The sequence below is a fragment of the Seriola dumerili genome, unplaced genomic scaffold (genome assembly GCF_002260705.1).
Source record: "Seriola dumerili isolate Sdu_G_001 unplaced genomic scaffold, Sdu_1.0 BDQW01000110.1, whole genome shotgun sequence".
NCBI lineage: Eukaryota > Metazoa > Chordata > Actinopteri > Carangiformes > Carangidae > Seriola > Seriola dumerili.
In genome coordinates, this window is record NW_019174365.1 from 10631916 (window position 1) to 10693859 (window position 61944).

The 61944-nt window shown below is 40.3% G+C and overlaps 6 protein-coding genes and 1 non-coding gene across 12 annotated transcripts; 5 read left to right on the top strand and 2 right to left on the bottom strand.

Moving 5' to 3' along the window:
* The first annotated feature begins 2074 nt into the window (after window positions 1-2074).
* On the top strand, window positions 2075-8242 carry LOC111222990 (transmembrane protein 42-like). 2 transcript variants are annotated; one of them, XM_022746936.1, is made up of 4 exons: window positions 2075-2352; window positions 3714-3860; window positions 4192-4387; window positions 4666-8242. In XM_022746936.1, exons 1-3 carry the CDS (start codon window positions 2176-2178, stop codon window positions 4336-4338), a joined length of 471 nt encoding a protein of 156 aa, XP_022602657.1. In that variant the 5' UTR covers window positions 2075-2175; the 3' UTR covers window positions 4339-4387; window positions 4666-8242. The 2 variants fall into 2 exon arrangements, with proteins under 2 accessions (XP_022602657.1, XP_022602656.1); XM_022746935.1 differs by having other exon boundaries at window positions 4192-8242.
* A 2340-nt stretch (window positions 8243-10582) lies between these two features.
* LOC111222991 (palmitoyltransferase ZDHHC3-like) lies at window positions 10583-21440 on the bottom strand. Of its 4 annotated transcripts, none has more exons than XM_022746939.1 (7): window positions 21188-21440; window positions 15727-16058; window positions 14731-14855; window positions 13726-13822; window positions 13370-13451; window positions 13044-13174; window positions 10583-10927 (listed from the first exon to the last, which is right to left on the bottom strand). In XM_022746939.1, the coding sequence occupies exons 2-7, from the start codon at window positions 16027-16029 to the stop codon at window positions 10769-10771; spliced, it is 897 nt and encodes a 298-aa protein (XP_022602660.1). In that variant the 5' UTR covers window positions 16030-16058; window positions 21188-21440; the 3' UTR covers window positions 10583-10768. The 4 variants fall into 4 exon arrangements, with proteins under 4 accessions (XP_022602660.1, XP_022602659.1, XP_022602662.1 ...); XM_022746938.1 differs by having other exon boundaries at window positions 21109-21440; XM_022746941.1 differs by lacking the exon at window positions 21188-21440 and adding an exon at window positions 20574-20580.
* A 1308-nt stretch (window positions 21441-22748) lies between these two features.
* On the top strand, window positions 22749-26109 carry exosc7 (exosome component 7). Its single transcript, XM_022746942.1, has 8 exons — window positions 22749-22867; window positions 23033-23134; window positions 23310-23404; window positions 24279-24444; window positions 24773-24843; window positions 25001-25124; window positions 25213-25368; window positions 25964-26109. The coding sequence occupies exons 1-8, from the start codon at window positions 22811-22813 to the stop codon at window positions 26066-26068; spliced, it is 876 nt and encodes a 291-aa protein (XP_022602663.1). The 5' UTR covers window positions 22749-22810; the 3' UTR covers window positions 26069-26109.
* A 1498-nt stretch (window positions 26110-27607) lies between these two features.
* LOC111223368 (tetranectin-like) lies at window positions 27608-31031 on the top strand. Its single transcript, XM_022747477.1, has 3 exons — window positions 27608-27708; window positions 27931-28029; window positions 29823-31031. The coding sequence occupies exons 1-3, from the start codon at window positions 27615-27617 to the stop codon at window positions 30227-30229; spliced, it is 600 nt and encodes a 199-aa protein (XP_022603198.1). The 5' UTR covers window positions 27608-27614; the 3' UTR covers window positions 30230-31031.
* Window positions 31032-31975: 944 nt separating this feature from the next.
* Window positions 31976-45083, bottom strand: LOC111223132 (CUB domain-containing protein 1-like). Its single transcript, XM_022747160.1, has 13 exons — window positions 45014-45083; window positions 42256-42474; window positions 40976-41317; window positions 40572-40787; window positions 39997-40347; window positions 38673-38888; window positions 38144-38500; window positions 36979-37338; window positions 36056-36253; window positions 35303-35659; window positions 34150-34506; window positions 33963-34044; window positions 31976-33132 (listed from the first exon to the last, which is right to left on the bottom strand). The coding sequence occupies exons 1-13, from the start codon at window positions 45075-45077 to the stop codon at window positions 32628-32630; spliced, it is 3624 nt and encodes a 1207-aa protein (XP_022602881.1). The 5' UTR covers window positions 45078-45083; the 3' UTR covers window positions 31976-32627.
* A 5785-nt stretch (window positions 45084-50868) lies between these two features.
* nrm (nurim) lies at window positions 50869-56293 on the top strand. 2 transcript variants are annotated; one of them, XM_022747380.1, is made up of 5 exons: window positions 50869-51024; window positions 52701-52894; window positions 53057-53233; window positions 54481-54808; window positions 56104-56293. In XM_022747380.1, the coding sequence occupies exons 1-4, from the start codon at window positions 50874-50876 to the stop codon at window positions 54799-54801; spliced, it is 843 nt and encodes a 280-aa protein (XP_022603101.1). In that variant the 5' UTR covers window positions 50869-50873; the 3' UTR covers window positions 54802-54808; window positions 56104-56293. The 2 variants fall into 2 exon arrangements, with proteins under 2 accessions (XP_022603101.1, XP_022603100.1); XM_022747379.1 differs by lacking the exon at window positions 56104-56293 and having other exon boundaries at window positions 54481-55955.
* On the top strand, window positions 51286-51358 carry trnak-cuu. Its single transcript has one exon. It is a non-coding gene; the product is annotated as a tRNA-Lys (tRNA).
* Window positions 56294-61944: the final 5651 nt, after the last annotated feature.

Here is a 61944-nt window from a genome sequence, read left to right on the forward strand (position 1 = left end):
TCTGCCCCCCTACAAAGCCAAAATATAGACCAGACTTGACACATGTCACAGCAGGAAAGAACAGGTGTAAATATTAAATAACAATGTTTTCAATTCTATTTATCTGATTCAGTTTCAGGGTCTTGGTGCTGTGCATGCTGCCTCACTATTTGAATAGAGCAGAGCCATCATTAAAGTTACTTGCAACGTCTGCTACTATCAGTAGTGGAAGACGTACTCATACCTGTATCTTTTACTGAAGAAGAAATAGCAATACCACAGTAGAGAAACGCTGTTACAAGTAAGTCATGCATTCAAAATTTTATTCAAGTAAAAGGACAAAAGTATTAGCATCCAAATATACTTTACATACAATTAATTTGTAGATTCATTTATCAAAGTGATTTTAAATATAAAAACTGTATTAATCAGTTGTAGAAAGACAAACAGATACATATTAAATTTCTCCTATCAAAATAAAATGTATTTTCTAAAACAAATGTTTTCAAATAGACAGTTATTCATGGATACTGCATTTTCACAACAGTTTCCCTTTAGTAAGTTCAAAGGTGGAGAGTTACCTGCATGATTTATATATAGTATAGTCTGTTTGCAAACACATTTTTTGGAGTAAATATCACCCTAAATTTTTTGTAATATGAAGGCATAAAATAAAACGTTAGGCCCCTCTTTTTATCTTCTGTTTCTTTTTAGTTTTGTTTCCTCAGAATTCAGCATTATATGGACTATTTTCCTTTTTTCTACAAAGACCTCCAGTCATTGAGTTTAATGGTAATTCTATTGTATCACTGCTTGTGTTTTGTATGTATTACAAATGCTGTGGCTTGTGGTTCTGGTCCATGCTACACACTCGTCACTATAATATACACGTTAAAAGAAATGAATAACACTGATATCATTATATCGTGATCAACTTTCTGTCTACAGCCAAATGTTCTGCTGCCGAGTCTGAAGAGACAGACATCTGTCTCTGATGACTCTTGTCTTTGTTGCGACACTCTGATTAAAACAGTGATTACAGGCCCATACATTCATGACGATGACTCCATTTTCTGTTCTCTAATTAGGAGGTTAATTCAGTCTTGCTCTGGTTCCTCCTCTGACGGGCTCATCTCTCTATGAAGGGCACAGAGGAGATGGAATAAGAATAACATGTGGAGTACGTGTGTTACTATCTACTGCCTACACACACACACATACTCACACATCCCACTTACACTCTTTGTGTTATAATGTAATGATTTTTTATAATGCAGCTCATCAGTATGCTGAAGGGAACAGAGGTCTGTCTCTGCGGTTCAAGCAGTCTGGATCATGTCATACCTTACTCTCCACCCACACTCAAGGACATTACATTAGCATTGACTGTCCTCTTCCACACACAGTATTAACAGCAGAGAAGAACAGAGGGGGACTTCATTTCAAACTCTGCTCACGCTCCCCCTAATAATACTGATATTTGTGTCATTTATTATGATTCCAGCATGGTTGGAGACACTTTCTTATCATTCTTCATTCAGCCAAGGTTATAAAATGATGAAACTACAATTCCCAGAATGCCACAGAGGCTTTTTAGTCCAACTACTGCACTGCTCTAGGTTGACAGCTGTACTTGTACTGTACCCTACTTGAGTATTTGTTACTTTATACTTCTACTACACTACATTTCAGAAGGAATTTATTTAATTTCACTACTATTTATGGTGAAAAAAATATTCAATAATATGCAAGTAAACGTAGCAATACTGCACTGTAAAAAACACTCCATTACAAGTCAGTGCTGCATTGAAAATCTTATAATAGACAGATGTGTTATTGTTCTTGTTCTTATTAGCCTTTAGTGATTCCAGCATGTTTGGATACATCATATTGCTGCTTCCAAGTAATTTTTCATTCAGTAAATATTATAAAATGGTGGAACTACAATTCCCAGAATGCCATATGAGCTTTTTAGTCCAACTACTGCACTGCCCTGGGTTGACCATGTGTTGTGTGACTGCCACCGGACGGCTGTCGGTAGAAAGTGCAGGAGAACTTGCTCGGTGAGACACACACACACACATACAAACACACACAGCCATGCAGGCAGCTCAATCCGGACCAGCAGCGGCGGCAGCAGCAGCAGAAATGTGAAGATGGATTAGAAAATTATGTGCCTCGGCTGCCATCATCAACATGTTCCCGGGAGTTTTCTATGCACTGCTGGCGGGTTTCCTCGGGGCCGTGGCGTCGTCGTCGGCCAAGCTGTCCCTCGGAGCCGACTACCTGAAGGGAGTCTGTGAAACCGGACTCCGGACGTGGGGAGAGCAGCGGAAATTCAGACAAGCGGACGAAACTACCACCTGTGACCGGGTGAGGCATCAACGCAGTTTCAGTGAATTATTAACGTGGCGAGGACGTGTGTGAATAATGCAGCGCCGAGGCAAATGCCTGCGAGCGGGGTGATTTCTCACGGAGGAAGTTCTCTCCTCCCCGACTCCCTCATCCCTCAGCATCAGCATCAGCACCATCGGCAGCATCACGCGGGGGGGGGGGAGCCCATGCAGCAGCTGCGCTCTCGTGCCGTGTCCGCGTGCTGCATGACATTGCAGCTCCTATGAGTGTGATGTGCGTGTTATCGCGTTGTTTTAGAACTCGCATCCTATCAGCGTGTTTGAGCTGGTGGCTTGTGGCTTCTAAAGGGGGTCAGGTTTCATGTATGACCTTCACACTCCGCGCGCACAGTGATGTCAGAAACCTCTGCAGGCTGCCGGGAAGAGCCTTAAACAGTGGATACGTCACAACAGTGACCTCTAACATAAATAGCAAATCAGGTGGGCAGGTTTGCAAAACAAATGCTCTAGATATGCACCAAGAGATTTGAATGCATCATACGAGCAAGGCTGAGTTACCAGCTGGGGAAACTAGGCAACCGGCTTCCCAGGTTTACTCCACACCATTTCTGTCAACATAATCTGATCAATGGCAGATAGATTTGTTAGAAACTTCACCAAAGTACAATATCAACCACAAAGAGTCGTCCTTGCCTTGCAGAGGGACTGTCAGAATTTAGTTTTAAGACCTTGACTGTTTTCATTCTTGAGCTCATTGATTGTAATGTAGTGTTTTATCAATTTGCTTACATTTTTTTTCTGTGTCAAGCATTTAACACAGAAAAGCTGAGGATCATTCATCATAGGAGAAGTGTAAAGCTGCAAACAACAATTATTTTCATCACCAATACACCTAATAGTTACTTCTTTTAATAATCAATTGATTGTTCAGTGCAGAAAATGTCAGAAAGTAGTAAGAAATGAAATATTAACATAACATTAAGTTTTTAAATGTTGTCTTATGGATTGATTTTATGGCACTTTTATCTTTACCTGCTTGCTTTTTAATTTACTTTTACTTTACTTTTTTCACACACTTTGAGCTGCATGTTTTGTAGGAAAGGTGCCATACAAATAAAGTATTATTGTTATTGTTATTGTTATTGTTATTACAATATATTCAAATTTCCTTGTTTTGTTTAGAGAAATCTAAAAGATGTTGAGTTCACTGTCGTAGAAAACAGAGAAAACTGACAAATATTCACACTTGAGAAGCTGGTGCCAATTTGAATTTCTGATATTTTTGCTTATCAGCTAATTAAATACTGCAAAACAAAAATATTTTGAATATGCACTACACAGAAAAAGCGTGTTGTCTAAGTTTCTGTTTATATTTTCCAGCTCCATATCCCTCTGAGGCTGCTGTGTGGCGGACTCCTTTTCACCTGCAACGCTGTGATGTGGACCTTCCTCGCCAAAGCACTCAGGTATTCCTCTTCCTCCACCCGAACCACTGTGACCACCACCGCCTCCAACTTCATATCTTCCGTAAGTAGCAGCCTCTCTCATCCACGCTTCTTGTCTTTTCTTTGTAGTTTTTCTACAAAAGCCAAATAGTTCACATCAGATTGTGGTGGCATGTATGTTACCATAATGTTTGAAGGACATTACATCCTTTCTTCCTTATGTAAGCTGCTTTATTTTAGAAAGTAGGCTGGACTACATTCAGAAATAGCTTGTCGCAGTGATTTAGGTGTCTTACAGGAATTTCTTTTCAAAGTTCAGCTTCTTCTTTGACATATTCCATCATAATTTAAATAGAATTGTGGAGACTAATTTACTTTGACTAAGGACACCCTGATTTTTTTCTCGTCTGCAGGCTTTCCTAGGCCAGCTGATCTTTGGTGAAGCCCAGATAACATTGTGGTGGGTTGGGATTTCTCTGACCTTCTCTGGTCTGTTGGTACTGCAGAGGGTTTCGCCACAGGATGGACAACACAGTGCCGTCGCCAAGAAGGATGAATAATATGGCTGGTCTCCACTAGTTCAGCTCAGCCTGGCTCCAGCTGGCTGTGGTATGTTGTATGCTTTGGTTGGCAACTCCTCTGATTTTAACATCGAGCCAAAGTGTAATGAAATCTGAAAACAGCAGTTGTGTTTAGCGTATTTTGTTCTTTAACTCAAATACGTGTACTTAACATGTACTCATTGTAACAATAACTTACTGCTATACAGTGAAAGAGCAAGAAGAAATCTGTTGTTAACCTTCCAATCGTGTATTTTCGTAAACAGTTTAACTAAATACCACTTAAATTGTGCCCTTATTTTGAATTACTGACTTTTTATCCTTCAGTTTTTGGCCGTGCAGGCTGTGAAACCCTGCTGGTTCTGAAATCAGAGGAGATGCTGGCTCTCAGCCAGTCTGGCTGTGGTGCTGCTCCAGTTGGACTGGTGGAGACAAGCTAATGGAAGCCTGCGTCCAGTTTCTCCAGAAGCTGTAAAATCATCTCTATCCACAGGCTTACAACGAAGCAAAAACAATACTAGCTTTACGTTACTTTTTGAAAACCATTTTAAAACCATGGTGAGCTATAACAGGGCAAATGTGACGGAAGTGAGGAGACTAAAAGAAATAGTTTGACATTTTCTGAAATGTGCTTATTCAACTTCTTGCCAGGAGTTAGATGAGAAAACTGATGCCACTGTCAAGTCTGAATGCTGAATATGAAGAGAGGGTTATCTTAAGGTGCTTTTCCAACAAAAGTTCCAGGAACTTTACCTAGGCAGCAAAAGTTCTGTGTCATTTTCACTGCAAAATGCTTTTTCTGTGTGTCAAGTAAACATCACACAGGAAACCTGGGAAAGGTCGTATTAATCCATCATGGCAGAAAGGCTGTAAGGCTGTAACCAACAGTTGTTTTCATGATCGATACGTCTGACAGTTTCTTAAATAATCAATTGATTGTTGTAGAAAATAGTGAAAAACAACATTAACATATTGAAATGTCTTGTTTCGTTCAACCATTAGTCAAAAAGCACCTTCAGTTAACCCTTTCTTGGCTGTAGTTTGACATTCGTTGACAGGAGACTGGTACTGATCCTATCATCTAACTCTCGGCAAGAAAGCTAATGAGGGTATGTCAAGTGTCAAACTATTCTTATAAAGGAAGAGGAAAATAACACACAGCATGAATATAATTTTAAGGACCTGTGTGTTCACGAGTTATGGATAAACAGCATTGTTAACCGTGTACAAGATGTTACCATCTATCAGCCTGTGCGTTGTGTATTGCAGCCGTGAGACCACCAAAGCTTTCTTAATTCTCACATTTCCTTAAGTCACTATGACACTCACTGTAAACATCTTACACTGACTTTCCATTTTATGCATGCTCAAGGCAACGTGATAAACGAAGCTAACGAGGTGTACTTTCACAAGTAATAATCCTGCTAATGTAGCACTGAAAGGCTTATCCCTGGTGTGATTTTGCCCTCTGCCAGGGTCTTTCTTTTACTTTTTCTTTGCCTTTCCTGACAGCTTGAACCTTAACCTCAAGATACGAGCATGACACATGTTTCGATTCAGAGGCAGCTGGTCTTCCATTTCATGACAGACGTGTGCATGTTCCTACCGAGGCCTGAACTCAGATAAATCACACCAAAGCATCCTGGAGCGTCATTTCTCTCGACTTGAGTGACGTCTCCGTGAGCTGCTTCATTTTATTAAACTTGTGACTTAGGCGTCCGAACTGTCTCTCCAGGTTCAGAGACATCACACGGCCTTTTTGATTGCCTGTTGAGCTTTATGTGCCCTGCGTTTGCAATCTCATATTATTCTGTTGCACGTCACGAATATCAATCCATCACCCGTCATCTCTCTGGGTTTAATAGACACCTGGTTCCATTAAAAGCTTCCCTCTGCATCCCTGGAGTTGTCAGCGAGAATGCAATAACATTATACGTCCTTTAAATCTCATGACACTGTGATGTGTGCGATAGCGAGGGAGCTTTGAGCATTAATAATTGAGCATAGAAAATGGCAATACATGCTACTAGAGGGATGTTTCTGTTAGCATAAATCAGCTGAATAAGTAAACGGTAGTACACAGGCCTGAACGTGACGTCAAAGGCTCCTTCACTGAATGGTGTTTTAAAATCACACTTTGCTGTTGTTTGGATACATATCATAATCTAAATGCATAACGGTAGCTACGATACCCGTCTGTAACATCCCACAGCAGCAACGCACAAATATATCAGATGTCCTTCCAACTGCTGCTGTGCAGGATTTGTATCATGTGATTTACACGCATCCCTATTAATGTGACTGCAGAGACAATGTAACTGCGCAGCTCTCATATTAAAGGCCGGCTAAGTGACGTTTCATAGCAGGGCCGTACTCACCATGCAGGATTTTTTTCAGCAGTGGAGATCACTCACAGCCACACACGAGAAGCGACTTCAGTTGTTTGTGCCTCCACGTTTTGGGATCCTGAGTGTGTTGTGTTAATTAAAGGAGTACTTGGACAATTGGGGGGAAAAAGAACACTTACTAGCTTTCCTGCCAAATGTCAGATTAAAAAAATCGACAGCACTCCCATGTCTGTCCGATTGATGTGAAAGCTAGCAGCCAGTTAGCTTAGCTTAGCATCAAGACAGGAAAGAGGTGGAAGCACCGGGCCTGCCTCTTTCCGAAGGTGACACGATCCACCTCTAAAGCCCATTAACACATTATATCTCTTGTTTAAACAGTACAAAAATGAAAGTGTAAACAATTTCTGGTTTATGTGCCAGAGTATTTCTTGGAGCAGTGACTTCCAGCAGATTAACAACCACGTTAATCAGTGAGCTTAAGAGGTGTTTGGATTTTGTTGTTCCCTCTGGACAGAGTCAGGTAAGCTGTTTCAAGCCTTTTAAACTAAGCTAACTGACTTCTGGCTCCTGCTACATATTTACATTACAAACATGAGAGTGGTATTAAGCTTCTCATCTAATTACTGGCGAGGAAGTGAATAAGAATATTCCCCCCAAATGTCAAACCATTCTTTTGACATACCTTTAATATATGTAACCTTTGCTTTTATTCTGAAAATATCTCGGTGCCTGGCGTTTCTCCAGTTAACGGCATGATATGAGGGTAAACCACCTACCTGTGAACCCACTCTCACTGTAATATAACCAATCAGAGCTTTGCAGTAGCCACATTTCTAGCTCTGTGACAGTGGCATGGCCCTGAGTGTGATGTATTTATATCCATGTGCACATAAACTGTAGATGTGGTTGTACAGAGAGATTAGAAAAATACTGAAATATTACCCTGACCTGACAAGGTGTGTGTCACGTTGATGAGTGAGTGTGGTGCACTGAAGGAAGTAAGAGAGAGTTTATCAGTAATCATTGAATCAACAAAGATTTTAGCAATCTGAAGGTGTTCTGTTGACACCAGAGCTTCTTAGAGGGGACCAAGCTTGTTCAAGCTTAATCTTTGAAATATTAAGTACGAGAAGCTCCAGAATAATGGAAAAGAGACTGATTTTGTTTTTAGTTTATTGGCACTCTTTAACCTTAGGTCCATGCAGATCAGTCCTCATTTTTAATCTGGAGGCTGCTGCACTGACAAATTTAACTTTTAAGTTCAATTTATAACACAAATCAAGACGGTGTGATAAGAGGTATAAACCATAATGTGTTTTACAGAGTATGTGAGACAATTGTTTGTAAAAGTGTAAATATATTCTGTTAATAGGAAACACTTAAAATGGTGTGTAAATTGTCATCTCCACTGAGAGGAAACACTTAAATTATTAAATAAACATCTCAGCTGACAAACAAGATCGTTGTTTCAGTCATGCTTACTTATACCTACATTTTATTGTAGAATAATTTATCGGAAATTATAGTTTTACTGTCAAACTTTTGCCACCGTACTTTTAAATATTTAAATTTAATTAATTTAAACATTTTACCTCAAGAAATATGTACTTTCATTTCATTTCAGAGATGTTTAATAATGGTTTGTTTTTTGTTGTAATGTGAACACTAGCATCAAATGCATTCCTGAATTTAAAATGTGTATTCAAGTAAGAAAAAAAAATATAGCAAACTGATAAACAGAGTCAATAAAATACCAGTAGAACACAAAGTTGTCACATATATAGTTTTATTTCATTCCCCTTTAAACAAATACCACAGTCAAAAAGAAAAAAAAAAACTTGTGGTCCACAGTAAGTACTGCAAATAGTTTTCATACCCGACCACACAGAACATATCGAACAATTCAAGAAAAATAAGAAAGCTGGTGTCCTGTATGTGTAAACTGGATAGCAACTGTTGCATCTCCACATTAACGTAACATTTTTACACTTTTTAAAAACTCCAGTGATTTTAAAAGCCTAAGAAAATTTAATTCCTGACAATGCTCAACACTTGAACTGGTTACTTCACTGCCTCCGTTCATTAAGCATTCAATTTGGCAACATGTAGGGTATGTTCTAATAATTCCTTTCATCTTCAAAAGTATGATTTATACAACAGTAAGGCTTTCAAAAACATTTGAACAAAGGCCTTTTTAGTGTTAAATGCTCTGAAGTGGCCTGTTTCCCATCTGCACCAAAATCTTACCAGCAAATGTAAAATCTAGTGTTCACACTGGTTGGCCTGGCATTGTCCACGGCTGTGACCGTTAAAATGTGCATTTCTAGCGTGGCCTTTCGGGCCTCAGTGAACATTTTCCAATGGCCTAAATTTTAACCAACACTTTATCCTGTAAGGCTTTTTTTCCCTCCAGTCAGGCTCACAACTACAATCTATGACAAACTGGATTATCCAGAAGTGAATTCCATCAATTGAAAGTGAGCGAATTACACTTAGGGTCAGTGCACTCAGAGAGCAATGCGTATTGCTTAATTCCCTGACTTTCCATCTGAGCCAGTGACTGTGATGGTCATCAAGCAGAGAGGTCATCCACATTTACTGCACACACTTGTCAAATAATCAAAAAGGACACCGGTCACTGCCCGGTGGATTCTAAAGACTTTCTTCACCTGCCAAGATTTTAAAGTTATAATCCTTAAGATTGCCATAAATTAAATAAATAGTAAATTTTGATACTATTTGTTTTCTGCATTATTTCAGTAACAGCCATTCATTGTATTTACAGTTTTCATCATTAGTGGTGGAGTCCATCATTCCCGCCCTGGATTCAAATTGCCTTCACACACATGCAGGATTCACAGAAAATGAGCCAAGCATGTCACCCAGCACCCAGCTGCTGTGTGGGGAAACTACTCACATTATGTACAGAATGAAATCAGATCGTCACTGCTTATGGCTTCATATAAAATTACAAATTACTTAGTGACTGACCGCTTTATTAAAAACAGCATGAGTTTGTTTGGCTGCACTGTAAAAAAAATAAATAAAATAAACCAGTTCTATTGTACAGCTGCTCATCGAGTGTTTGTTGAAATATTAAACCACAGGTGTAACCGAATCAACTGGGACTGAATCAAGGATTATAACTTTAACTGGCCGCTGTGAGGCTAATGCTGCTCTCTATCACACAGCCTTTGCTCTAACTTTCTTGGAGTACCAGATAGGTGGAGTTGAGTGCAGACAAAAAGTCAATGTAAATCAAAAGAAAACTTGATAAATTTTACTCTCAAAAAACATTTCTTACTTGACCTGAACAAATCCACTCATCTGGCATCAAAGAAAGATACAAAAAACTCATTTAAAATGCTATCAACCAGTGTGATCCTGTCTCACCCCGACTGTCAACATTAAGGCAAAAATAATAGAATTTTTTTTTTTTTTTTTTTTAAATAGCAGATGCCACTGTTCACTAACGTGCTGTCCTAAGGCAAATCATCCGCAGCATCCGGCAAAAGACTATTGCATCGACAGAAATACAGGAAAACAAGAGGTGACAGGAGGACCACAACGATGTTTACAGGATGACAACACCAGGTGATCATCTTGGAACCTGGACCGTGCTGCTTGGAGAGAAAAATATTCAGTATACTTCAGTTCACATTGTCTAGTATCGGAAACAGGAAATGATGCAGGAAACTTCAGTCCGGAGGAGGCAGAACTCAGTCTCTTGGTGTCGTTTCACCAACTCTTTAAGTGCTTCTTGCCAAGTTGTCGCTGCGTAGTCTGAGATGGTTGGGGTTTTTTTTTTTTTGGTACAGCTACACCTCATTAATCTCAGTCAGCACCAAGAGGGAAACTATAAAATGTAAAGAAGGTGACAAGTTTAAAAAAAAAAAAAAAAAAAAAACTGCAATGGCTTACAACTGAATACCCTGAAATGAAATTAAAAGAAATATCCAGAAATGAAAGACAGTATATAAGTGGATGAGAGGAGTTCATGCTCATTGAGGTCCAGCCAACAGGCGGACCAGGACTGATCAGTCTTAGTCCACAGCAGCAGAGCTCAGCTTAGTTACCAGCTTTCACACTATGTACTGGTACACGTCCGCCTTGCCGTGATCGGGTGTTGCAAACGGGCTCAGCCAGGCTACAGAGAACGGATGGCCAAACACCACTTTCATATTCATCCATTTAGACTTTTTGGCCCATCTTCGCTCCTCCTTTTTCAGCTGCTCAATACCCTGCAGGAGTAAGATATGACAGACAGGAGAAGATATAATTCTCCAGTACTGACTCACATTCAAAGCTGTTGCAAAACATTAACTGTGTCAGCTTTGAAGATAAAGCTGTGTCTTTAAAATTTAATGTACCAACAGAAAATAATCACTAAAAAAAGGGATTAAAAATGAAACATGTTGAAGCATTTCTTTTCTTTTGTCCTAATAAGGGTGAGGTGACTCACTCCCAGTATTTCCTGATGTGTAAGAACAGCACGCACACACACACACGCACGCACGCACGCACGCACGCACGCACGCCAGCAGAGCACTGCAGACTCCATTAGACTGAAAGTGACCGAAATAGATGATCTTTCTAGTGAATATCATGACACTGTGAGTCATCGTCGTGGGTGGTTTGAGAAGATACAATATGAGAAGATGCAGTAATCTCCACCTGCCTGGAGGCTGTGAGTGAATTCTTATATTTACATCTGTGCTCTGATTCTGTGAACAACAAACTGTATGAATCCTGTAAGAACCCTTAACCTTCATCATTAGGACTTATTGCAGGATGTCAGAACTGACATCAGCTCCTCTGCAAACTGTTCTTCAGTTAAAAGGCCTACACATGTGCCTGGTTGACCAAACTCTATCACTGATCCTGTAGTATTTCTCTTTTTCCTTGTAACTTAAATATGGCATTACTCATCATAGTGTTATGAATTGCTTTTTTTAGAAGTGTTTTTTGTGCATTTCATGCTTTTATTAGAGGAACAACAGTAGAGAGATGACAAGAAATTTAGGAAGAGGGGATGAGATCAAAAGGCAATAGGCATTCAATGCATTTATATTCAGTGACTACCTTTCTATATTGTCGCTTTGATTGTTAGTGGAGGAAACACAAGAAACACCGACCACAACTGTTCATCTCAAATGTGCCTACAAAACAAGACATTGTAATTTTCTGTGTTTTTATCTATTTTTAAAAAGATAATTTTTCCAAGTGAAATGAGTACTGGAACACAAAGGAACCACAGTGAGCTGCTAGATGAAGAGCTGTAGGTAACAGGCTGCACACCAACTTCTCAGCAAGGTAATACACCTTATGAGGTCCTCCTGCTGTGTGAGAAATTACTCGCACTGCATGCAGCATGAAATCAGTTCACTGTAGCAATTGTTAATGACTGCAATTATTACTGACTGATTTCTTCATTAAAACAACAAGTTTGTTTGGCTGCACTGTAAACAGATACACTAGTTGCCCCTCTGCTGTATTTCTGACAAAGTGGCTGCTCAAGGAGCCTTTGCTGTAATATAACACAAGTGTTGTCAGGTCAACCCGAATTAATGTTTTTTTTTGTTTGTTTTTTTTATTTAACTGCTATGGTGTTTTTTTTTTTTTTAAATGGTGTAAACCCACTTGAAGCCAGACTGTTCTGCATAACATCAAACAACCTTTGTCTCATTTCTAAAATTACATAAAGTGCAGCTTCTTGTGGAATAATGTCTAAGAAAACGTGTCCAAGATTATCTCAGCTTTTGCAATCCCTCTTTTAAGAGTTTTTGCAATGAACTCTTGTTTTAATGGAGGTTGAATGCAATAATGTAATAATGTAAACTGCTTAGGACAAATGCCTGCCCAATAATTATAATGCGATAAAAGAAATTGTTCATCCAGTTTTGTTATCTTCAAATGTTTGCTGGAGTTCCCGGGTTGTTTTTGATGCTAAATTCACAAAAATGTTCTCTAATCATGTTCAGCTGCACATCGCTAACACATGCTCCCTAATTCTCTGATTATTGGACAAAATGCTTTCGATTGTGTTGCGTGTGATTGCGACTGGTTGTGTTCTCAATATAGCTGTAAGTACAATTTGCTCAAAAACAAAACAAAAAACAAATGCAATAATGTATTTTAAAACCATGTTTACACATTGGCTTCCTAAACATGTTCAGGAAAAGTTCAGATGAACATTTTTGCTCTTGTGTAATGTTGGGATGCAATCCTTTAGATAAAGAACCTCCTCACAACTTTTAACACACTTGGCTGTGTGAACTCAACCATCAGCCCAAAATTCATTTTCAGGAGGTTCATAGCAGAGTGATGAGGAAGTGAAACTACTGCCGTTTCACTCACCGTCTCGTCGGTGCAGATGGAGTGAACCTGAGTCCCAAACATGACTGCAGTGAAAATCAAGAAGAGAAGACCCTCGAAGCAGAGGAGGATGAGGAGGATGACGGTTGCTGGTGGAGAGAAGTTACTGCATTCTGATAAAGAAGAGAAGAAAGAGTTTCCATTTTTAAAAGATGAAGATTGTTAGTTGTGTAAAAGAATATCTACCCCAACCAGTCTTTGGTGGGTATAATCAACTGTATTTGCACATAAAGTTGAATAGTGGGAAAACAGCAGAGTCGCTGGTGAATTTGGAAATTTAGCAGCCACTACGACACTGCATTACTCACTTGTCCAGTCTTCTTCAAAGCAGAGCACAAAATGGAAAGCCACCATGATGAGTGCATGGAAGGATATTAGTGCAATGTACATCTGAAACACAAAACAAAGATTTAATGTTACCAAGATAATGTTAACTCCCCTGGAAGCCATGATCCACAAGCTCGATGACAAACCATCAGTGTTTTAGAAAAATTTGGAACCCCTCTTTGAATTACACTGTCTTCACTTTACAGTCTGAATGTCTGGTGATTTATATATTAATTTGAAAGACAGGGTTTCCTTTTTCCTTTTATATAATATTTAGATAATGTGAGACTGATCCTTCTGAAGACACTGTTTTGATGAGTGGAGGTTAAAGACTCACTGTGAAGAGCACAAAGTATTTCTGGTTGTTCTCTCCGACACAGTTGTTCACCCAGGGACAGTGGTGGTCCATCTTTTTGATGCAGCGTTTACACACACTGTGGACACACAGATACATAATAAAGATGACAAAATGGAATGAAAAAAAAAGAGGGGAAATCAGTGACCAATCTGAATGTAGAATATATGTAACTTTTAAAAGAGTGAATCACAGAAAGACACGCACTCAGTCCGTCTTTAGTGGCCTAATGTGTTGACACTGACCGATGTGAGACTGGGACAGTTGTCAAAGCCAGACTGCTCTCAATTATGGTGGCTGGAGTCTGTCTATATGTGTTTATGGAGTGTGTGTGGGGTTTATCTATTTGACAGGCAAAGCCTGACAACTCATAATCTATCATCTGACAAAGCAGAAAGTCACAATCAATATGCCTGTGTGCTTTGTTTTTCTGAGGGATATGTATATTTCAAAAGCTGCCACCCAGTGTGTGATATATTATTATTATTATGGGTCATTAGAGACAAATGTATGATCTGAACCACCTAGAAGGACGACTCATGATGTTAAACAAACAAAGAAAATCATCTACTTCATTCAAACTAACACCCATTTATGTCACTGCCACAGAGTCACTCACTGGCTTTACAATTCAATTACTTTGTAGTGTTTTTGCACTTTTCGTGCCTTCAGATCCCAGGAAACCGGTTGAGCAGTCGCAGCGGGAATTCCTCATTATCAAGCTGCAGAGTCTACAGGGAAATGCTACACAGCTACTAAACACACATGGGGGATGGGGGCAGGAGAGCCGGTGCAGGAACAAACACAAATGAGGAGAGGAGTCCCCAGTGGGAGCGTCACACCAAGACTCTCCTCTGTGAGGTGCAGACTCCAGCAGAACACTCTACCTGCCCAGACCCACATCTTAAAAAGGTGCAGAGTTTGCAATGAAAACTGGCAAAAAATTTCCTACGGTCTGCACACACATTCACACAGTGAGTGCTGTACCTGCAGTGGTGAGCTCTGTCAGGCTTGATGCTGCAGCACTTGGGACATTTGTACACCACCTGTCCTGGTTTGAGCTGCAGGCTTTCGATGAATTCTTTGGTAGCGTTCCCTTTAGGCACGGCTCCCTGGGAGAGAGGGGAGAAAAGACGTGTTGACAACGCGCAAAGTAGTTGTAGTTTCTATTATGTCAGATGTCATCAGGTGCATTTCCTTTGTATTAATTTAGCTGCAGGAGTTCTTTTATGATTGAAATTTGCCCTAACAGCAAGAAATTCAAACTCAAAGAAAAATCTGAAAATCATTTGACAAGAACAATGAACCTGTACAATAATTCAGGAGTAAATCTGTGTCACTAATAAAACGCAGTTGGAAAAGCTACAAAACATTTTTATCTAAAATTTTGTCTTGGGTTGCATGTTTTATTATTTAGAGACAGTTTGTACAAAGATGTTATACAGCTCATATATTGGGGCTACAACTATGTTGTAGCTAGTTTTACTAGTTGCTAGATTGTTTTATTATCAATTAATATGCATATTATTTTCCTAATTAATTAATGAATCAGTCTCCAAAAGCCAAAGGTGATGTCATCAAATTATGTGCATTGTCAGAGGAACACTTCAAATACCAAAACATTCGGTTTAAAAAAACAGCAAATCTCATATCAGGAAAAGTTTTTTTCTTGATGAAAAAAAAAAACTTTTTTTGAAAAATAATAGTTTTCATTATTGACTGATCTGCCGGCTAACGTCCAACCAACCATCAAAACCAAAGATTTTCAATTCACTATCACAATTTTTCACATTTTTGCTTGAAAAATGTCGATTCATCGATAATAAAAATGGTTGCGGATTATTTTGCTGTCAATCTACTTATCGATTAATCAGTCTTTTTCTTATAAACTAACTGACAGTGTTCTGCAGAGCACTAGGAGAAAGTGTTAAACAAAAAAGCCGACACACGCAAACCAATGATCAGAGTATCAGTCTGACTGACCGGGTCTGTGCACATTGCCTTGGCGTGAGAGGCGAGGGCGAGGAAGGCCAAGCCATTGAAGAGCACCCCGTTGAAGAGGCTATAGGCCACGTTCTTGGCGGGAAGCAGCATGACGAACACCACCACAAACTCAGCATAGAAGACCAGGAGCCAGGTGATGACGCCGCACACGATGCCGCAGCCGTCGCGGATGAACCACATGGTGTCGGAGCTGGTGCGGGGCGGGGGAGGGGCGCAGTGCTCGGGCCTCAGGTAGCCAGCTTGCCGCTCGATGTCCCTGGTGCGGTGCGCCGGGCTCTTCATTCTACAACGCCCGTGGCTCCAACCACATACTGCGAGGAGTGACGAGAGACAGATGGAGAGGAAGAGGGGGAGCAGAGGGATGGGAAGAAAATGAAAGAAAGAAGGGAATTAGAGAATCAAGCGAGGGATTTGGATTAAATCTGTGTCAATGAGGGATGGTATTGGAGTGTAGGACTACAAATACTGATTATTTTCATTATCAGTATCAATCTGCTGATTATTTTCTTGATTGTTGCCTATAAAATGTCAGAAAGTAGTGAAATATTCCCTCCACAGTTTCCCAGAATCCTAAGTGACATCTTCAAAACAGTCCAAAACCCTAAATTTATACATTTACTATCACATAAGAAAAAGAAAAACAAATCCTCACAGTCCAGAGGCCGGAACAAGAAAGAAATGCCTTACACTGGTCAAGTATCAAAATAGTAATCATGATTAATTTTTTGTCGATCAACTTATTTTTTAAGTTCTACATAAGTGTCCTGTCTGCATGACGGCAATATCACAGTGCTGGAGTGCTGCACCACAACAACTGAGAGTTTGTGTAAACAGACTGATAGGTACACTACATCCTCGGGGCATATAAAGAAAGATAGAGGCTAATAAGACAGAGTGAAAGAGAAAATGAGGTTGAGGACAACACTCAGGAGGAAGCATTAACTGAAGGAGGAACACTGGCTGCTATAATCCCGACAGGCTACACAATCCATGGAGGGTCCTCTCATAATAAGAGGAAGAAGCTGTTGTCAAGACTTAAGAGGCTGTAATTTACCATTTGGTCTTTGAAGTGAAACAAAGCAACTCTTCAACAAGGACAGCCGCCACAGTCGTCCTGAGCTGCACTGAGAGTCCAGTTCTGTTTGGAGACGGGGCTTATGAATAACCGACTGAGCAGGTCTGAGTGTGTGTAGACAAAGATGAAGTGACTTCAAAGGGGATGAAATGTCAGAAAAGCAAAAATAGGCCTCACTATTATACGGAGATAACACAGACTGGGCAGTGAAGCACGATTCCCCCGAGGACAGGAATTTAATCAGAATGAAAGCGATATGGCACGTTTGGGAGAAAATTTATCAAAGTCGTCTCTGGATTTAACAAAAACATCTTACAGGCCATTACAGCCCAAGTCTGGATCACTAGCAGACCCCGTCCCCGCCTCCACCCTCCTGTGTTACAACTTAAAACCAGAAAACCCTTTCATTGCTTTTTCATTTCATCTCAGCCTGTGAGCTTGATTTTATTTTATTGGTGTGATGTCTGGCTTTGTTTCAACAAAACAGAAAACAAAATAGCATGTATTTGTAAGGACTTACTTCTAAAAAAAAAAAAAAAAAAAAAAACTCGAAGAAAAGCAAATACGGAAAACAACCAGGATGATAAAACTCACACAAACCCTGCCAAGACTTACACAATAGATCAGAAAATGAACAGAGGATAGTAAATCATGTGAATGAGCCTGGTTCAGATTATCGTAAAATGAAATCCTTCAGTAAGATTTCAGCCATTCCAGCAACCAAACTCTGGAAATAAAAAGGGAAACGCGGGCATTGTCTTGATAAAAATGTACTTCCTACACTTTCTTACAATATAACTGACCCAAACCCTGCAGCGTAGCCTCTTGACCCTTTCCACCACGCTTGTCATCACACAGCAGGAGTGAGGCTCTGTGGGAGGCGTCCGCAGCTATCACTTTCACTGCAAGTCGAGGATTTCTGAGACATCTCTCCTGGCTCCAGTGGTGGAAGTAAACAGTAAAAATTAAGCACATTTACTCCACTATGTTTATCTGACAACTGTAGTTACTAGTTATTGTGGAAGAGGTCTTTCCATACAGAACAGATGATCAGATTAAACTACTTAAAAATGTATAAAGTAGATCAAATGAGCTCCACCTAAACCTGCTACGGTGCTACATTAACATGCTGCCTACATATTAATGCATCATTAATGCATAAATCAGCACAATAATTGAACACCCTTAAAAGTGTCCATTAATTCATTTCTTTTAGCAACACAGAAACAATCTGTCATGTCACCGTGTGAAACTGTGGTCCTACCTGTGCGTCATACTTACTGCACATTGACCTAAAAAAATGTATGTCTAGATTTTCTTATGGTGCAGCTTTTTGTTGATAGCTTCACAGGGTCTCAAGTGTAACTTGTATTTACATCAGTGTGGGTTAACAGAATATTATGATGCGTATGTGAGGATCCTGTGTAATATTTTTTTTTTTTACTGATTTTCATCAGTTAAATCTTTTTATTTGATGTACTATTTTCTCTGTACTCTTACTCTTTGGAATTAATGTGCTTTTCATTGAGTTTTCCTTGTATTCTACTTGAATTGTTTTGTTTTTTTTAAATGTCCATTACCCTTGTACCCCGTCTATTGACCTACATTTAGGCTATTGGGGACATGACATTCATATTTAGCAGGAAGTTGTGTAATAGTCTACTGCAAAACAAAGTAGCAACTAGTAAAACTATCCACACGTATGTGTTCAACCTGGAAACTTGGCATACACTCTTTTTCAGTTTGGTTGTTTTAATATACAGGTCAATGTGCTTCAAGATATTGGACAAAATCCTTATTACACAGGCTTTGTTTTATCATTCGAGCTGACCGCTGGTCATTCATGTGACTGCTTGCCAGGCTGATTCAGCTGACGGGAGTTGCCCATATCGAGTAAAACTGGTTCCAGGAAGGGGGATGCAGGACATTTTATAACTGCTTGTAATGTAACTGTTATGTGGTCTGCTTTTACGACTCACTCCATTAGAAACAAAGACATTAAGATAGCAACAAAAACAATGTTTACTGAAAATGCAGATGATGAGACAAGATAGAAACATGCAACAATGAAAAGTCTGCAAAACCAGGGTTTGTTAACAACTGTCAACTCAGTGAATGGTTTCTTTTGTATTAAAGTCTATAGATTTCTCTCAGTGAATATAAATGTTTTTCAAGTGAAAAAAGAACCAACTGACTGACTTCATTGTAGCAGAGACACTTTACAGAACAGCCCTTATTTAATTATGTCAACCTAAAGAAAAGACGCAACAGTTGAGAGTTGCTGAAATGCCACTAAACAGGATGCCTCTGCAGTGCTTTAAGATACAGGATGTTAAAATGCCAGATTTATACTATGGCAGTGAGCCAGCTCCAAATGTTCACATGGCACAGTTTGATATTAAGTGGACAGGAAGAGACGTGATGTAGAGATGAGAGGGAGATAGATTTAACCTCCTGGTGTGACGGACAGTTAATTAACACTCTAATGTGATCTCACATTACTGATTAACCTCACTCGGCAGCTTATAAAAACAATGGTTTGTGAACTAAACAATGGGAACCTGTCAGTTTATGTCACTCTGTGTCGGCATATTACAGTAGATGAGGCAAGAATGTGTCACATGAGCTGATAGGCACATGGCAATCATAATGTTTCAGCAATTTTCACTATGACACAACAAAACAAAACAGCTTTGCTGCCACCACAGTTGTTTTTTATCTTACTTTATCACATTTTTCTAGCAGTTACCAAAAGAGGTGCCACCCTAGTATTTAGACACGGTCGTACATTTTGATAGCTGTGATTCTGATGTGCTGAAATCTGTGACACTAGAGGGTTAACTACATGGAAAACACCAGATACTGACAGGTGAAGTGTTAGTGCTCAACAGACAGACAAATACAATATGTACAATACAGTACAGCTATAGAAATCACAGTGTCTAAATACCATGGAGGGACCGTTTTTGGTAACAGCAGCTCCAAGGTAAAGTACCCAGATACAGAGTCCCCTAATTGGGAGACAGACACTACAGTTAGTTAATCTAGCAACCTGAGTGTGACGCTTCAATCTGGAAACTTTGCGGACACTCTTTGAGATTAGTTGATTGATTTACTGCGGATAAATACTGTATGTCAACGTGTAATGGACGAGTTAGAGAACTGAAACAATTAGTTAATCCACAAAAAATTAATCCACAACTATTCTGATAAGGGATTAATTGTTACAAATTTTTCTCCAGTCAAAAATGCCAAACAATTGCTGATTCCAGCTTCCTAAATGTTAGGATTTTCTGCTTTTTTCCATTTTTTTTTTCTTTTTTGGTGATAAAAAATTTAGTATCTGGACTCTAGAAAACTGTGATTGATATTTTTCCACTGACATTATACAGACTGAGAAATTTGCACAGATGTAGCACAAAAATCTGGGACCTGCACATATGCTGCCTAGGTGCACACCCTTTCACTTTTAACACATCCACCCTTACACATGCACATGCATCTGTAGTGGTTCTTATGTTACTCAGAAATTACATTTTTGTAGTGCTTTTAAGAACAATCTTAAATCTTAACACATCTCAGCCTCTTTTTGAACATACTGCAGTTACTGTGATGGTTTCACTGTGAGAGCTGAGAGGCTCTAAAACCGTTTCACACAACACACTTGACTTATAATGTAAATAATGTAAAATTTCAAAACTGCAGGTCAGAACAGACTTCAAATTGTCTGATATTCGAGGACCCTACTCACTTTTATGTTTTCCACCTGTAAAGAATAAAAAAAAATAAAAATAAAAACCTGACAGGTTCATTGATAATGAAAATGACTGTTAGTTGCAGCCCCACGTTTAATTACTCTGATTGAGACATACTTGGCAACTTCGTTTACACCCTTTTGAGTTAGGCTGATTTGATTTAGTGGAGGATAAGAACACATAAACTAAAATATATTGGACAACTTCATAGGTACCTACAAGGAAATTAAAATCTGTGTCTCGGTGCACAGCTGCCCTGCTGTAGTGCCCTTGGGCAGAGCCTCTTCTGCTGCTAAAATGTGTAATGATTAACAGGGCTTGTACGGTTATTATGTTAAGTGTGTATTATGTATATTACGGTATTATAATGCGCTATATTAAATTAACTTCCAGAAAGTGCTAATGCAATAAACCAGAGCAGGAAGTAACTGTGGCAGCTGGGTCGGGGTATCTGGATATCCAGTTGTTACACCTACTGTATGTTATTAAAATTATGTTAAATTGACGGGTCTGCTGTTTATAAAAACCTACCTCGCTGTCTCCTAGCTTGTCTACAAAAGTTTCTTGAAGTCTTCACGTAGTTTGGAGGCTCGTGAAGTTAAATACGGACCAAACTGAGAGTGAGAGTCTCCTCCGCGGCTCCGCCGGATAGCTCAGTCCCAGCTAACTCACTGATCCCCGGACAGCTGCTCTCCACGGCCCCTCGCTCCGGCTCCCCCTCTCACCGCCGCCTCGGTTTCGACGAGGTGTTTGTTGACGTATTTATCCGTGTGCGAGCTACAGCCGAGGACCGAGTCTCGAAACGGGCCTAGCTTCTCTGTCGGGTCCACAAGGCTCTGTGGGCGGTGGGACAACAAAACCCAGCAGAGCCAACCAGGAAGTCTCTCCTGCCTTATCTGAGCGGTGCCGCCCTGAGCGAAGTCTGACAGGCAGCACCTTCTCCCAGGCTCGCACTGTCTCCCATTAAAAGCTAAATGAGCTCAATTGAGCTAAACTAAGTGAGCCACTTAATTTCTCCTCATACTGGGGGATTCTGTTCACATTATAAGATACTCTTTTCTACCGTATCTCAGCCCAAGTTTGTGCACTGCACACATGGGTGGAATAACGTCCTACTAGGCCCTGGGGCAAGAAGTGAGTTACTGGGCACCTACTAACCCCGACCAGTAATCTAGGACTGCGGATTTTAAAGCAACAATTTTGATAACCGGTCTATTATTTGAGTCATTGTTTAGCAAAAATGACAAAAATCCACTGATACCAGTTTCTTAAACGTGAATGTTTGCTAGTTTCCCAAATTTGGGGTTTTGTTTTGTGGGTCAGACTGGAGGAAGCAGTATTTTCCCTTTGGCTTCTGTGAATAATAATTATAACAAAAAATAACATATTTCATTATTTTCCTGACATTTTATTATTATTAAAGACACTAATTACAAAAATAATTGTTGGTTGCAGCCTTACTCCTAAATGGATAACTATATTCCAAAGGCTTCTTGAGTTATGTAATTACTTTACACAAAGGAAAACTTAAAGTGATTTCATAAAACACAACTTTACAACAAAGGAGTTGAAACATTTGAGATCTGAAAACTAGATTTTGAGACAGACTCCATCTTGAAGACCAAGGTCACAAGATGGAGGATGGAGGACCTGTTATAGCTGATATTCTACTCCAATGGTGCAAATCTCATATACGTTTGTGATTAATTACATTATGTAGACAGAAGACTAGCGTAAATCTGTGGCTTTTGTGGTCCCTGGACAGTCATCCATGTTGCCCATTTGGTATTCAGGCCTTGCTTTCATGTATTATAGTGGTATTTAAGTCATAGAGCATCTTTTCTCGTTATTATGACACAGAATTCATAATTACAAGATAAGGATTCATTCATTCATTCATTCATTCATTCATTTTTGTGACTGTGAAGTGACAGAGGTGGCAATTCTGATGCATAAAAGTATGCTTTAAATGCACACAAAAAATTTTTCAAAACAGTGATTTTAAGTTGTTTTATTCTGTATCCCTCATGAATTCGTGAAATATTTGTACTTTTAGATTTCAGTCTGTTTTTGAGACTTGATGCACCGGCGGGGCGGGGTTTGCCATCTTCCGGGACATCCAGATGAGCAAAACATCACAACTAACGGTTGTGATGAGGTTTTTTTCCGTCGTCTTTGGATGACGTAGAAGAAGAGGGACGCACACACATGCCACCAGTGTTTTCACATCATTATGGCAACAGTTAAAGTCAGCGAGGCTGAAAAAGTGTACATTTTACACGGTATACGGGTAAGTTTTTAACAGTCATACTTCAGCTTCCCTCGACCTCTGTCATTCAAATGATTTCGATAAATGCCACGGCACTGATTTCTGCTCTACGACGCTGGAAGGCTAGCTGAGTTAGCATTTTGCTAGCTGAGCCTGTGTTGTTGATATGTTGATTCTTGTCATCAGGATGATTTGAGAGTGGATGGAAGAGGCTGTGAGGACTACAGACACATGGAGGTAGAGACTGATGTGGTGTCCAACACAGACGGATCAGCCAAAGTCTCACTGGTAACGATAAACTTACACTATCTGCAGCAGAAGTTGCTCTAAATCTTTCCATCTGCACATACTACTGCTTATTAATTAGACTCGAGCTTATCAAATTTCCACTGCCTTCTTTATTGTTTGCATTTTCACTGACTGATTAACTGTCTGTAATTATTTTCTGTTTTGTCTCTGTCAGGGTCACACAGTAGTTCTAGTTGGGATTAAGGCTGAAATAGGAAAACCAAGGCCCATGGTGCCAAATGAAGGTTATTTGGAGTTCTTTGTTGACTGGTAAGTTTGGTGCATACAAAGCATGGACAATAAGTTGTAAAACTGCTTATGGACAAAACACATAGAAGGAATATTTGTTTTTGGCTAATTTAGAAAGGTATAATACCGGTCAAATACGGGTAATTCCTTACATTGATGCAAAAAATCAAAAATCATATAAATATTGAGTATTGCAACAAATCAGTCCTACTTACAGATATGAAGCACTGTTCTCCAATGACTGAATGACTGAGATATATGTTGTCTGATGGTATATACTGTCATATTCTTCATGATAGAAGCAGGGGGATGTGGGGACTCTCATCAGAATAGATTTAAAACAGAATATACCAGTATTACAATAATCAACCATCAAAGAAATTTGTACAGTGGTATTATTTAAAAACATCTACCTTTTTAACAAATCAATTTCAACCCTATTACTATTTCGAATTGAAATCAAAGGTAAAAGTGTGTCAGACAAAAATGTTAATGTAACCAACAGGAACAAAAATGAAGATTCTCATTGTAAAAAGTCAAATAAATTTTCCTCTTAGTTTTATACTAGGTGAAAAGGGTTTTGGGAATGTTTTATTGGATTCCCTGCCACTAGGAGGTGGTGTTGTATTGCCTGTTCCCTGTGACATGTGTCTCCAGCAGATTCCAGTGATGTGTGAACTTACCAAAATAAAAGATATTATTATATTACAATAAATATGACATACATGCATATGGTAAGGTGTAGCAGGGTCAGTCAGTCTCACTGCTTTTCCTACTTACTCTGCCTTACCTCTTTCCCACTAACTCAAGAGAGAATAAGCCGGACCCCTCTCAGACTGATAGATATTCTGTTACCACACATATTTATTGTCTTATTTTCTCCTTTCATCGCTAGTTCAGCCAACGCAACCCCTGAATTTGAGGGCAGAGGAGGCGAGGAGCTGGGGACGGAGCTGAGTAACACTCTCTACAAAGTCTTCAACAACAAACACAGTGTGGACCTGAAGAGTCTCTGCATCAGTGCTGGAGAACACTGCTGGGTGCTCTATGTGGATGTGTTGGTGGGTGGTCGGATAATGTAATAATCCATGCATGGATTAGTTTGTTTCAAGCTAGTTTGTTTAGATTTTTGCTCATTGACAAAACAAAGACACCACATGCGTAGGAAGATTTAGTGTTTGTACTTCTAATCTATTTGTACTTGTATGATACAATATGAAAACTCATCTTTGCATGTGAAGCATTGTTTGATAAACAGTGTTTCTCCCTTGTTCCACTTGAGGAATGAATCAAAGCAGCACATTTGACATTGGAGCAGCTTATTTCATCTTAGTACTGAGTTCCATTGTCTTCACTAAGGTCAAATCTCACATTGCTGTGTTTCCCCAGCTCCTGCAGTGCGATGGAAACTTGTATGATGCCATCTCAATAGCTGTCAAGGCAGCTCTCTTCAACACAAAGTAAGTTAAGTGTCATTCTGGTATTTTTTTGGGTCTTTATGATCGGATTTTTAATCCTGTGATCTCTTACAGCTGTCATATCTTTCAATTTAATGAACTACTTGTCCATACAGACTGAATAAGCTTATAGACAGTCCTCTGATTCCCTCACCGACAGAATTCCCAGAGTGCATATATCAGCAGATGACGAAGGAGGAAAGGAAATTGAGCTGTCAGATGATCCGTATGACTGTATGAGACTCAATGTAGAAAATGTCCCCTGTATAGTCACCTTGTGCAAGGTAAGATCACCTGCTGATACTCAGAAGGAAAGAATTTCTGAAGCCCGTTGTCGCACAAACTGAAACGTATACACTGTTTTTTCCGCAGGTGGGCCACAGACACGTGGTGGACGCGACTCTGCAGGAGAAGGCCTGCTCTGTGGCGAGCCTGATTATCTCTGTCACACACAAGGGCACGGTCACCTGCATGAGGAAGGTGGGCGGAGGCAGCCTGGATCCAGAGAGCATCTTTGAAATGACAGAGGTGAGTCTCCGGCCCTCCTTCTCCACCATCTGTTCTCCTCTCACCACCGCTGATGCATTAGCATGACGTGGTTTTATTTCATTTTTATTTAACTGCGGCACGAAAGCAGTGAGAGTCGACCTTGAGCCAATAACCAGGTTATTATGTCAGCTGGGTGAAACTGCTGCTGTATTTTTATAGTGCACAGAGTTTTAAAAGACCCAGGAATACCATATGTTTGCTTTGAATGTACTGTTTCTTTCTCCTCTAACATTGTGTATAATGGCACGGACATGGCAGTGGTGTTAGTCTTCTCAACTAACTCTCAGCAAAAACATAAACAAGCTTCTTTTCAACATGTCAGAAGACTAATAAAAACACTCTCTCTGTAAATTTTCAACATGTTTGCATTGATGATTCTTAGGACATTAAGAACACGTAGAACATTTATGTTATTACATTACAAAATGTATGGAAAATACAGAAGGTAAGTTACATTTAAATTGACAATAAAGGTTCTGACTTTTTAAAAAATGTAAATACTGTATTTGAATGCGATTATGTATGAATAAGTCTGTACCGTAAGAACAGCACTAAAGTATCTTCTTGTCTCCAGGCCGGTAAACGGGTCGGGAAAGCACTTCATGCTCCGCTCATGAAGCTGCTGCAGCAGGAGGAGAGTTTGGGAAAGAAGAAACAGAAAGTTGGTTTCCTTGGTTAAGATCAACCACTGTATCTACAGCGTGTATGTACATGTAATTTTCTAATAAAACTTTTAATTTGTACAGTCTGCTCGTCCTTGAATTTTCTGACGTTTATATATGCTGTTGTTTGGTGTTAATGTTTTAATTAACACCAAAACACCTGTATGAAACCTGATGGAGATAGCAGCCTGTTTTATTTGTCTTTACTGGGGGTCGATTGGCATTTGAATCAGAATACATCATCCTGTGTAGAAGATATTAGGATCCCATTAATCAAATGTCTGATTTAGGGCTGCATCTACTTTATCAGTTTATCTGCAGATTGATTTGTTTTTTTATTAATCATTTGGCTTATAAAATCTAGAAATGGTAAAAAAAATTGCTCATTGCAAGCTGACAAATAGTTGAAAACTAAACACGTGCAGTTTATTATCAGACAAGACTAAAAAACAGCTAATACAGCTGAAACCAGTGAATATTTTAAGATAACCGAATGTGCTGAGGACGTTACAGAAGGGACTGTGTTCATAAAAATATTAAGTGTGTCCATGAAATTGTGTCACTGAGCAACATATTTTACATATTAAAAAAAAAAACAAAAAAAAAAAAACGTTTCAGTATCGTGGTGTTTCGTTTCTGTTCCACACTCGTTAAGCTTGAGTTCATTATTTTTTGGGTAAAGAAACAAAGTTATCAGATGTGAAGTCAGTGCTGTAGTTTCACAACAGCCTCTCTGCGTCCCTCTGTCTTTGCCACGTGTCAGTACGAGGATTGTGTACAGTGGAAGTCTTACAGAAAGACCAGATGTGACTGGATCGTTACCACTCTTCTTCCCTCAGACTGTGCGCACAGGCTGGGAGCAGACGGCCAAAACAAACTCACTACTTATGGCCAGAGAGTTTGGAATGAAAAAAAAAAAAAAAAGACTGCAGAGAATTATTTATAAAAAAAAGATAAGAGACTTCACAGGTAATGTCTATTAACTTTTTGATTTCAACTCTTCACCGCTGCCAAAAACACCAGGAAATATTAACATTTTTCCAAATGAGGCCATATCTAGGAGCTTCCAAAGCACCTTTTGGCCAGCTATTAGGAAAAAAAAGTCTTATTCCATCTTAGGTCTTAACCAGTCTTTAGAGCCAAGAAATAAACTGTAACCAAGTTATTTAGACTTTTATGCAACAGATGAATCAGTGTTTGTTTATTACTTTTTCATACACTCTGATGGAAGCCGCACAGGGTTATGTCATAACTGTTTCACACTGTCTCGCTTTGTCTGCCAGTCTCCACCTGCTCTCCAGACCTGGCTCTAGTTAGCACTGCTCCTCCATGTGAAGCGTCTGGAGCCAGATGAGAGAAAAAAAACACATACACACACACACATACACACACACCATCTTTAAATGCTCTTGAGGTTGGATTGTTATTCCTGCAAATGGCAGTTTTGGACCTCAGTATTTTTCCCTGTTCTGAGCGATGAGAGGGAGGGTGTGAGAGAGAGAGAGAGAGAGCGATAAATTGCAAGCTTCCACGTTGGAGCAGCCTCATTCAACAGGTCTAACCATGGAGTTCAGAGTGTGTGTGTTGCTGGGAGCACTACTGCTGGTGAACTGCTCGCTTCAGCAGACTCCATCGAGGAAGAAGCTCGTGAAAAAAGGTAGATAGACAACATCCGGACAATGTGATTGTTCTTTGAGATACTGCTATGAAATTTTATTTTCTTTATTTTTCTTTGTTTTCCTCATAATCATGTGCTAAAAACCCTGAAATAAGACTTTATTCAAACATTAGTTAGTTGTCCTTTGATGCACGGATTCCCACTAAATTTCATATGACCTGATTTGAATGTTCTTGTGTCCCTGGTGCTGCCGGACTCCAGATACGACAAAGGATGCTGCCATGGAGGGGCTGCAGAAACAGATCAACGACATTGTCCAGGAGCTGAACCTCCTGAAGGAACAACAAGCCCTGCAGACAGGTAAAACTGAGTTTGAAGATCTGGTTTAAATTACAAAAATAATTCCTGTTAAGTAGGACTCTATTATTTGAATGTACCCCACAACCACGAGCAGTGGTGTTAACTTGATGCTTGACCAAGTGGTCCGAAGTAAGGCTGGATTACTAATCAGTCAAAGTGAAGAGCTGCATTTTAATCAATTGTGTTTAAAATGTGTGATTTAAAAGTCTTTTAATAGAAATATGCAATACTAAGGGACAATGTCAACCGAGGTGGATCCTGCATTAAGACCTTATCTTGAGACCCTGTCTTGTAGAGGGGCCCCGTGCCAGGATCTAGTCTGAGGAGCTTTATTTTAGTTCATGAAGTGCTCTCACGGTGCATGGTCTCAAGTAACATTGCTTTCACCAAATCACCAGGCAGTTATTACCTGTGTCCCAAATCAGTACTATATGTTAATTCTGTACATTGTGTACTATACATTAACTGTCATAGCATACTGTCGTAGCAGTTAGTTTACAAAAATAGCAACATAAGGTGTGTTTCCGCTGCAGGAACGTTTCCCAGGGAACAGGAACCTTTTGAGAAACTTAGTTCCCCTGCATTCGTTTCCACCAGAGGGACCAGGGTGTAAATGAAGCTCTGGGGAGACGGTTTAACCAACCAAAACAAGTCCCTTCTTCAAGGGGTCATACTTTCTGATGGTTCAGGAACTTTCTGGGTGAGGCTTGGAGCACTGAACGTCACTGATTGGTCAAGCAACACTGTTATACACCCGGCGTTTTTAAAAGATTGCAACTGCAAACCCGTTGTTTTGCTTGTAAGTTGTGGCAATAATCGGGACAGAGCAGCTCAAGATGTTTTACTACTGATGGATCGATGACAAAGCCCAGGCTTTGTTGGCCATTTTCGCTTTATATGTCGTCATCACTCTATATCTTTGATGTGACATGAAAGGTGAAAGTTGAGCTTTTGATACAACATCAGTCTCATTTTTTTTTTTTAAATCTTCATGTGGCTTTGGCCTTAGACAATACACTGGAGGAAGTTTTACCCTTGGGAAAGTTCCTGTACATCAGTTCTTAGGAAATTAAAGTTCCTGTTGGTGGAAATGCACTTGTACTTTACCTTTATACACTAAGAGGAAATGATATAGTATGTGTGATGTGAGATGTGACTCAAACGGCAACTTTGGAAACCCACTGACAGACCCTCTAGCCTTAGACGTGCACATCAGCAGCTCAACTTAGTTTATGATCACGCATGGAGGTGGGTAAGCAGCCATCAGTGCAGACAAACAACACCTCTTAGTCTCACTTCCAGCTGCAGAGATTAAAACTCGAACATTTAAAGAGAATTCATTGATAACGTGACATGAGCTACACGAGTCAGGGCACCAAAGATGTATTCAAGTTGTAGTCAATAGTCTGTGTTACGCCTCTCTTAAAAATAAAGACAGATGGGATACATGTGCAGTCTTTGAAACTGCACGTTTTAATGTGGGAAGCACATGGCAAACCTTTGTCTGATCCCTTGTTCAGAACACAAAATGATATCCAGTTGTTCCTGCCAATCCTAACATCCTCAGCGCTGATGGAAAGCACCTTTTTTCATCATGTTGCTCATTATCACTGAGGATCTTGTGCTTATATCCTGTCTCAAAATACCACAGGGCTACTGTTATTCATATTATCAAAGGGCAGTCCTCAGAGATAACGGGATAGCTGTATTATCTCCTGAGGAAAAAAAGAATGAAAGATGACACTGTCTAAACATCTTCTCCCTTTTACCCCCCCCCCCCCCCCCCCCATCAGTCTGTTTGAAAGGCATAAAGACCCACGGCAAGTGTTTCTTAGCTGAGCCTGTGAAGAAGCGCTATCACACTGCCAGTGAAGACTGTAACGCCCTGGGCGGTGTCCTCGGTACGCCCACATCCAGCGATGAGAACGACCAGCTCAGAGATTACATCCGCCAGAGACTGGGCCCGAATGAGCAGATCTGGCTGGGCGTCAACGACATGGTGACTGAGGGCACCTGGATGGACCAGACCGGCGTCAGCATCGGATACAAAAACTGGGACACATCCAATTCCCGGTCCCCTCAGCCAGACGGAGGCCAGTCCCAGAACTGTGTCGTCCTGTCCGTGGCCTCCCGTGGGAAGTGGTTTGACGAGAACTGCCGTGAGGAGAAGCCCTCTGTCTGCCAGTTCAACATTGTTTGATTACATTTATCTCACCATAGACTCTGCGCATGGTTTTAGCTGCTTTGTCTGTGTACTCTATCTGCAATTCCACTTTGCCTGCTATTCTCAAAGGAGTTTTTAAGCCAGTGGTTCTCAGCTGGTTTTGCATCGTGACCAAATTCAGATCTAGCAGTCACGGTCTGCTGCAGGAGACATTGATATGTGAAGCTGATATTTTTCACAAAAGGGATCTGGTGATATGTAATTTTCAGGATTCCTTGTGGTCACAATGAAACCAAGGAGAACAAAGTCCAGTCAAGAATAAGCCAGAGATTATGGGACATCATATCTTCACTTAGGCATCAGTGACTTCTGCAGTCATTTATAGATTTTTGTCTAAATCCTCTTTTTAAAAAATATACAAAATTATAATTTTCCAATAATATCAAAACATATATAGGCTTATTAGATGTTCATAATTCAAAATACCAGTGTTCCTGCAATAAAATGTGCGTGGGTGCTGGCACCTTTCACAAATGTAAAAACTGGGTGTAACTTTTCCATTATGTCCACACATCCACACCTCAACATTACAACAGCTCCGTGACTCACTGGTTGAGAACCACTGGTTTAAACTAAGGCAACCCCTCACAACTAACTACTGTATTTTACCGACAAGACTCACAAGGAGCCAGAATAATATAAGTGATACTGCAGTAAACTCAATCTTCATCATCTTCAATCAGAATTCTTTTAAGAGATTATTTCAGTTTGCTAGTTTTGTATTCTGCTGTAATATCTAGCCTGATGTAACCTGAAAATGAACATCAATAAAATGCAAAAATCCTCTTATCATTTTGGGAAATGCAGTTATTTGCTTTCTTGCCGAGTGTTGCATGAGAAGATCGATGCCACTCTCGTAATTATATGGCAAATGTGAAGCTACAGCAACAGCAGCCACTAAACAGTTTGTTCAGTTTCAGTTTCTTCTGGGCACAAACATCGGAAACAGGGATAATGGCAACAACAATAACAATAACTGCTGACCAGCTTCTCTAAAACCCACTAATTACTATGCAGTCAATCTCATATGGTTAATCTATACAAAAAATGTGAGTGTAAACTGCAAAAACAATTTGGGATGCAATACAGGAATTACTGTACCGCACGCAAGTATTTGAGAATTACTGGATGTAGGGTTTTTTTTTTTTTTCTAAAATTTTCAGGTGCAGGTCGACAGAGGCACAGCAGAATGAAATTGTTCAATTTCCAGGCACAGCAGGGTCATCTATAAGGCCTGTGTCATAAATTGACACCTACTGTGCCTGAAGACTGAATAAAATAAGCACTATCTAAATGTAGTCAGGTACTTCACCTTTCCTTCACGTGCCCCCCTGCGGTCACACTCCACAGCGGTCACAGAATATGGTGTAACCGCTTGCAGCTGTAAGAAATGGGATGCAGCTCTGTAAACCTGGCGTGTGCAGTCATTGTTTCCAGTGAAAAACACTTCTCCACAGTAAACACTGGCTACTGCTCTGCAGTCTGCAGTCTTCTCTTCCACACCCTCCTTCACTCTGTTTTTCATGGCTGGAGTTCCTGTGGTTGAAATTGTTTTCACCATGCAAAAGGTCAATGTTTCAGCATAAGAGGGAAAGTTAAATGTCACTGCTTTAATGTGTGATGGCAGCCATTACCTCAAGAAGTAAACTGTCTCCCCACAGAGCTATTCACCTAGAATTTATTGGAAAAGAAAAAAAAAAAAAAAAAAAAACTGTATTTACATTTAAAGAAAAAAAAAAAACTATAAAACAATCTAACAAACACTTTTAAAAACAAACACCAGAGGTACTTGCACATCTTTTTCCATAGTCCCTGCTCCTGAATCCATGTCACATGGACTGAAATTTAATAAAACTAAACATATCAAACATTAAAGGAATAGATCGACATTTTGGGAAATATGTATTCTTGATTTTATTAGACATGAAGATCAATATCATCTTCATGTTTGTGCGGACTTCAGGAAGTCACTGCATGGATTACAAACAAACACAATATATAACTAATTTAATTAATAAGCTTTAGAGGTGCTGGTAGGTGGTGGTGTTTAAACAGAACCAGGCTAACATTTTACCCATTTCCAGCCTTTATGCTTAGCTAAGCTAACCAGCTGCTGGCAGTAGCTTCATATCTACTATATTCTGTAGACAGCAATCTATCTCCCAAAATGTCAAATTATTCCTTTAAAAAAGAGGATCAACACTTCTACTCTTGAAGCTGAAGTTCTGACAAAGATGACGAACACCCACATTAAAAGTTAATCACTGAGTGTGATCGAGGCACAAAGTTCACGTCAGTACAGACCAGATAATACTTGGTGCTGTAATGAGAGTAGAGTAGCAGCAGTCCATCATGCAGCTGAAGTCCTAATGCACTACAAGGACTCCTCTGTTATCGGCGGCTGTGGCTCCATGTCGGCTCCAGAGAGCCGGATTGTGTTTATGTCCCCTGTGCTCTTGAACGTGTACAGTTCATTGTCCACCATCCTGCGGTCCTGAAAGCCGAGGCTGTCCTGCCGGTCGATGGGAGTCCGCGGACGGGATGGGATGAAAGTCTCAGAGGGGTCCAGGAACGTCTTGTACTGGTCAATCTTGGGCTCTGGGTCCGGTTCTTTGATAACAGGCAGCTGTCCGTCAGTGGGGCCTGTAAATGTGTTATAAGAGTCCGCCTGCATCCCTGTGAAGTGGTCCTGCATGCTGTCGGCGTAGCTGGTTTCACCCAGCAGATGTCCGTACACCATCATTTCATCTATGGAGTCGTAGACGTGGGAGTTGTTGTCAGGTCGGGTTTTGGTGAAGTGCTTGTCACCTGGGCGGAAGAAACTCCCTTTTCCAATGTAGATGGAGGCCTCCTTATTCGTTCTTTCCTTTTTCTTTTTCCTGTTTGAAAAGATGAACGCAGATTGGAATCAATAAGAAAGAGTCAACAAAAGCTGTCAGTTAAAGGCCAATTTTAGAGGTAAATTACAAATAATTATCACTTTACTAAGAATGTACTCATGTATGGAGCCCCAAAACTGACAAAATGTAGTAAAATATAAAATTTTATAAAAATATAACTGAATACATCAACAAATAATATTTTCAATAATAACCACAGAAAGTTGTTGCATTAATGTCTAATGTCTAATCAGTAAAAAAATCTTAAAAATTAAAAATGTATTTATACTTATATTTCCCTGCCTCATATTACTTTTGTAGAGATGTATGGAGCCTCAAAAATATAACTGATTGCATCAATAAATAAAACTGAAGAAAGAAATATTAAGATTTTTTTCCTTTACCACTTATTATTTGATAAAATAAATTAAAACATAATTATTTTATCTCCTGATCTCACTAATTTTATTTTTCAGCTCTTCAGTTACCTATATTTTTTGTCTTGGTATTGATTAAAGAATGTATCTATTATTTAAGTAACATTATTCATTTGTGTATGCAGTTACATTTTTGACTCGATTCATAACGCTTAATCACCTTATCTTGTGAGCTCAAGCTAGGTTCTTGTTGTTCACACCCCTGATCATATATTCTCAACATAAAAACCATCACAACCAATGAGCGTTTGAAGACACAAGAATTTTGATAACTAGCATTCATTTTAGTAAGTAAAGTAGAAGTAAAGGCGAAGGATTTGTAGAATGTCAGTTTCAATGGTTTCATAAATATGGGCCCAGATGTTTTGAGAGTTTTGTTATACTTGTACTCACTTCGTGATGATGCATACCACAGCCAGCACTATCAGCATTAGCAAAAGAGCTCCTACTATCCCGAGGATGATGGCTAAGACATCTACAGAGGAAAAAGGAAAATATGGGAGAATTCATTTGTTTACTTTGGTTTTCACAGTAAGGGTTTTTTCATGCCTATGAAAGGCCGAGACAAGTGCTTGCTTACTGGTCTTCCTCTGCAGAACGATTTTGGTCACTGCACCAAAGTGTCCCTCCTCTGGTATACAGTTGGACATGTTGAGATAGAAACTCTGCGGGATCAATAACTTGTCCTCCGCCTGCTCGTCCTCCCGGCGGCTCATGAGTTCCTCCTCATACCCCAGCATCTTCACTATGATGGCAGTGTGCCGCTCGAGGCATTTGGGTTGGCTGACGTTGACAAACTGCACATGTGCCTGGTAGTGGCTCGGCACGGTGACAATCCAGGACATGGTGGAGGAAGGTTTCATGCCCTGGGGCCAGTTGGGGGTGGCCAGCAGGGTTGGAGACAATATCCCAGGGTTGACTCTGTAAATAATGGTCTCTGAAAAGGGGATGGAAATAATGCTGAGTGTCGGTACTGTATCCTGTGCGTGATTAATCTCTGCTGGTCGATACGTTTAAAAAGGTGTCTCCAGCATCCGTGGTACAACAGTGCCCCCGTGTGGCGTTTTGGAGTAAAGTGAATGTTTCATTAGGCCGTAATTACAGAGCACAATGAATAGAACATTACAGCATGATAATTTCATTTTCATTATCGATTAATCTGCTGATTATTTGTTCAATAATCCAGTTAACCATTTGGTTTATAAAATACCAGAAAAAAGTGAATAACATCCATTACAATTTCATATTGCACATAATGGATGAAATCTAGATGTTCAGTGCATTTCACTTTTTTTATGGAGCTGCGTATCTAACTACCCTCATCTGCCTCACCCACAGTGCTTGAACCTCTTCTTTCCTACATTATCTAGAATGGCTACAATGTTAACAAACACCCGGGGAATGTGTCTGGACTTGTTGCATTTATTTGGTGATGAACTGTAGGGGAAGATTGCAAGGTAAACAACGACAGGTAACCTATTGTCGCCTTATAAAGTTGATATGACAAATTTGTTTGCACACAATTGCTTGTTTACACATCCAGCAGACATGCAGCAGCATTAACATTAGCAGTAACACAATAACTGTAACCCTGTGCAAAATCATATGAATGTATGAATATGGTATGAATATCTTTAGGTTTTGGATTGTTAGTCGAACAAAACCATTAATAGGAAGAGGACACTTAGGGCTCTGGGAAATTATACTATACTATTATTACATTTATGTTTTACCTGGGATCTCCTGACTGAAGCTGGCATTGAGAAAAGGCCCCCTGGTCCTGGTAAAGTTCTGGGCTGTAGCTGTGATGGAGACGTTGGCGTGCACCTGAACTTTCTGGATGGTTCCATTAAAGCAGAAATCACCAACAGTAAACCCATCCTCCTCTGACACATGCAATGAGACAGACTGATCACATTTCTGGCCAGGGATGGATTGCTGGAGACTCCCCGTGGGCGACACCAGGTCCACTGTGCCGTCCTGAGGGATGTTGAGGTGCCACGTGAAGCTGTGGAGTGACATCGGTAGACAGGAATCCAGTTTTGGCACAGTGAGGAGAGTCGAAGGGCATGATGCCACATTTTGGCAACCTGGTATTAAAAGGCACATTAGAGATTGAGAATATTAAGTTTCTAAACTAAAGGAAAACCCAGAGAAACAAATACAAAGATAGAGTTCAACATATTTGAAATATGGTAATTCACTTTCTTGCTGAGAGTTACATGAAAAGACTGATGCCACTCTCATGTCTGTATGATAAATATGTAAACACAGCCAGCAGCCAGTTAGCTTAGCTTAGCTTAAAGACTAGAAACAGATGGAAACCGCTAGCCTGGCTCTGTTCAACGTTTTGTATTTACTGCATAGACATGAGACTGGTATCAATCTTCTCATCACTCAAAAAGACTTTCAGTAAGAAGAAAACAAAAAAACATGCTACAATAATTTTAGCTAGTCACGAATATACACATAAATAATCATCTCACCAATGACTTCGGTGGCTGTCAGGCGCACATCTTCATTTGGACAGTCGAGGAAGGAGAGGTTGGCCTTTGTGCCCGCAGCTATGTTTATCTTCTTCTCCACCTTGGAGTTAATGCTCATCTCACAATATGGATCAGAACCCACTTTCTCTATCTGCAGGGACACTCCTTGCTGTTTGGTTAGATCCACCGTACACAGAACTGAAAAGGAAATACAACATGGAGGCATCATTTGAGTATTCATCCTGACTTGTGCTTTTGTTATGACAATATTATGTGTTACTCTATTTTTGTCTCATTTCAAAAACATACAGGATTAAATTAGCACACTGACATCACAGACAGGTGGACAATCGAAAAGTCAGATCTGAGCATAATTTTGATCTACTCACATAGACCCAGCTTGTGCCTCTTATGTACAGTATGACATTCACAAGCATCCGTTTCAAATCAAATCTGAAGTTTCAACAGAACTGGAATCAACCAACTCACCACCAGTGCATTTACATGCACTTGAGTAATCAGGTTACAGTCGGCTTTCTCCAGTGAAGCTGATTTTTATTTTTTTTTTTAACTGTAATGAAAACAAGAAATCTGGTTTCTCCAGATACCCAGAACGCAGATTTGTCTGTGCACAACAAAAGACTGCAGACGGAGAAAGTAGCAACGGGGCAGCTGGATGAAAAAAAGAGGTTATTACACCGAGCGAGGGATCCTCGAATGTAAAATAATTCCATTCAAAGTCTGACTAAAACTGAAACAAGAAGCAAGCCATGGGTCCAAAATAAGGTTTGAGGTTAGGGGGAGAGCGGATTTCTGACCTGCTTAATGTTTATGTGGATTTACAGTGACCAGGCTACTACAGTGCATGTGAAGACGTTCTTGGCTGTGCAATAACAACGATCATGTAAGATTTTACACTGTACCTGGATGCCCACTCCTCATTACAGAAACTCTGTATTTCAAGGTGAGTCCCTGTATCGTCCTGTTGGTTTCACAGTTCTTGAGCACCATGTTGAAGTTGCCCTGCTGATGCTCCGGCTGAGGATCTGTCAGAGTCAGTTTGGTCACCTTCTTGTTCTCTTTCTTGTACTCCACCTCCACTTCACTGCTGAGGCACTCTGGGGCTGTGTGATCACGAAAATGCATGGTGTAGTTGTGCATGCCGGGCACCATGAAGTCCCACTGCATCTGCTGGTTATCAGGGAAATCTCTGGGATAGTTGGCCGTGATGAAGTCTGTGTCTGATACACCTCGTGATAGATTGACTTTCACAATGGCCACCACTGGATGGAAACAAGGTGAGAATATTGTGGTTACAAATATGCCCAGGGGGTCATCTAGATCTCTTTGGATAAGCTTTTGAATGCAATTATAGGTACCTAACTGTCATTTTCATCTTATACAGCAATACTTAAAGGCTAAACTGTTCAGTCAGTTCTCTTTTTATATAAGATGATGATTGAAAACTTATTCACAACTATAATTTAGCTGATTTATTCTTTAATAATAAAAACAAACAAAACAAAACAAAAAAATTTAAAAGAAGCCATGTTTGCTGAGTAGCGAAAAGTGGGTTAATGACATATGCACTAAACCAGAACTGTATGTATTTAGAATGAAAAAATGTGAATTTGTTGTGAATGTTGTTTAGAATTTATATAATGAGTGATGGTCTTTGTGCCCAGTTGAGAATCTGTTTTGATGCTGTTGAATTATATTGCGTTTTTCAACTGGTGTTTCTATTGTTTTATCCACCTTATAATAATAATAATATAATAATAATAAGGATAGGCTTAATAACATTACCACCTCTCTGTAAAATTTCAGACCAGAACCAGACAGAACCACAAACTGCTGCCTCCAAAAATGATCATAAAGTTCAATCAACACCTCTCTGAAACAGTTTCAATAAAAACTGAACATTATAACCTTAATCAAGGAGGATTTAATGCAGGACTGTGTTAGTTTCAGCTAGGTGTACTGGAAGATGTCTGTTGTTTAATATATATTGTAGTGGTGTCCGCCAATCCAGTGTGGGATGGGCCAAGTGTTTGTCAAGACACAGAAATACAAAAAAAACTAGCTTACTGCTGGTCTCAGGCCCAACATTGAGTTTGAAGTCAACAGGGTTCAGCTTCACGTCCCCAGGCACCCGCAGAGACACACGGCCTTTGTATCGTGCCAGGATGGTGGTCACAGTTCCCCCTTTGCAAAAGGTACCAATGGTTGCTGGCCCAGTGCGCAGATAGGTAACAAGAGAGTATGTGTGCTCATCTGGACAGGTCTCCTCATTGGGAATCTGTCGCATTCCTGTTTCTTGGAAGTCCAATTGAAAAGCCCGAGTGGAGACAACTTTCAGGTCCCAGGTGAAGGTCCGGTTGAAGTCTGGGAACAGTGAGGACTCGGCCTGAACAATGTTACCAGAGCATGAGGTCTCCGTGCAGTCTGGAGTTTATAGAGTCAGAAGAACAAATAAAAGATGGTGATTTAGGTTTTCAAAGAGTTTTGTGTTGACAAAGATTCAAATAACTGAATTGTTAAAGAATAAAAACAAGTTAAATTTTTGCACCGTAATCAGAAGAAAATTCACTACAGACTGAATAGTAGATATTCATACCAATTTCTCTGTTGATCTCCACATTGAAAATATCCTGAGGTCGAGGACAGGTAAACTCTACTGAGGTATTGCCATGATCAGTGATTCTTAGATGTCTTGGGTTGCATATCTGTTTTGGAGCCTTGTTCATGCACACACTACAGTCTGGCTCATCTAACATTCTGCTGATGACAATCATGGTGTTGGGGTCAGGGGTCACAGACATGGTTCTGCTACCTAAAGATAAAAGAAAAACAATCTGATCACACCAATGAGCCTAGACCTCTCAGCACAATGGTTTCTAAAGTAAATTCTGTTACATGTTAAATTCATATTAACAATAGTTAAAAATATTGCACATCACATATTCTTTTAATGGTATATGTCAGTATACCAGTTGGACACGGTAAAAATTATAACTGCTAAGGCTGCGTTCACTCCATATTGGAGTTATAGTTGTAAATACAATCACATCAACATCCAAGTTGTAAAACAACTAGGAAAGTCAATTAAAAAATTTTTTTTAAAACTCCAATATATCTGACTTGGCTCTGACAAGTATGGGAGTTCCATCATCTGTTTCACCGTCTGTTGTTAAAGGTAATGAAATGGTGAAATTTCTTAGATATAGTGTTATATTGCTTGGTACTCTTAAAACTCACACTTTCAACTCAGGAATAAAACAACCATCACTCAACATTATTATTATTTGTTCAATTAAATTAGAATGCTGTATAGATACAAATTACAAATATGATGAAAACACTCTTAAAGTCGTAAATAAGGGAATTTCTCCCATCATAGCCTTCCCTCCCACATAACATGTAAGTGGCACAAATATCAGCATGTTACCACCGTCATTGAGATAGCGTTAGGCTGAAGTTAGCATTCAGCTCAAGCACAGCCTCACAGACCTGCTAGCATGGCTGTAAACTAGTCTAGTTATGGAAACTGCTGTAAAATACCCTCCACACCGTGTTGTGCATATTAATTTATGTTCTTTACTTGACTTTTGTAAGATGTGTTGTTTATCTTATTTTAATGGTGTCTTTCTGAACATTTGGCCTGGGACAGCAAATTAAAGTTAGCTTTTTTATGCTAATTATAGCTCATCTACAGATTTCCCTGTCGAATAAACAAATAAAACTGAAAAACTAAACTTGGCAAGTAATTAAATTAAAACCTTAGTTGATCAACTGTGAGACGAGGTTTACACTACTATGAAAAACTATATTGTTGTGTATAATTAATGAAGCATATATCTTCAGTTGTTAGGCATTGATGTGCTATACAAGAAAACTTTTGTTTGATAAAATGATATGTTAACCTGCTAATAGCTACTTGCCTCTTGGTGCTGCTTTGACACTGAATACCGTCTGATCTAGTTCTCCTTCTTTGGGCACTTCAATAGTCACAGTCGTCATTCCAAGCAGATTCAGATGAGACACTGTCCCGCCTTTGCAGTAGCTGTTAGTTTTGATGTTTCCGTCACTTTTAGTTGTACTCACTGAGTACTGATAACCATCTTGACAGTTTTCTGTTCCAGAAATCTCCTTCAGTCCATTACCAGGGAAGTCCAAAGTCAATACAGTCCTCTCTGGGACACTAATGTCCCATGTTAGGGATCTTTTGAAGTCGTTCAAGGGGTTGGGATCGATTTCCCCTGCCGCAGGAGTGCAGGAGTTCTTGGTGCATTCTGAGCAAAGAAAATAATAAATGTTTGAATTTTACATAGTTTACAGAGATTTTTTGAAGACACCAGAAAGAGAAAGAGCCTGGACTTCCAGCATGATTGTAAGATGAATGACTTATTCATCGAAAAATGACAGATACAAAAATAATTACAGAAGTAAAAGCATCAATCCCAAATTCTGCTGGTAAGTGATGCAAATTTTATGATGTAGTCTCCATGGCTCTCACCTATCTTCTTCTTTATCTTCACACTGTACATGTCCTGAGGTTTTGGACAGCTGAACTCCAGTGAGTGTTTTTCAGCATTGCTCAGTCTCTTTTCTGTTGGGTTACAGTTCGGAGTGGAGCCATCAACGGTGCAGACTTCACACTCTGGTCCCTTAGGATCCCGGGTAAAGACCACAGTCGTGCTGGAATCAACAGTTAAAACCATTGTTCGGCCCTCTGAAGGGGGTAGAAAGCAGAGTGAGACAGACGCTAGGACTGGGTTGCACAAGCTATTTGTAAATCCATCATTTTAGTAAAGTCTTGCCCAAGGTTTTGTTACTTGCTTGTTTCAAAGTGATTCAAATAAAAACAACAGTGTAACTATGGATTTTCTTAAAAAAAGAAGATTAAGTAATTTTTCTTACTTAATGGTCCAGCGGAGACCTGAAACAACACAGATTCCACCTGAGCCTTTGGTTTCACTTGCAGAGACACAGCAGCTTGATTGGGCAGGTCTAAACGAGTCAGAGAACCGCCTTGACAGTACTGAGTCTGACCCTTGCTGTTTGTTTCGGAGGTGACCACTGAATACTGAAATCCATTGGGGCATGGTTGTGATGTCTTCATCAGTCCGTCCCCAAGGATGTCCAGACTCACGACAGTCTTCTCTGGTGCTTTCAGCTCCCAGGTGAAGGTTCTGGTGAACTCTGTGAGGATGGAGGGTTGAGTTTCTGCTGTTGTAGGGCTGCAGGCGTCCTTCGTACATTCTGGATTACAATTAAAAACAAAAAATGAAGCACAGAATGGTTAATAATTTAATTTCTACAGTATAGGGTGCATATACAAGTCTATTAATTACATTTTGATGTGAATTAAACAGATGTAACTTTGAGTCATTAGGAATTAAATAAAGTGGAGCACCCCAACAACCTTCTCTTTGTCTAGGGCAGTGTGGACTGAAGTGTGGACTAGCATGATTTTTTAGGTTATCATCTCGAGGTAGCTACCACAACAGTTGACTCTTTGATTGTAAAATGATCACACCTGCCACTGCAAGTACACATAAATTCAGGCCTATTCACTTATAACTATTTCATTTGAATAACTAACCCCAGGCAGCGATATTTTAAAACAATTTAATTGTTTACTGACAGCTAATTTGAAACTAACCAGAAGACTTAAACCTAAATCACCAAATTATGTTTGTATATCATAAGAGATGTTTAATGCACACATGAAAGTGGCCTTATCATGAGCAAGGATAGGCATTTGTTATTTGGTATTGCATCTCGCTGGTTCAATCTTAAGATCCCAATCTCAATGTGACAACAGCTGCTTATTTTGTAACAGGTGTAAATGTGACTCAGTATCACCAACTCAGACAGAATAACTCTGATGTTTTAAGTAAACTACAAAGAGTTACATTCCAGAATAGACCAAGGTCATGACTGTAATCACAAACATTCAAGAACAGTAACCAATTCATTTTAAGTATGTTGTTTTCATGTTTTGGGCACATTGGTTCACGTTGTTTCCCTTAACAAAACAATTCCGGAAAAACTTAAAATGAGGCCAGTTTGCAGTACTTGAACTGAACGAAGGAACAGGTGCTGTCGAACATTAAGCACTTGACCGTGAAGCATCATTTTTGTCCTGAGTACATTTGAATATACACTCAGACCCATAAGACCACCTGCAAACTCACCAATAGTCCGAGTTACTGTAACAGCATATGATTGTTCAATCGGCTGAGAGCAGTTGAACAGAAGCTTGTTATCCACTTCAGGTATCAAAGTGATAGGTGAGTGGCAGGAAGTCTGTGTGTCATTCACCCCGCTGACTGTACACACAGCACATTGATCCAGCTTGGAGGACACCGTTACCATGGAGCCTTTGTCTGGTCGGATCACCGTCTGTAGGCATTCTGACAAAACAGATCAGAGAGAGTTAGCTGCCAATAGTCTAAAGATGTTGTAAAGTGTGATCAGTAATGTAAAGATGTGATTTATCATTAGGTTATGGAAAAGATTAAAGCATTATTGCCAACGTTTTTCTGTTTCAACTGCACAACAGCTGCTTGAGTGCATGCTTAGACAGATTCTCCATATTTGGACTTCTTGGACAGTCTTTTTGAATATTGCACAAACACATTCTTGCAAGTTGATCCATTCATTCAAATGTGATTCATATGGGCTGTATGGTCTTCAAAACTAAAGCTGAAATGATTAGCTCATAAATTGATCTACTGAAATTTCATTTGTAACACTTTATGATAGTTTAGCCACACTGGCAGCATGGCTCTAGGGATGGCGGTGTCGGTCTGTCGGTCAGTGGGTCCAGAATGAAATATCTCCACAATATTAGAGGGAATGCCAGCATGTTGTAGTTTAAATTTGTGCTAATTTGTGCTCATTAACAAATGTTCAATAAGATGGTGAACATGGCAACCATTACACCTTCCACCTTAGTCTTGTTCTAACATGGATGACGCACAAAGATTCTTAGCAAATGTTAGGATCTTCATCAGAGAGGAGGGAGTAAACCAATAAGTGAACGGTTTGTTCTCACTGAGTAGAGCACTGTCCAGCTGTTCTGTATAACAATTCAAAGAATCAGTTCAACACCTCAGCAATATTTGGCTCACAAAAGGGACCAAACACACACACCAACAGCTTTATGTTGACACTTGGGCAAACACACTGGTTCCAGGCACACCTATTCCCATGTATGCAATTGTGGCAGACCAAAGCAAATTAATTGGATTCTGATTGAAGTGAGTCATGTAAGCGCAGAGTAAGGACAGGAACAGGAAGGAGAGGTTGTTTTTAAAACCCATGAGTAACTGCTGCTCCTGTGATATCAGACTCTCCTGTGGTGAATGCAAAGTGCTCCTACTGAAGAACTTATTCATATGCAGCCTTATCCTTTTACAATCTCAGATGAAACTAGTTCCTCTGTAATTTTATACATCAGCAGATGTGAACCCACAGTACATTGCAGCACTGGTTTCATATTTGTCCCCTTGTTTTAGTCCCAGTTGTGGTTTCAGTGCAGCCTGAGTGACTAAAAACATTGTCTTTCCTATTTCATTACTTTCATACAAGAGCTAGACGGATACATCAGCTGAAAACAACCTTTGCAGATATTGTATCAGTGTATATAGCGGCTGAAACGTAACAAGGAATTGCAGAACAGAAGCTACTTACTAATGTACATACCATATAGACATGCCTGCACAACTACAAATCTTACATACACAAGAACCTAAATAACTCCATATACAAATATTTACTCTCCTGCTTTCCACAGACTCTTCCAGTATCCTGTACTTCTTAGAATTTTATAACTTCCTCTATATTGTACTGTATTTCATTGCTGCAACACAGCAACACAGCATTAAGATAAATGTATTTCTAAAAGGTCACATAATCTCCTGTTCTGAATTATACTTTCCCCTAAAGCCCCTAAACAAAACCTGCCTTCCCACTATCAAGGCTGTCTGGAGCTTCTCTGCAGTCCAGCATCATTTATGGATTACCTATATAGTCTAGGATTTAAATTAAATTCATAACTTAAAAAAAAGGGCACCTTCATAAATCATAATGTCACTGGTGTTTACATTAACTCAGCAGTTTTCTTGTGGCATTGACTGAAAACACTAATGTTTTTTAAAAACATGTGGGAAGTTGCACTGACATAAAAAATAAAGGAGGAACTCACTACCTGAACTTGCCAGAACAGTGGGTGTGTTGGGGATGTCACAGGGTTCAAAGAGTCATATTTAGTGGCAAAAGAGATAAACTCCACAAACGCTATGAGGGAGAATAAATTCACCATCCTGCTGATGACTTCTGCCGCCAAAAATGAATTAAATTGGGAGAACGAGTTTAAGCAAAAAAATGTGATAAAGCGCCCGCCAGATCCACAGCTCAGCAGCAGATTGCTGGTCAATCATTAATGAAGCTATGATGGATTCATGCCTCCAGGAAGCTCCATAAATGCCTCATAAACCTTTTGAAAATGGAGGTCTAGAAGTCAGGGCTCAGAGTTATTCTGCTCAGACCGAGTCTGAAAATGTGCTTCAGCCTTTCAACTCTGCTGTAATGTTGCCTTAATGTCCCCTGCTATCTTCTGATTTATTGACATAGCACTTTAAACACAGCTCCTTTTACCCAGAGTGCTTTGCAGGAGTGCATCTCTGCATTCGCCTTCGTGTAAGCAATTTTTACCTCAATGAACAGCATGCACTTATCTCAGTCTGATCCATTTGGCACAAAGTTGAAATGAAGCCACAATTCAATATCAGGACGTTTCATAGTGATTCAGTAGGCTACGTTCTATGAAATGGAACACTGGAAAAAATAATAAACAAAGCAAGAAGAAAAGTGGGAAATCAACGGTTAACCAAACAATAAATTAACATATGTTTCCTGCTGAGACAGAAACATCCTGTATTTTCTCACCTGATGCCTCGAAGATTGATAAAAATAAAAGTCCCAGGAGCGCGCAGGTCTCACAGAGCCGCATCTTCACAAAACGGTGGATCTTCCTGTTTTTTTTTTTTTTTAAATGCAAAAATTTAAAAGCAGGGACTTAAAAAGCAGCTCTTGTATCTCTCAAATACACCGATGCATTTCCACTCGCATTACACCAACAGCGACGGCATTGACAGCCACTTCCTGCTTCACATTACCTGTGTGCAACAGCACAGCGCAGGAGGGCGTGGACCACAGGTGGTTTACGGTTACCTGTCCAAACTTGACGAATGAGGAGGATCAGGTCCTGCCGTTTTACCCTCACGCCGAAACAACGCAGAGCTAGTACATGCAATATAGAATTGATAAGACTAATGATAAGTCCCTGTGTGACTCCTCTCGCTGTGGCACAATGGGCGCCCTATTTATACAGACCCGGACATGCCAAGGATTGTTGGCATGATGCTGTGTATCCCCAAAATGAGGCAGGGGAGGGTGTGGAAACAGAGCTTAAAGCAGAAGTTTCTCTGTGTTTGACCACCCATAATTCATAGTTTTGTATGCATCGAACACTACTGAATGTAAGATTTGAATACAATGATTTTAATATATTTATATCTTTAATATAATCAAACAGAGAGGTTAAATTGGGTCCCTAAAGGAATATTACTAATGACAGTTTAAATGGGCAAATGTAACATGTTCATGTTCAAAAAATCTGGCTGTGTCCAGCCAGCTGGATTTTTCTCTGTAAAATGATGTTGAAAATGTGATTAACAGTGTATAGTTGTTGTCTGCTAGCAGGTCCATACTGTGAATAACACTCCTGTGTTGCAGAGGCTCCCTCCTGCCTCCACATGCCTCATGACGCAGACATTCCTGCACAGAAACATACCTGAGGGCAAGACCACTAGCAAACACATTTGTGTTACATTTTTGAATGCTTCAGACGTCCATCACCTAACTGATTTACCCTTATACCTAAAATTAGCTCTAAATCAAAGACCACAGCCTCAGTTTAACCCCATATCCTTATTTCAACTTTATCATTTTCTGATCTACACCTAAAACACAACACTAAACAATATATGATGATGATATATGAAGGGGGGGGGGGTAAAAGCTCTCATTTGTCTGAATGTTTTTGTCTTTGAGACAAAACACAAGCACACACACACACACACACACACACACACAATTATTCAAAGCACAAGTGACACCGAGTGTTTTTTGCTGAACCAGTCTGACAGCATGCAGAGTGGGCGGTGTGGTGAGTTTAGACAGCTTCACTGTGTCCTAACAAGGGATCTCAGTGAAGACTCAGCAGCTGTCACACTTCCCCTCCCCTCCCATGTTACTGTATGTCCAGAACAGGCAAACATGTGCTGCGGAGTGCCACGAGTCTACAGGTTTTCATACCAATGACCAGAGTTTGTTTTGTTTTTTAATAAAGCACTTTTAACTCTGAGATATCCCTCTGGAGATATTGTAGCTTGAGTAATAATTCAAAATGTGTTATGAATACTAGATTGAACTCAAAGATTGTGAAATACTTGTCGTCTTTCATTTTTGTCATCTTTGGTGTCTTCTTCCTACTCTTCTTCTTTTTCTTTTTACATACATTTTACATGGTGTAAAAAAAAATGTGAGACATGAATAAAAGTAAGACCAATGAAAAATGAAAAAGAACAAAACAAAGATCAAATGTATGAATTTAAACGAGAAAGACAGACAACTTTTTGAATAAAGACACAATGAACTGTTCAGTTACATCAGCCCTGCATGCTCACTTGGCACTGCCAGCAGGTTCACACAAAGACCAGCATTTGCATTTGTTTCTGTGTAGTTATTTGGGCGGGTCTGACTGTAGGTCAAGTTTTTAAGTGAAGAGCCCTGAACAGCCCACATGAGGGCAGTAACAAAGCCTGTAGTAGAAGTATAATTTTATCATCTACAAATCTTTTTTATGGCTTCAGAGTGAAGAAATTCTAGGCCTCCCATTTGATATTTTGTGCTATTTTGCCCACCAAGCTACGGCAGTTTCCACTTAAGGTGAGATGAAAGTCTGGATGGTTTTTTCTTAACCAGCCCTACATGGTTGCTGCTAGAAACATGCTCCAAAGCCAAAATGTGAAGCATATTTAGAAGAATGTTGATATGACTTTTGATGCAGATATCTGTAACTTTTTGTAAGGTTTTCTATAGGGGAATAAGAGAAACTTGATGAAACATGATACATATCTCTAAAACTATAAATGCTACAAGACTACGAGACGCTGAATTTGGTGAACAGCTTCCCCATGCTTCAGTTCTTCAAATACTAAATAATGGTAGTGATAGTGCCACCATGCGACAAATGAGCTAACATGTCTGATTTGAGATAACATGCATTGTTTCTCACTTTTGTGAGTGTGGTCGAATCAACTGAACCTGTTGTAACTCTTGAATGCCTCATCCAATTGCAACCAAATGTCGCTCAAGTGTACAGACTGAGACCTCGAATGAGACTCCTGAGTTTCATGCAGTTTTGCCCTTCGCTTTTGAAAATCTGGTGAATGAACATCCTTTATTTCGTCCACCATATCAAAACCATGTTGCTGGAATGACAGAAATTAAAGTGTGTTTCTGTAAGCACAGAAATAACTTCTAATTCTGGGAGTTTAGTGACATTAATGACACCCAGGGCTTAAGATGGTGATAACAGCCATTTTAATGAGAAATACCAGATCCAGTACTAGCAGTTTCTTAATACTGTGAGTGAAATATACCAGTTTACCTCGCTTGTTGCCACCCACTCCGCATTGGAGGAGTCAGAGGGTCTGAAGACTTGTTGCCCCCGGAGAGACCAAAAGCACCAAATGCAACACCCATAAACCCAGATAGCAGCTCCTCTTACAGCTGTCTGCACTGCACATAAAATTAGACCCCCAGACAGTTGTACTGTAGACTCCACCAGGAGAAGACAGCTGGGAAAAATACTGTAGAAGATGGACCCAAGTTATAGTGCCAGTCTTTACTTTGGTAAGGCAGGAATACTCTTAATACTTACCTTTCTAGCATAGTTTTAAGGCGTCAACTATTCCAGCTCTCTGGGCTGAAAACGGGTCATGATTCAACACGTGTGTGAGTGTGCTGCTAGTCGTTACAGTTTGTTTTCAGTGAATGAAGTGTGTGTCAGGTTTCACAGCAACCATTTTTGTGTGTATGTGTTTCTCCTTTGTGTTGTGTTTTGCATATATTCAGGAAGCTGTACGAAATGCAGTAAAGCAGTGTACGGTGCGGGGAGAGCCTGCCGGGCGATGGGACATTTATTCCACGACACTTGTTTCATCTGCAGCATTTGCAGTGAGTCCTGTCGCTGTGGATGTTTCAGTTGAATGTTGTGCCGCCAAAATATCTTAAAGCCCCTCAAGATCTAACTTCAAATCTTTTGTATTTCTTCATAACTTTAAATATCCGTGACCAAAAAAGCAACAAAATCTAAATTTAACATTATTATTTGAGAGTTTATTACTACGAAACTCATGTTCATCAGAGTGGTGTTTCTGGCTCAGAGAGGCAAGTTTTATTGTGAAAAGCCTGTACTGAATTAACCTAACAAAGCAACCAAGAGCAATCTGTTTCTAAAAGATGCAACATGTAACAAGAGACAAATGAACAATTAACATAGGGACACAGGATTAGAACTTGGAAAATGTATTTTTCATTCATTCAGAGGGCGTATTATCACCTCTTGTTTCGTAAGCATAACAATGGCCGAAGCTCTTGTCAAGCAACAATCACCACCACAAATAGCCCCTTTAATGATTTTCTTTTGTTACAATCAGATTTTATTTGATGAACTCATGCACTTTGAATGTTTTTATGTTGTTTATCTAAATGTTTTTATGATTGTATTTCTTGTTTGATTGTTTTGTGCCTTGGTCCATGGTCCCCAAGAAACAGTGTTTTAGCTTAGTTGTATTTTGAAAATGCGAAATTCTTTTGGATAACTAAATAAAACATAATCAAAGATATACTATTTAACTGTACATAGTACAGTAATATGTTACAATATGGTTGGTCTTCAAATTGAATCATCAATATATTATCAAATGTCACATTAAGGAAAATAAGCCATTTCCCCATATTGACCTTGTTCCTTGTCCTTTGTTTCCTGTTTAGATAAAAAGCTCACTGGCATGCCATTTTATTCAGTGTCAGGAGGAATCTATTGTGAAAATGACTTTTTGGTAAGAATACTCTGTTGTAACATGGCTGTAAAGAAAACATATGATTTGTATCCAGTTTGAGAGAAGTTACAGCAATCTACAATTATTGTTATTTGCCGTAGTACTCTGGAGTTCATCCATCCCCTGAAGTGTGTACCAGCTGTGGACATTTAATCATAGATATGGTAAGTATGATTTCATTTACTATGTGTGTATGTGTAGCAATATGAGTGCATATGTGGTGCATGCTCTCACACTGTGTAAAGAAGATCTGATTTATGCACTGTCAGGTCCTGCAGGCTCGTGGGAAGTCCTACCATCCATCCTGCTTTCGCTGTGTCGTCTGCAAACAGAGCCTAGAGGGTCAGCCCTTCACTGTAGACAAGGACAGCAGGGTTTACTGTGTCAGCGACTACTACAAGTGAGTTTCTTACTCACTCAAAACAATGGGCCAAGCCCTTTGATTTCTCACACTCCTGAGAAAAGATTAAACAAAATCCTGCCAGACAGGCTGCACATGAGATGAGTCACACCCAGAGTGAGTTCGTTTTTGAGTTTCTGTGACCTTTTATTGAGATTTATTCATGGTTTCAGGGTCCAGGCTCCCTGTTGTGCTGCCTGCAGAACACCCATATTGCCAACTGAGGTGAGGAACTGAATTTAAATAATAGACAAAGACATGATGTATTTTTACAAATTAGTTTTTGGAGAAATGTTTGTAACAGTTTCCACCTATTTGTTAATCGTTGCAGGGGTCAACAGAGTCTATTCGAGTGGTATCATTTAACAGAAATTACCATGTAGAGTGCTACAGCGGTGAGGTTAACCTCATTTAAGGAAAACTGCAGGCTGACATACACCTTTCTGTGTTTTTCTGCTAGTCTTTCTTTGTAAATGTATGAGTATATTTATGAGTCTTTGCACAATTTCTTATCTGCAATTAAATCACTGCAAACAGACAAAGTCAACGTATTCCTTTGTGCAATCTATTTCCTTTTAGCTGTGAGGCATGCAGCCAATAATGAAAAACAATGAATATCAGATTAAGTACGTTAACGGTGTACTTTATTTTGGTGACCCACATTTTCACTTCATACTTTATACACTTTACTACTTGTTTTAGTATGATGAAGACTTCTCTGTGCTTTATCTGTGGATTTTTGTGCTTGTCAAGATCTGTTCTTTCTCCTGTACTATTATCTTTGTACAAAAATGAATGTCTTGTTAAATAATAAAGTGTATGCAGGGGGCCTGTCCTTAGTAGGCCCTCTTCAGTGTAAACTACCAAATATCCATAGATGAATTACTGAACGGGCCTACTGGACACAGGTCCAGAGCATAGGTCCAGAGGCCCAAGAGGTCAGGGTACGGTGACCCTGAGACTCAACACACTGCAACTCAAGAAAACACATGCTGAATGACCACAGAGAGACCTGTCTGGATCCAGAGGTGTATTTTCTTATACACCGTCCATGAAAATATCCACAAATAAAACCCAGTCTGGCCGAAAAGAAACTTGTGTACTTTCCCCTGTTGGTTATACCGACACCGTCTGTCAATAGTAGGTACTACCACCAACTCCCCTCCCGGAAGAGACCACTGTGGAAGTTGCCAAATGAAGATAAACGCTGATTGAAATGGCGTCAGTCACGGTACGTGGCTGGGCTCTCTGCACCGTGTCTCTGCTAAACTTTGCGTTTGTTTTCATATCTGGTGCAGACTTTATTCGGTTTATATCATTTCGAGCCATTTATCATAACATCACCGGGGAGACAACACTGTGTCAAGGTAAGCCTCTGTAACTACTCCTGGCAGGCGCCACGACTGGCAGGATAAGTTTGTTTGTAAGACACCACTTTTGGCTTTCGGGGCTTGACTCGTTGCTTTTACAAAGGTAATAACAACATGATGGAAGGTGCTTTATAACATGAATTATGTAATGGTTTATAGTGAGTAAAATGTCCTAAGTTCGCTCCCCATGAAATACAACAATCCCTCGTTTTGTGACTGCAAAATTGATATCTGACGTACTTCCTCTCGTTAGCTACCGCCCGGCTAGCTCAGTCGGTAGAGCATGAGACTCTTAATCTCAGGGTCGTGGGTTCGAGCCCCACGTTGGGCGAACATCTTTTTCACTAGTCAAATTAGATTACTTTCGAGTATTGGGATAACAGATAGGTTTAACAGTCAGCATTTTTCAGTGGGCACCCACATAGTTTTACAAGCACATCATTTGTTTGCTGGACTGGAGTATTTTACTTATGAGTATTTAATTTTGATTTGTTTCAGGACTTTATCTGAATGCAGGTGTCATTTTCCCCTCAGTAGGTGATGATAATGTTGTATAACTAGAATATTATTACCTATTATTAGACGTTTACGGTCGCATTTATTGAGACTTGCATATGAATTGTACATTGTTACTTACACTAAACTTCAGCTTTTGTTGGGGCCGAATATTTTAGTTGGAAGTCTGTTTCCCTGTCGATGTGTGTTTCCTCCAGATTTGGTCCTGAAATTAAGGCTACATCCACAATAATGGCGTCGATTTCGTTTTAGCCCCAGTGCTGTTAGGCTGTTATCCTAAAAAAAAAGTGGATCCTCAAAATTTGTTGTAGACTCTTCTGAAAATGTTGTAACGGTTGTAACAGTCTTCAAAAACGTAGCTGGTCGAAACCAAATTCTATTTAGGCGCATACCCACAGTGTTCGAAAACCGTTACGCTAGTTTCACTACAGTGTACGAAATTTTTTTTCGAACGCTGTGGTCGAAACTGAACTCATCGCGTCACTTACCCGTTCTTTTGGTCGAGCGAACACGCAGAAAAATTCAGAAAAATTTCAACAGTTTGATTAAACTTTGATTTAATTTCCTTGAATTCAACACAATAAGAGTGATAATGGGTTCTTACGTGCACTAAATGTTCACATGCATTACAGTGAAAAGGGTCCATGGTGTAGATCTATTTAGAGGGTTGTATGTCTTGTATATTACTGTGGCATGTTTAATGCTTGAGTGCTTGTGAACAGAAGTTGTTGTCCATTCATGGCCCAAAAAGCAGTGTGTTATTGGGCTATGAATGGATTGTACACTATTACACTAGTAGGACTAGTTTGTTTACACTGTTGATATAATACTATATATGCTACCAGTTTTTGCTGCTTAATGAATTATGGCTTCATCTTTCATCTTTTTGGTCATTGCTATAATCTCTTTTTTTATGTTGATTCATTATTTTGATGCTCAGTTTCAACACTTAGTTCAAGTTTTTTTTGTGAAGTTGGAAGACCTGAATAAAGACCTAAGTCAGTAAATTAATCAAAAGTGGCCACTTTGTGAAGCTGTACTGTCATTCTTTACATCATGAAAGATTATAATGACAATATTTTCATGCTCAATACAAACATAATTCATGAAAATGTTCACCTTTCTCCTCTTGTTCGCATCGTTTGCCCACACCTAAGACTCCATACCGTGGTCGGTGGCCCTGCAGGACAGCTCTGTCCTCAGGTCTCTTGTTGTCGATCTGGGACTGCTGGCTCTCTTCACCACACAGCACAGTCTGCTCTCCTGGTCACCTGTCAAACAGGCCCTACAGTCGGTGCTTGGGGCACTGAACAGGACAGCATACTGCTTCACTACTGCACTGGCACTCCAGGTACAGCAACAGACTCTCACAGTATGTAAATGCTGCTTTTATTGCCATAGCGAACAATAAGTCATTGGTTACAATCATTATGTAATAATAAACTTCTATATAGCACCACATATGCTTCATTATTACATTCTGCAACATTATTCTTCTTTTCTCCAATGTTAGATCATGATGAGGTACTGGCAGCCTGTGACTAGCGCCCCCTGTCTGTGGTCAGTGCGTCATGCACCCTGGAGTATCTGGTTCCCTCTGCTCTGCTTCTCTCTGCACTTCCTCTGCTGGGCCATCATCTGCAGCATCCTCATGCTTGTTGATTACCCAGAACTGCTGGGCATCAAACAGGTAACCAGGGCTTCATTAGTGGGATATTAGATTTTATTAGAATTACATTTTAACAGCATATTGTTTTAAACATTTGTGGGCACTTTTGCCTGTTTTTGACAGTAATCACTTGACTCAAACCATTTATGTTGTTATTACAGTAGGCCACCAGATGTCTTATTACTTTAAATGTTAAACAACAAATGAAAAAAGGTCATCAGTAGTTCCACCTTTTGTTCTTTTTTATTTACTTGAAGGGACTTTTTTTCTTGGTAATTTGAATTTTTGTGATAGTACTGAAGGTTTATTTGTATCAGTCATTTCTTTTAACCCAATAGTGAAACTGTTAAAACACTATGGTAAACTGTTTTTAAAAAAATTGTTTTAATTTGTACATTACAAGCATTTATAACGTATAATGTATAATACTTACAACACACAATAAAACATGCTATATGTCAGTGTTGCAGATCATATTCTCAGTTGAAACCGCTTGAAAAGACTGTACAGGCTCAGCTTGTCTGACATCCTCAGTAACAGTAAAGGACCGTGATGATGGGCCTGCAGCTGATCTTAACAACAGGATTGCTCCCACAAACCCCAATAGAGCCTCTTAGATACATGGTTAGATACAAGAAACAGTCTAATTAGTCAGTCAAATTATTTATTCAGCACTACTACTTTATTTATAAGGGTAATAATGAAAAATGTCAAAATTGCAGATAAAAACATAATTGAGGTTTTCAAGGGCCATTTTTCCCCATTGAGTGCTTTTAGTTTTAATACTTGCTGGTTATACTGACAAGCTTTTACTTAAGTAAGAATTTAAATGCAGGGCTCTTAGCCTACTTTTAATTGTGTTGTGAATATTAAGCCACATCTCTGGTTACAGAAACAAGACTTTTTAAAGTGGCTGGTTGTCAGAATTGAACTTCACCAATAGCAGTTGAACCTCATTTGGGCTCAGATGAAAACATCAATAGGATCAGCATTTCAGTTAATTCAGCAGCTCGCTCAGTCCCCATCCTTCAAGAAAAAGGATTAATATCCTCATTTGGATTTGATGCCAAAATAGCATCATGACATATACAAGAAGATCTAATTGTGCGTAACAGGGACTGGGTAATCTGTGACAGTGATTATGAAAACCTCTAAAATGTTACGTAAACATTTTAGAGGTGAGTCATTATTGGCGCTGCTGCTTAACCTAATTTGTCTCATACTGTCTCACCCTGCGCTCCTCCCTCCTCCCCCCTCTTCTCTCTCAGGTGTATTACGAGTGTCTCGGTTTAGGAGACCCCCTGTCTCACAAGTCACCCCACGCCCAGCGCTTCCTGTCTCACCTCCGCCACCCGGTTTGCCTGGAGCTGGGCGTCGTGTTGTGGCTCCTGCCGGCCTTGTCCCTGGACAGGCTCCTGCTGGCGGGGACTCTGTCGGCCTACCTGGCCCTGGCACACTCTCTGGACAAACAGGATTTAGCCTACCTCTGCATCCAGATTAACAGCAAGATGCAGCTCCTTGCCGAGCCACACCGGGGCATCGCCGACACCACCGGCAGGGACAACAGCAGCAACCACAAGGAGAAGTGAAGAGAAGGTGTTCAAACTGCCGAGATGTGAAGCTCACTGCTGTCTTAAAATTAACCAGAGATATTGTTCCAAAACTAACTTCAACAGAGCCTCTGTGATCTTGTTGTACAAGCCTGCTCTACTAATGGCCAACGACAACACTTGAACTGAATTCTTTGCAACTTGACGCTGTATTTTTTTACATTTTTTTTACATTTTCTTTTCACTGCATATATTGTTTTAGAAAGGGAGAGTTTTATTACAAAAGGAGATCGTATTCCATTTGAAAACATGAACACCTCCTCAACTAATTATGATTATCACTGGCTGGTATTACTGTTACATTTCTGAGCCAGCTTAATGTAAAAGTTATATTTTTATTGATATTTCTATCTTCAGATGAAATTTAAGAGGAAAGATTCATACAAAATGGATCTTTTGTGTAGCTTGACCAATACCACATTTCTGCAGCTAATACTGAGATTTGGGAGTTTAAATAATCCAATAAGTTTATACTATCTGCCAATAGTAAACAACTTGATGCGGATCATATTAGGTTTTTTTTTTCTTAAATTGTTAACAAGATACATAATGAAAGGGACATTTTGCAATGAAACCCTCCAGATATTTTTTTTTTTTTTTAATTATGCTGGATATGTTTTAGTTTATCAGAGTATATTTTTTATAGGCTGTTAAATTCCATGTGCCAAGTGCATTTATTCTGTATTTCTCAGCATACTGATTTCAAATTTAATTGTTCTTGGAGGAGAATGTAATGTTAAGATTTCACACTGGCAAAAGCACAAAAACACAACTTGATTTTTCCACAACTTGTAGCTGTAATGAAAACAAGTCTAGTGGCATTTCTCAGATTTTGAATGTATTTCCTCTCTTGCTTATGTTGTGGGTGCATTTGCAGTAATGTCAGACTAATTGTAAGCCACTTGAAATTGTGGTATGTCATGATTTTCCCATTTCATCTTACTTGATAATCCAAGTAACTCATGTCAGAGTCTTACAGCTTATTGGCAGAGCGATCTGCATTTTCCTAAATATGTCACAGAGTCTCAAACTTCAAAGTACTGTATGATTACATGTATTGTGGGCAGATAGTAGATGTAACTCTAAAGACAATGATAACAACTATTTTCAAGTTGTGTTGAATAAATGTAATAAGCTGTATACAGTAGGTGTGTGACATGTTTATTTCTTCTTTCTATTTGTTTTTTTTTATCAGGTTGCTTATTTTTAACTTTGAGAATCTGCCTTTGGTTTATTTGCACTTTTATATTAAACTATGTTTTTTTTGTTCTTTTTTTACAGATGTTTTAGTGGCTGTCAAGGCAACAGAGGGTCACTGAAATTGAAAATCCAACTGGAAATATAAATACTAGGCCTAAATACCGAAAACACAATTGAAATTTGAGGTCTTGAAATTAATTTGTTCATTTAAGATAAAAAATGGATGAAAATACACTCAGTTGCCAGTTTATTAGCAAATTAAAATGGCCTAATACAGCAGCTCTGCAATAAAAATGTTCATATTCAGAGGTGTTGTTTCAACTCTGCTTTCATTTTGGAGGATGTAGTTTGTGGTGCTGCTGAATGGCATTGCATTATACATGAGGTGTTTGTGTTAGATAGTCTACCAAATATTAAAAAATATTTGAAATATTAGAAAAAGCAGTACAATTCAACAGCACCAGGAAGTCTTCAAGAGATAAGATGTAGATAATAACCAACAGTGACCATTATTACAAATTAAACACCCAACAAAATGTAATTTAGCTAGAATGAGCTGTTTCCTGACACGCTACAACATTAAAACGCATCTGTAATAATCAGCAAATATGATAATATAATATTTAACAACAGCAACATTTTACTTTTGTACATTTACCTAAGTAAGATTTTGAAACCAAACCTTTACTTGTAAACAGAATATTTTTTTTTACAGTGTGGTAAACTACTACTACTTCTTCCCGCTGCCACGTCCTGGCGTGAAAGATGCAAACAATCGGGGCTGAAAATAGTAAAGTAGAAAGTAAAGTAAATACATGTCATATGCGGGAGTTTGATGATGCCCGGTCAAACTCAGGTGAACTGCAGCTCTGCCCTGCTGACACCACAGCCCGTTTCACAGCCGCATCCCCCTCCACCCCTCCCTCCCTCCACTTCTTTTCCAATTAGCCCTGCGGGCAGGAGGGATGAGACTAGGGAGGGGAAGGAGGGGTGGGGGGTTGGTGCCCGGGCAGGCGGCTATGTTCTTTAAACGCCTTTTCTTAGGTCCGACAATATGGTGTGTGCCACTAAACACTCCTGACGGAATTTAATGTAATTATCGGATTACAGTGCTGCGCCTCCGAAGCTGGAAATATTTACTACTATACGGACGACGGAGGCGTTTTCATGCTCTGATGCGCAGTTAGGTTGCGGGGTGATTTGACTGGGTCGTACAGAGTTTTTAAGCCCTCCGTTTTGACAGCATAGATTAGTCTGTCAGTTATTGGCGAAGGAGGATTTTCCGTCGAGGAGTGGAGCGCATTACGCACAGCCAAGACGCACAAGTGGACATGACAACCGTAAAGTCGAAGCGGATTTGATAACATCTTCGTAAAAACTGGGGGTTTTGGTGAGTTTAATTTAAGATTTTCGTCAGCAATATGAAGTAGTGCTGAATATGAAAAAATGTTTGTCTGTGAGGCTACATGTGCATAATGTGCTGCAAGTTAATTTGATTAAGATGATAATATTATCTTGTGTGAACGTAGTGGACAACAGATAAACTAGGACTGCTGGAAAGTATCGACAAATGATGTATCACCCTGTGATAGTGCATTGATTTACATATCCCTAAATGCTTAAATGTTACTAATAGTAACTTGAACTTACTGACAGGCCAAAACTTCTGTTATGGGTGATGCACACCTCTATTTAACATGATTGTGAGTGAGAAGTGATTTTACTTTATCATTTCCTGTTTTTACAGACCTGTCCCAGAGGCTTCAAAGAGGACCAGCACCAACTATTTTGTCCAAAAAGTTGCACTTTTTCTGTTATGTCTGTCTCCTCTCTGCCGGAATGGAAGCAGCTCCTGCTGGAGAAAAAGAGGCGAGAGGAGGAGGAGCGAGAGAGAAGGGAAAAAGAGGAGGAGGAGAAGCTCGCCAGCATGCCTGCCTGGAAGCGGGGGATCATCCAGCGGAGGAAGGCCAAGCAGGAGAGTGTGGGTGACAAGGAGAAGGAGAGAGACGCCTGTCTCCTGCAGGTGGATGTCAGATCTCCTTCTGATGGTCTGAGTGACACGGACAGCTCTGTAACCGTTAATCTGGGAAGCGAACCATCACTCAGTCCAGATCCGGGGCAATGGCTGGATGCAGACCCCAAATCAGTGAGTCAGGTGTCTCTGGAAACTATAGTTCCAGTCCATGAAAACCCATTTATTCGCACGCAGAGTGCATGGAGGAAGGGCAGGGATGCAGATGTAGGGAACGAGCCAGAGATTAAGGAGAAGGAGAAAGAAAAATCAAGCCCCAAGGGTCAAGATGGGGAGTCAGGAAGAGAAAGAGGTATAGAGCTGAAAATAGAGAGATTCAGAGATTTGAGTGAAGGACGAGAAAAAGAGAGAAGCAGGGACAGGAGTCAAGGAAGAGAACGAGAGAATAGCAGGGAGAGATTGGAAAAAGATAAAAGTCAAAGCCAATGGAAAGAGTCAGTTAAAGATGTAATGAGGGAGAGGGAAATGCTCAAAGTTAGAAAAGACGAGGAGGAAAAAGAAACAGATCCACCGTCTGGTTCGTTTTCTCCCCTCGTCCCTGGTCTTCGAACCATCCGAGCCGACAACATCATCATCATCGAACAGGACAGGAAAGGCAGCGATGAGAGAAGGGGGAGATGGAGGGAGGCGGAGAGGGAGAGGCCTGAGGAGGACAACCAGGGGAAGCGAGGGATGAAGATGGACCTGAGGGAGATCCTGGCCGGAGGAGGGAGCGTCACCGAGATCCGAGCCTCTGAGGTTCTAATCATAAAGCCCTCTGCGAGCCCTGAGGAGAGGAATACAGGAGGAAAAGGGAGAGAGGATGGAGAGATGAAGTGCAGCATGGATGTAAGGAGGGAGAGTATCGGCAGGGAGCTCAGAACAGACATGTCCTGGCTAAGAGAAAAAGAGAAAGAGTCTCTTAAGGAGAAAGAAAGACCATGGGGCCAGGCAACAGTTATCAAAGAAGACAGAAAGGAAAGCTTGGATGATAATGTGTTTGTCGAGAAAGGAGGGAGGGTTAGCCAGCTGCTGAGTAAATTCGGAGAGCTCCCCAAGCCGCCGTCTCGGTCCAAAAGTTCTGATAACTTCCTCCGACATGGGAGGAGAAAATACTCAGGAGATGAAGATGACCAACAATCTGAGGAGAGGAAGGCAGACGGGAGGAATATGCTAATGAAAGGAGCGCCAAAGCGCTCTTTAAGCTTCTCTGATCGAGTCATCTGTGCTAAGGAGAATGGTTTAGGTGACGAATCGTGTTTTGAGAGAAAACTGCGTGAGAGGATATATTCAGACAAGAGCATGGCACCATGGGTAGACCTGGCAGGTTTAGGGAGGGAAACCACAGCAAAGATTAAAATGGGGTGTGCACGGCTTTTAGATAAAGACAGGTTTGGAAAGCATAGAGATGGACATGTTAAAAATGAGGGGGAAAAGGGGGGGTCCATGCAGGACAGAAATGAGGCAGAAATGAGTACCTACATCCAAAACAGGAGTGAGGTTAAGAAAGTCGAGCCTGTTGATAAGAGGGCTGCAGAGAAGGCAAGTGATGCAGATGGAGACGAGGGGTTCACAGTTGCCTCTGTCAAAAACACAGAGGGAATCTCATTTGCCAGAAGAGTGCCAATCAGGCAGGATGGGAAAGCAAGAGCTGAGAGAGACGTGAAGCGGCTGACAGGTGAGAAAAGTTTGGAAAGGGAGCTGAGCATGGAGAAAGATCCAGAAGCAGGAGGACAGGTCGAGGCACAAGTTAGCGACAAAAAGGGGTCTGATTTTCTGGGAGAAGATGGATTTGAAAGCACAATCAATATTGAAACTGTGCAGAACACGGCAGACACAGCAAATCCATGCCCTGCTGCTGAGAGTCACTACAGGCAGGAATCAGCCTTCACAGAGTGCTCCAGTCTACTCTGTGCAATCACAGATAGGGCCAGAGACCCCCACAGAGGGCCAGAGTGGAGTGGTACCGGACCACGAGGACTCTTCCTAACACATTCTGTTTTGTCCCAGCACACAGAGGATCTTATCAGTAAAATAGAAAAAATAGGAGACACAACTGTTTATAGCAACGAGAAGGGAGAGAGGGCTTACAAGGCTGCTCACGAACTGGCCAAAGACTGCAAACAAGAAGGACAACATTACAGCGACGTCGGATCGGAAGGTCTCATTCATGATGTAACACCCAGATCTCCAAAAAGGATCACACCTATAGGAATCCCTTCAGGTCCCCTCGAGATTCAGATCCCCAGGACCGTGTTTTATGTTGCGGAGGAAATGGTGGAGAAAAAAAAGGCTGTAGGTCAAGGCGACGAGGGGCAAGACTGGGAAGGAGGACAAGGGGTCGAGAGGAGGGATAGCTGGAGGATCGGAAAGCCCTTGAGCCGTATCGAGTCCCTGCGAGAGAAAATTCGACAAAGAGAGCTGGAGAAGTTGAGACAAAGAGAGACACAGGATGGAGACGGGAGCGAGGCTGCAGAGATCAATGATACTCAAACAGCTGGGGACAAGGGGGAAACTGAAATAGAGCAAGAGTGGGAAGCTGCAGCTCACATGCGGAAGAGGATGGTTGAAGCTGAGAGGGGACAGGAAGACACTGCAGCGCAGACATCCATGGCTGCGTTTGACGTCACACAGGAAGTCGACATGTTGAAAACCAGCCCTCAGCTTCCTGTTTCTGTCTCACAAGCTGTCAGAAGAGAGGAAGTAACAAGCGGGTACGCCACTGCTGCCTCTGAAGTTATCTCTGATAGCTCTCAGATATCTGAGGATGAAGACGACCCCCTAAAACATGCGGAAGAACAGCTGAGGTGCCACAGGGGCCGACACGAGAGCAGAGAAGAAGAGAGGGAGGAGGAAGAAAAGGAGCTGTCAGAGGAGGAGGTGGAGGAATATACATCGTCTCTCGATCCCACACAATCCCTATCCTCTTCGCCCCCTCATCCCAATTCCCTCGCAGCCATGAGCCGGATCTACAACTTGGAAACTGTCGGCTCGAGGTCAGGTTTGTGTCTGAGGGAGAGGACTGTAGACATTTCATCAGTGCACCTTGTTAAAGTGAAGCCCATCATATCAAACGTACAGCAGGGCGACAGTAAAGCTTTAACAGGTGAAGACATTAGTGGGGTTCAGACGATACAACGACAGATAGAGCAGTTTCAGCTGAAAGAGCAGGAAGCGCAAAAGTCTTGTACATCGCCAAACACAAAAAGGCAGCAAAGCCCCAGACGAGTGTTAAGGCACCAGGTAAAGGACGATGTCAAGACCCAGGAGAAGGATCAGTCAGAATCAAACTACAAAATGTCGCCTCAGCGTGTTTGTTCTCCAACATCTCAGGTCAAACAAACTATCACCGTCAACCCCTCATTTCTCAGGAGCCAATCCCCGGACAATACCCTGAAACCCTCTGACTGCGCCCCGACCCCAGCCTCCTCACCAAGCTCCCCGTCTCCTGCTCAGTCTCCCAGTATCTCTCCATCGCCCACCCCATCGCCCACGCTCTTCTCCATCAGGAGTGCCTCTGGGGGTCAAGTGAAGAGAGGCGCCACCATCACAATCACCCCAAAAAAGCATGTTGCTGGAGGAGGAGGAACGGGGTCCACAACAGGGTCTACATCAGCAGGGACTACTCCCACAAAGACCACATCGCAGCAGGCCCAAATAACCTCAGCTGTGGCTGAGCCAACAAAGAAGAAGTTCCCCACCGTGGAGGAGATTGAGGTGATTGGTGGATATCAAAATCTGGAGAAGTCTTGTCTGGTCAAAAACAGAGGGACCCCGAAAAAGGTGAGTGGAAACTGTACAGTCTTTTTTGTTTCTTTCACTCATACAAAAGCAAAGGAACAAGCTTCCCGATAATTTGTCTTTGTCTAATGTCTTTGAGCAAACATTGGAAGACTTAACTCCCCTGCTTT

What these genes read in the sequence shown, in the direction of transcription:
- exosc7 (XM_022746942.1), top strand. Translation starts at nt 22,811, where the DNA reads ATGGCAACAGTTAAAGTCAGCGAGGCTGAAAAAGTGTACATTTTACAC. An exon ending in ACATTTTACACGGTATACGG is followed by an intron (nt 22,868 to 23,032) that starts GTAAGTTTTTAA and finishes TCTTGTCATCAG; the next exon opens with GATGATTTGAGAGTGGATGG. An exon ending in TTGGAGTTCTTTGTTGACTG is followed by an intron (nt 23,405 to 24,278) that starts GTAAGTTTGGTG and finishes TTTCATCGCTAG; the next exon opens with TTCAGCCAACGCAACCCCTG.
- LOC111223132 (XM_022747160.1), bottom strand. Translation starts at nt 45,077, where the DNA reads ATGCGGCTCTGTGAGACCTGCGCGCTCCTGGGACTTTTATTTTTATCA. An exon ending in GACAGCCACCGAAGTCATTG is followed by an intron (nt 35,660 to 36,055) that starts GTGAGATGATTA and finishes TTTTAATACCAG; the next exon opens with GTTGCCAAAATGTGGCATCA. An exon ending in CTTCAGTCAGGAGATCCCAG is followed by an intron (nt 34,507 to 35,302) that starts GTAAAACATAAA and finishes TCCCCTTTTCAG; the next exon opens with AGACCATTATTTACAGAGTC.
- LOC111223368 (XM_022747477.1), top strand. Translation starts at nt 27,615, where the DNA reads ATGGAGTTCAGAGTGTGTGTGTTGCTGGGAGCACTACTGCTGGTGAAC. An exon ending in GAAGAAGCTCGTGAAAAAAG is followed by an intron (nt 27,709 to 27,930) that starts GTAGATAGACAA and finishes GCCGGACTCCAG; the next exon opens with ATACGACAAAGGATGCTGCC. An exon ending in ACAACAAGCCCTGCAGACAG is followed by an intron (nt 28,030 to 29,822) that starts GTAAAACTGAGT and finishes CCCCCCCATCAG; the next exon opens with TCTGTTTGAAAGGCATAAAG.
- LOC111222991 (XM_022746939.1), bottom strand. Translation starts at nt 16,029, where the DNA reads ATGAAGAGCCCGGCGCACCGCACCAGGGACATCGAGCGGCAAGCTGGC. An exon ending in CTTTGAAGAAGACTGGACAA is followed by an intron (nt 13,175 to 13,369) that starts GTGAGTAATGCA and finishes CTTCTTTATCAG; the next exon opens with AATGCAGTAACTTCTCTCCA. An exon ending in CCATCTGCACCGACGAGACG is followed by an intron (nt 10,928 to 13,043) that starts GTGAGTGAAACG and finishes TTACTCCTGCAG; the next exon opens with GGTATTGAGCAGCTGAAAAA.
- nrm (XM_022747380.1), top strand. Translation starts at nt 50,874, where the DNA reads ATGGCGTCAGTCACGGTACGTGGCTGGGCTCTCTGCACCGTGTCTCTG. An exon ending in GGAGACAACACTGTGTCAAG is followed by an intron (nt 51,025 to 52,700) that starts GTAAGCCTCTGT and finishes CCCACACCTAAG; the next exon opens with ACTCCATACCGTGGTCGGTG. An exon ending in CTACTGCACTGGCACTCCAG is followed by an intron (nt 52,895 to 53,056) that starts GTACAGCAACAG and finishes CTCCAATGTTAG; the next exon opens with ATCATGATGAGGTACTGGCA.
- LOC111222990 (XM_022746935.1), top strand. Translation starts at nt 2,176, where the DNA reads ATGTTCCCGGGAGTTTTCTATGCACTGCTGGCGGGTTTCCTCGGGGCC. An exon ending in AAACTACCACCTGTGACCGG is followed by an intron (nt 2,353 to 3,713) that starts GTGAGGCATCAA and finishes TATATTTTCCAG; the next exon opens with CTCCATATCCCTCTGAGGCT. An exon ending in CCTCCAACTTCATATCTTCC is followed by an intron (nt 3,861 to 4,191) that starts GTAAGTAGCAGC and finishes TCTCGTCTGCAG; the next exon opens with GCTTTCCTAGGCCAGCTGAT.